This window comes from Cajanus cajan, chromosome 8, assembly GCF_000230855.2.
Source record: "Cajanus cajan strain Asha chromosome 8, NIPB_CcT2T_4, whole genome shotgun sequence".
Classification (NCBI taxonomy): domain Eukaryota; kingdom Viridiplantae; phylum Streptophyta; class Magnoliopsida; order Fabales; family Fabaceae; genus Cajanus; species Cajanus cajan.
In genome coordinates this window covers 24771144-24843232 of record NC_138524.1, presented here as the reverse complement: position 1 = coordinate 24843232, position 72089 = coordinate 24771144, and the positions used below count along the sequence as shown (strand labels likewise).

At 34.1% G+C, this 72089-nt stretch overlaps 1 protein-coding gene and 2 long non-coding RNA genes across 4 annotated transcripts; 1 reads left to right on the top strand and 2 right to left on the bottom strand.

The window, feature by feature from the left end:
- Window positions 1–348: 348 nt before the first annotated feature.
- On the top strand, window positions 349–2149 carry LOC145950905 (uncharacterized). The gene is made up of 2 exons (XR_014428735.1): window positions 349–1178; window positions 1764–2149. It is a non-coding gene; the product is annotated as an uncharacterized LOC145950905 (long non-coding RNA).
- Window positions 2150–18032: 15883 nt separating this feature from the next.
- LOC145950925 (uncharacterized) lies at window positions 18033–21917 on the bottom strand. Its single transcript, XR_014428754.1, has 3 exons — window positions 21689–21917; window positions 20819–20923; window positions 18033–18462 (listed from the first exon to the last, which is right to left on the bottom strand). It is a non-coding gene; the product is annotated as an uncharacterized LOC145950925 (long non-coding RNA).
- Window positions 21918–38732: 16815 nt separating this feature from the next.
- Window positions 38733–42356, bottom strand: LOC109788475 (putative acetyltransferase At3g50280). Of its 2 annotated transcripts, none has more exons than XM_020347205.3 (2): window positions 42233–42356; window positions 38733–40814 (listed from the first exon to the last, which is right to left on the bottom strand). In XM_020347205.3, the coding sequence occupies exon 2, from the start codon at window positions 40727–40729 to the stop codon at window positions 39329–39331; it is 1401 nt and encodes a 466-aa protein (XP_020202794.1). In that variant the 5' UTR covers window positions 40730–40814; window positions 42233–42356; the 3' UTR covers window positions 38733–39328. The 2 variants fall into 2 exon arrangements, with proteins under 2 accessions (XP_020202794.1, XP_020202795.1); XM_020347206.3 differs by having other exon boundaries at window positions 38733–40832; window positions 42233–42320.
- Between the last annotated feature and the right edge of the window lie 29733 nt (window positions 42357–72089).

The window sequence follows — 72089 nt, the reverse complement described above, 5'->3', positions numbered from 1 at the left end:
ACTAAAATCATAATAAATTTTATAATATTAAATTTAGTATATATTAAAATTAATTAAATATTTGTATTTAAGAAATTGTTACCGATTTTAGATATACAGTTTAAAGTTTTTATTTTATTAAATTAATTAAAAATTATTTATATTTTATCATTTTTTAATAAAATGAGTGAATGATAATGAATTAACTAAAATTTTAAAATATATTTTAATTCAAAATAATTTTTTGGTCAATACGGTGGCTAAAAGTATTATAATAAATAATTAAATTAAAAAAATAAATTTTATAATGGTTATTTTTTAATGATGAAAAATTAAATATTATAATTATTTTACAATAAATTAAAATGAAAACAATTTTTATAATCAAAATACACATTTTGCAAACACTTACTTTCTCAAAGTTTAGAAAGTGAGAAATCATAAGCTTTTGTATTATATATATATATATACATTAATTTCAATATTATACTACGAAATCAAAGTGGCATCGTGGTAGCATGGTTGGCCCACAACCCACACGTCCAAGGATCAAGACCTAACTTTGACATTTTAATAAAAAGAGCCACATCAATTGAAATTGTAATAAGAAAAAATAAATAAATTTAGCAACCGATTCAAATTCAATCCCTAAGTTTAAATTATATTTTGCGACCGAAAAAAACTGTCGCTATGAAAATTTGCTTTGTATACAAGATAAAAAGTGTCACAAGTCCAAATCTAAAGTGTAACATTCCAAAAAATTTTATTTTTATGTATTGGAATTATTAGAAAGTTTATCATATTTTTATACGAATTTTACTATTCACGTATACGTATTGTACTATTTACATATACGTATTTTACTATTCATATATACGTATTTTACTATGCAATTGCATAGTAAATGGCTGCTGAAGGGAGCTCACGAGGGAAGCAAGTTTCCATTTATAAATGAATTTGAATATTTTAATGAATAGTGCATAGTAACTTATAATATTATTTTAATGAATAGTAACCTATGCATAGTAACTTCAAAAATTCTATAAATAGGAGCTTAAGGTTTTTGAAAATTCATAATTTTAGAGAGAAGAAATTCTAGAGAAATAAAAAGAGAGAATAAGAGAGGAGGTTCTGCTCTAATTCCGGTCTCGATTTAAGAAAAAGAGGAGGAGGTTCTGCCCAAGTTCCTATTCATCCAGGTACGGGGGAAAAGGGGATTATTTATATGTAGAGTACATGAGGGAATTGGGTAGAGGAATAATTTCTTAAGATCACGTTTAATTTATCTGAATGGAAGGCTGAGCCTCCTATTATTTTGTAATTTAAATGTTCTTGATAAAAGACTAAAATTTACATCTTTGTTATATTTTTATGATTTGGAAAATATAAATGGATTCCTAACTAGGAGGCACTGCCACCTTTACTGGAGTTAATTTATATTTTCTTTATTATTATCTATATATATATATGTATTCCTAGTTTTTCACTATATTGTAAGGGTAGTACTTATAAGACTTAATCTGGTATGTATGAGTTTGAATTATCACATTGATTCCATGTTCTATGTATGATTGAGGTTGGATTGAGGGGAAAAGGTTTTGGTTAGGGTTTTCATGATTTCTTCATGATTTCCATGGATTAATGGTTAAAACTTAATTTTATTTCTTAAAATGATGTTTTTTTGATATTGTTTATGTTTTTTTTAATGGTTCAAATTCGTGTAATTTAGATTGGATTCATGATTGGAAGGAATTTTCAAGGTTTTCATGGGTTGCTGGTTGCAGAATGCGCTGGGCGCGCTGAGTGCAAGTCTGGGCGCTGAGCGTGAATATTTTGATTTTGAGGTCTTAATGAAAGTTGTAGCCTTGGATTTTAGCTTTCCAATGGCGTTGGAATCACCCAAAAAGGAGGTCTAGAACTCCAGATATGGATGTTTTAGTGAAGAGGGGTCAAGCTGTCAGCTTTATCTATAGCTGTTGCGGTTTTTATCATTTTTCACAAAGTAGATGATGGAATTAGGACTTGATGTCTTCATGAGAGTTATAGGAAATTTTCTTATCTTTCATATGAAATAAGGATGAGCATGGTAGGAGTAGTATAACCCCTGATACGCTGTTTATAGTTTATACTAATTATTCTATTGATTATTATATTAGTTATTGTTACGTTATTTGATGGATGATATTGATGTGAATTTGAATTATGAGTTGAGATATTGTATGATTATGATTGTGATGTCTCACATTGATGACTAGGATGGCACGACCCCTGGGTAAGTGGTGCTATAGGGAAGGCGTGACCCTAGTATGATGTGGGATGAGTAGGACAGTTAACACCACCACTTATGTCGCTTATGGCAGCCCTGGCATAGGGTTAATTGCAAGAGATTGTATTGATTGTAATGTGATTGTGTTTCCTCACACCAAAATGGCGAGGGACGGCACGGCCCCTGGGTAAGTGATGCTACAGGGAGGGCGTGACCCCTGGTCTGGTGTGGGTTGAGTGAGGCAATTAACCTGTATCACTTGTGTCAGATGTGGCGAGGCCTTGGCATAGTGTTAATTGTTGGATTGGCACGAATGTTGTATGTGAATATGATGAGTAATTGATATATATATATATATATACACTATATAATGAGTTATGATGAAATTATACTGTGATATGATTGAATGTATTTTGCATATAGATAATTTTTCTTTTCTCACCGTATAAATTGTTGATATTTTAGGTGGAGAGGATCCAACTGCAAGTGGTATATAGAATGCCATCCGTTAATTTGGGAAATGCTCTGATAGTGTGACATCGGGGCAAGAGGATCTCTAGGATAGAATATTTGGTATTGTAATAAATGTTATTTTCTTTGAAAAATGTGTAAACTCTTGAATTTTATCTTTCAAGTTTTATTTTTCAGTCAGAACAGTTATGAAGTATTATGTGAACCCTTTTACCAACTTAAAAAGTTTATTTTCCTTATTTTTTTTTTATTATATTTCGATATATGTGTTGGGGTAGTAAGGGTGTCACATAAAGGCTAACCCACTAACCCAATATTTATCTTATTTTATTTATTTATAAAATATTCATGGCTTATATTATAAGCTCAACTAATAAATTAATTATACATATATAAATATTAATTAAATATTTTATTTTATTTATTTTAAAAAAAATAGGATGTTACAGAAAAAGTAACTTTTACTCTAAAAAATTAAAATAGAAAATGAATTTATAAATATAAAATTAACCAAACTTGTATTAAAAAGGAAGTTAAGAAAGAAATTAATCAAGTCTTTTGTTCATGACTAATGATTTAACAAAAGATATCTTAAAAAGATGAGAAACTTACTTTTTGAGTTTGAACAATTGAATATATAGAGTTTTAATAGATTACATTAAGGTAAATATTTGACATCCTTATATACTAACATAAACATATAAATAACGAAGATGAAAAAATGTTTGAAAATATACTTTATTGATTAATCAAAAGTTCGCAAGTCCTCTTAGATAGAGATATTACATAGTAATACATCACCAAAAGAAAACTAAAACAAATGTCTAGTATAGCAATTATAAAACAAAATATAGCATGATGTCCTAAACAAAAAAAAGTTAAGAAAAAAAGCCAACAAAATGGAAATCCTAACTAAGTCCTAAAGTCATATCCTATAAAAGCACAATATCAAACACAATGCATAAGTCTCGTCTTCAACCTCATCATCCATATGATGATCCTCACTTGCAATACATACACAAGAATGTAACACCCCAATTTTCAAAAAGGTTATTATTATTATTATTATTATTATTATTATTATTATTATTATTATTATTATTATTATTATATGGTATTTGGTCATAATTATTTTAATAATTATAGAGGAATATTATTTTGTACGTTTTAAATAATTATTATTTTGGACAATTATTTTGTACGTATTAAATAAGTATTTTTATTAGCATTTTTAAATAAATATTTATATGTTTTAAGAGAAGGTTGATTTTATATGATATTTTGTTATTGAAATTATATTATTATATTTAGGGTCAGAAATATATTATTATTATAGAGAAAAAATATTTTATAATATACATGTATTTATTTTATTTAATTATTTTGAGGAAAATTAGAAGTGGGTTAGAAGAGAAGGAAAATGGGTTGGGTTGACCCAGTCTAATGGATTAATTTTAAGAAAGGAGTCAGGTGGTGTTAACCCTATCTGCCTCATTTGCGTTCTGAAGGGTTAGGGAAAAAAAGAGGAGAAACAAAGAGCTCTAAGAGTACTCAGGAACGATCTTAGATCACACCAAGACCATTCATCTTCTGCTCATCCAAGTACGGGGGAAAATGGAATTATTTATATGTAGAGTTACATGAGGGAACTGGGTAGAGGAAGAGCCCTTAAGATTATGAGTAATTTTATAATTATTTTTGTTTGGAGAATTATTGGTTTTACATGATTCTGTATGAATTTAGGATTATGAATATATATATTATTTGTAAAAATGATGCTCTGGGAGAGAGAACGAAATTATAGAAAAGTGCCTGTAAGCTAGGTTTTGGAAAAATTGGAATATTTCTGTTTGAGAAATTGATGATCCCATTAGATTTTGTATGTGTTGAGAATTAGAAATACATATTTAATTTGTAAAAAAGATAATCTGGGAGGGAGAACGAAACTGTAGAAAGTGCCTGTGTGTTAGGTTTTGGAATAATTGGGAATTTTACTATTTATGTTAAGATTGTATTAAATTGATAATTCCATTGATTATTATATTAATTGGTAAAATTGATGACTTAGATGTGAATTGCTTGAGATATATGAAACCCATTATTTTGGACTTATCTGATGTGTGTATGGAATTGAACAATGAGATGTTGTGTGGAATGTGATTGTGATGTGATTGTGGTTCCTCACACTCATGCTTCAGGGATGAGCGTACCCCTTGATGGTCAAGGATGATACGAACCCTGGGCAGGTGATGCTTCAGGGACGAGCGTACTCCTGGATGATCAGGGATGATACGAACCCTGGGTAGGTGATGCTTCAGGGACGAGCGTACTCCTGGATGATCAGGGATGGTACGAACCCTGGGTAGGTGATGCTTCAGGGAAGAGCGTACTCCTGGATGATCAGGGATGATACGAACCCTGGGTAGGTGATATTTTAGGGACGAGTGTACCATTGGCATAGGGTGGGATGTGTGAGACAATTAATACTTATGTCGGGGGTGGCACGACCTTGGGCAAGAGATGCTATAGGCGTGACCTTGGCATAGGGTTGATTGTAAGATTTGTGATGATTGTTGTGATTGCGAATTGTGACGTGATGATGATGCGCAATTGATAAAGTTATGATACATTGAAATGTTTATGAATATTTTGTTAAGTATCGAGTTATAATGAGATGATATGTTGTGTGTTTGTATGTACTTTACATATAAATGTTTTCTTTTCTCACCGTACAATTTTGTGGATGTTTTAGGTGAGGAAGATCCGGCTGCGAGTGGCATCTAGAATGCCAACAGTTAAATTAGGGGTATGCTCTGATATTGTGACATCGGGGCAGAGGACTTTTAGGAAAGAATTTTTATATGGATTTGGAATTGTAAATATCATTTTGAAAATAATTTGTAAACTTTTGTGTTTCATTTTCTAAATCTTTAATATTCAAGGTTATTAAAGAACGATTTTTGAAGTTTATGTGAACCCTTTTACCAAATTTTAAAGTTTATTTTTCTTAATTTAATTACATTATTATGATGTATGTGTTGGGGTAGTAAGGGTGTCACATTTAGTGGTATCAGAGCAGGTCGATCCAATTGGCCATGAGTTATGAGTCTACTATGCTTGTTTGGTAGATGAATGATGGAATATGTTTTGCTTTATGATGAGGATAATGATGATGATGATGTTTCCCTTGTGTTGTTAGTGTTGTGCTTACACTTATGTTGTTTTCTCAGAATTTGGCTGAAAGACATGATATAGCTTAGTTGAGGCTATTCATGATTGCTTATTTGTTTTGATACTTCTTTCTTACGTAAGAAGTAGTGGTTGAGTGGTATCGCTCGTATTGCGAGCATATGTGCCAGTAGTAGTGGACGAAGCCTTGCTAATCAACTAGAAATTATTGGGACCTTAGATTTGGGTGAGACATTGATTTGTCGAGAGTTTACGGTTAATGGAGTTTCTAGAATCTATAGTTGTAGCGATTGAATCCAAGGAGGTTGTATATGAGAATTGAAGTTTTGGTATCCTTGATGAGAGATTGAAATGTTGGTAATTCCCTTGAGTGTTGGTGTTGGCATGTTTACCGTTTATGGTTTAGGTAGCATGTGAGTTTTATTTTCTAAGTCTGTTGTGCTAAATATGTGAGTTGTTTGGTTTAGGATTGTAGTGGGAAGCTTGAATATGAAGTTGAGGTGTGAGTTTGGAAGGGTTGATGTATTTTTGTGGCCTTAGATATATTGATATACTATTGCTGTTTGGTGTAGAGGATATTTTCGCTGCAGTTTTGTTGTGCCATTATGACTACCATATTGACAGATTTAGATTTTATGATCTTCATAAAAGTTGTAGCCTTAGACGTTATCTTTCCAATGGAATTGGAATCAGGTAAAACGGAGGTCTAGAACTCCAGTTATAGATACTTTGGTGATCAAAGGTCTAGCTGTAAGCGCCGAATATATCTGCTGCGGTTTTTGAAATTTTTAGCTAAGAAGATGATCTTTTAGAATTTTATGTCTTCATAAGAGTTTTAACTTATTCTCTTAGCTTTCTTTTGAGATAGGTTTGAGATCATTTGGATGAGTATAACTCTCTAGGTATCATTTTCTTTGATCATTGTTGAAGGGATATGTATGGTGTCATGATATTTTTGAATCGTTAGACAATGCAAGGATAAAAATTGATTTTTGTCATGATTCTAAGATGTTAGGTGGATTGAGAGGTTGTTTAAGATTGTATGATGTTATGTGGTAAAGTTGGTTCATGTACATACTATATGGAGTAAATGGTGATTGATTCGTACATGCTTAGGAATGATATATATCGATTGTTTGAAGTAGATATTCTAATATGATTTGATATGCATGTATGTTGATATGAGGATAGATGACCTTATGGATCAATTAGCGGGCGTTTAGTAAGGTTGACCTTAACGTGTGCTATCATCAAATTGGAATTGAGAGTGAGGATTTATCCAAGATAGCTTTAGGCTAAGTTATCTAAGTATGAATTTTGGTTGTATAAGAAGAGTTTTCTAGGTCCTGTAATTTTAGTGGGGGTATAATGTAGATCTATCTAAGGTAGAAGTTGTATTTCAGTGGGTGATACCTAACTCAATTAGTGAGGTTAAATGTCTTTTTAGATAAGCTTATTATTATAGGAGAGTTATTGAGGAAATTCTTAAAATAACATTACCTTAGACTAGATTGACGAGAAAGAGGAGTTGCCTTTATGTGGGATAGTGAGTGTGAGAGTAGTTTCCAAACTCTTAAGGAAAGATTGACTAGTGTTAATATTACTGGATTTTAGTAAGCCTTTTATGGTATATAGTAGTGCTTCTACGATAGGTTTGGGCGGAGTGTTGATGCAAGAAGGAATGGTAGTAGCTTATGCTTCTAGGAAATTGAGAAATCACGAGAGGAATTACCTTACCCATGACTTTAAGTTAGCGGTTGTAATATTTATACTAAGATTTGGAGACACTACCTATATGATTCTAAGCTTGAGGTATTTAGTGATCATTAGAGCCTTAAATATCTTTTGACCAAAGGAGATAGTTGGAATTTCTTAAGGACTAGGATTTTAATCTTAGTTGTTATCTAGGTAAAGCCAATGTGGTGATCGATGCTTTGAGTAGGAAACCTTTATATTTGCTTTTCCTTATGATTAGAGAGATGGATCTTTTAGTTCAAATTAGGGATTTAAGCTTGACTTATGAGGTTATCCTTAGTAGTGTGAAACTAGGTATGACTCGAATAACTAGTCGATTGTTAAAGGAAAATTGGAGGAACATAATTTGTTGATTCATTTTGGTGATAAGATATGAGGCTATAGGACAAGATAATGGATAAGTGTTTATCTCGGGTATAGATGAAGTGGTAAGACTTTGAGATCTAGTATGTGTACCTAGTGCACTTATGCTTAGGTGGTTGATCTTTAGAGAGGGTCATAGAAGAAAAGCTAATATTATGGCAGATACCTTGAGTAGGATGATCTTTCATCTATCGTCTTTGATGATTTAAGGTTGGATTTGATTGAAGAGTTTACAGACTTAAGCTTGATGTGTGAGCTTACCCTTAGAAGCATTGAATTGAGTATGTCGAAAGTGACTAGTGAATTAATGGATGAGATTAGAAAAAGCCCAAGAGTCAGATCCTTTCTTAGTGAACCAAGTGAAGAAGATTGATAGGAATATAGGTAACCTTTTCTGAGTAGGAATCGATGTTGTTTTGAGGTGCAAGAACAAAATTTGGGTGCCTAGTAATCCCGAATTAAGAGATGATCTTAGAGGAAGGAAAAAAGAGTACTTTTAGCATCCATTTAGGAGCTATTAACATGTATCAGAGTGGCGCAGCGGAAGCGTGGTGGCCTAAGGTGAAGAGAGGAGGAGAGGAAGTTTGTGTACTCATGTTTAGTATAATATAAGTCTAAGACAGAACATCATAAACCTTTTAGGACTTTTGTAACCTTTAGATGTCCCTGTTTGGAAGTGAGATAATGTGTCTAGACTTTGTTGTGGGTTTGCCTAGGAAGTTTAGGAAGAATCTTGAGTTTAATGAAGGAGTCATAGTCAAACCTCTTCATTTCATAAATTTGAGGACGAATTTCTTAAAAGGGGGGAAGTATTGTAACACCCCAATTTTCAAAAAGGTTATTATTATTATTATTATTATTATTATTATATGGTATTTGGTCATAATTATTTTAATAATTATAGAGGAATATTATTTTGTACGTTTTAAATAATTATTATTTTGGACAATTATTTTGTACGTATTAAATAAGTATTTTTATTAGCATTTTTAAATAAATATTTATATGTTTTAAGATAAGGTTGATTTTATATGATATTTTGTTATTGAAATTATATTATTATATTTAGGGTCAGAAATATATTATTATTATAGAGAAAAATATTTTATAATATACATGTATTTATTTTCTTTAATTATTTTGAGGAAAATTATAAGTGGGTTAGAAGAGAAGGAAAATGGGTTGGGTTGACCCAGTCCAATGGATTAATTTTAAGAAAGGAGTCAGGTGGTGTTAACCCTATCTGCCTCATTTACGTTCTAAAGGGTTAGGGAAAAAAAGAGGAGAAACAAAGAGCTCTAAGGAAGAGTACTCAGGAACGATCTTAGATCACACCAAGACCATTCATCTTCTGCTCATCCAAGTACGGGGGAAAATGGAATTATTTATATGTAGAGTTACATGAGGGAACTGGGTAGAGGAAGAGCCCTTAAGATTATGAGTAATTTTATAATTATTTCTGTTTGGAGAATTATTGGTTTTACATGATTCTGTATGAATTTAGGATCATGAATATATATATTATTTGTAAAAATGATGTTCTGGGAGAGAGAACGAAATTATAGAAAAGTGCCTGTAAGCTAGGTTTTGGAAAAATTGGAATATTTCTGTTTGAGAAATTGATGATCCCATTAGATTTTGTATGTGTTGAGAATTAGAAATACATATTTAATTTGTAAAAAAGATAATCTGGGAGGGAGAACGAAACTGTAGAAAGTGCCTGTGTGTTAGGTTTTGGAATAATTGGGAATTTTACTATTTATGTTAAGATTGTATTAAATTGATAATTCCATTGATTATTATATTAATTGGTAAAATTGATGACTTAGATGTGAATTGCTTGAGATATATGAAACCCATTATTTTGGACTTATCTGATGTGTGTATGGAATTGAACAATGAGATGTTGTGTGGAATGTGATTGTGATGTGATTGTGGTTCCTCACACTCATGCTTCAGGGATGAGCGTACCCCTTGATGGTCAAGGATGATACGAACCCTGGGCAGGTGATGCTTCAGGGACGAGCGTACTCCTGGATGATCAGGGATGATACGAACCCTGGGTAGGTGATGCTTCAGGGACGAGCGTACTCCTGGATGATCAGGGATGGTACGAACCCTGGGTAGGTGATGCTTCAGGGAAGAGCGTACTCCTGGATGATCAGGGATGATACGAACCCTGGGTAGGTGATATTTTAGGGACGAGTGTACCATTGGCATAGGGTGGGATGTGTGAGACAATTAATACTTATGTCGAGGGTGGCACGACCTTGGGCAAGAGATGCTATAGGCGTGACCTTGGCATAGGGTTGATTGTAAGATTTGTGATGATTGTTGTGATTGCGAATTGTGACGTGATGATGATGCGCAATTGATAAAGTTATGATACATTGAAATGTTTATGAATATTTTGTTAAGTATCGAGTTATAATGAGATGATATGTTGTGTGTTTGTATGTACTTTACATATAAATGTTTTCTTTTCTCACCGTACAATTTTGTGGATGTTTTAGGTGAGGAAGATCCGGCTGCGAGTGGCATCTAGAATGCCAACAGTTAAATTAGGGGTATGCTCTGATATTGTGACATCGGGGCAGAGGACTTTTAGGAAAGAATTTTTATATGGATTTGGAATTGTAAATATCATTTTGAAAATAATTTGTAAACTTTTGTGTTTCATTTTCTAAATCTTTAATATTCAAGGTTATTAAAGAACGATTTTTGAAGTTTATGTGAACCCTTTTACCAAATTTTAAAGTTTATTTTTCTTAATTTAATTACATTATTATGATGTATGTGTTGGGGTAGTAAGGGTGTCACAAAGAATGCCAACAAAAGTATAAGGGAGTGAAAAACATTTCATTCTAGCTTATGACATAGAATATAACTAAATAGTCAAACACATAGAACAAGGCAAAGCAACAACAAGATATAAAAATTTTGATATAACATAACATACTCAATCATAGAGTCAAGAAGTCACAATATAGTTTCAACATACATTTACACGATATAACACATAATGCAATGGACTCAAACTTTGTTGTGCATATGTATTTGGTGCCAGTGAAATCTCATCGTGGTGCATTGCCCTAAGGCACACTAAGAGTATCATAGGAGAATATATCGAGTTACATCCTCATCGCACTCTACACTTGGAGGAGATACACCAAGATGCGTTGTGATAACAGTGTCGCGTAAGATACACCCTATGAACACAAACAGATGGAATTGAGGCTTCCAAACCTGATCCCTAAGGTCATGGATCCCCAAGCTTTTACACATGATGACCTTTCCTAGCAACATATTCCATAATGTACACATCAAAACATTTATGCATATCATGCATGTCAAACAAGGCCAGGTGCAAAATCATGTTACATTATCACAAGTACACAATATACATGTAGTACTCATATCACTACTAGGCCAACATGCCTAGACATTACCCTTCCTAAGCCTCAACTTAGACTTTGCATCACATGATCATTACATGGTCCACACGTAAACACAACACATTGTATTCCACAAAAGCCACATGCTCATAGTTCAAATACACAATGTTCACAATATCTTCCAATAACACCTTAAGATAGAATCAATATTAAATCATCTAATCATATGTAATTAACACCTCAACAATAGTCATTAGAAGATTAACATCAAACTAACAATTTAAATTAATACACTACAAGAAAAACGCAAATTTCCGACGAATATGAATCCGTCAGAAAATATAAATTTTTTGACGAAAAATTTTCGATGGATATTTTCGTCGAAAATTTTCGAAGGAAATATAAATCTGTCGGAAAATTTAAGACCATAGCACAATGTCCCTTGTTTGAACTCTTCGGGAATCCGATGATCACTTTTTTTGAAATTTATAAATATTATTTTTAATATTATAAAATGAATAAATTTTATTTTTATTTTTAAAATATATTTTTCTTTAATTTTATCTTTTTAAAATGACTTAAATATGTCTTTAATCCTTATAAAATTAATAAGTTTTGATTTTAGTTTCAGTAAAAAAAAATATTTTACTTATTTTACAAGTACAAAACAATGTTTATAAATCTTACAAGGATGAAAAATAAAGAAAAAAATTTACAAAGACTAAAATCAAAATCACCCATCTTATAGGGACTTTAAACCTTCTAAAATTAATATTTTTGATCTTAACAATTATTTTAAATAAATAATATTTATTTTTAAATATTTATAAAATACTTAGATATGTTAGTATATTGTCTTTAAAATTATAGTAAGCAAGTTCAAGTGTAAATATTTTCATATTTGTGTGCTTCATGAGTTTTATATTAAATAATTAGTGCATATATTAGTTTATTTAACATAAATAGTAGTTTTATATTTTAGAAGAAAAAACAAATTTTTTATTTTCTAGAAGTAATAAGCTTAAATTACATATATATATATATATATATATATATAATATAATATAATATAATATAATATAAGGGGTTATAATTATACTGGTGTAACTTTTACTAAGTATTACACCGCTCAATAACTTTATATTAAATGTGAATTTTGTAAATCCAACCGTTAAATTGAAAGTTCATATCACTTTATACGTGTATATCAAAATTTGTTAAAATTGAACAACAATTGGAAGATAATCAAGTGTTCATATTTTAGTGTATTTTGAAATGAATATATTACATCGATTTTGTTTTTATAAAAATGAAGTATCAAATCATCTTGGATTAATATAACATTTTGTATATATGATTTAAAAGTAAAGAATTTTCAATTTAACGGTTGAATTTACAAAATTCACATTTAATATAAAGTTATTGAACGGTGTAATACTTAGTAAATTTAATATATATATATATATATATATATATATATATATATATATTAAATTTACTAAGTATTACACCGCTCAATAACTTTATATTAAATGTGAATTTTGTAAATCCAACCGTTAGATTGAAAGTTCATATCTCTTAGATTATATATACAAAATTTTATATTAATCAAAGATTTATTATAAAACAAAATTAAATCTGTCGGAAAATTTATATTTTCGATGAAATTTTTTTTTGTAGGAAAGGATATATTATTGATGGAATATTTCTGAAAAATTTATATTTGTCGAAAATGTAAGAACTGGTTTTAAATTTAATATGAAAATATTAAGATATAATTAGATAAGATTTTAAGTTAGTATTTTATTAATGGTTGATAATTAGAAAATAAAACAAGGATAAATACATTTTTTTAATTTTATATGTTTGATTTAAGGTAAATAAATATATTAAATTAATTAATAATTTATTTAAAATGTTAAAATTTAATTTATAAGTATGTAATAAATAAATATTTATAATTTCATAAATTATATTATCATTATAAATTATAAAATTTTAAATAGAAATAAGTAGATGTTATTTATAAAAGTAAGTACATATAAATAAAGAATAATTGAATATATTATTATTATTATTATTATTATTCGTAATATAAAATTATTATATATTATTATTATAGTACAAGTATGTGATTGTATATTTGAGGATGACTTAAATGAATTAATTTGTACAATTTATACTGACAACATACATATACATTTCGGTAGCTTACTCATCAGAACTTCACAGTTAAGCATGTTTGACCTGGAGTAGTATAGGGATGAGTGACCTTCTGGGAAGTTTCCCAGAAATTGCACAAGTAAGGATAAAACACGTTAAAAAGTGAAATATCGTGAAGTAGAACCCTTGAGAGGCCAAATATGAGGACTGTTACATTAATAAATTTATTACAATTAAAAAAAAAATTATCAAAAATTTCTGACAGAAAATTCTGTCGGAAATTTTCAACAGATATTTCCAACGGAATTTTTCGACAGATATTTTCGACAAAAATTTCCAACGGATTAAATTATTTTTGACGGATTTAATCCGTCAGAAAAAATAAAATCCGTCATAAATTTTCGTTGAAAATTAACATTTTTCTTGTAGTGATAACTTAACTAGTCTAGCAACGTTATTAATACCACACATTAAATTCTTAGGCTTCACTATCACCAAAACACCTCAAGTTATTAATAATTAACTCACATCATAACTTATTCATAATTTTTCTCTCTCATGATTTCTCTATTCTAAACATTAACTATTCATAAGGTCAAACACTTAAAGGATAAGGCCATTTCATCACCATTCACAAACTACATTTTCATAACTTAATTCTCTTTGACCTTGTGTGGTCCAAACATGATATCTAAAGCTATATACATGACATCAAGTTGATCATAATATTTATAGAAATCTAAGACAATTATTTACAACTTCTATGTTAACCTCAAGAGTTAATTATGTCATATATTATTTCTAAAAATTACAAAATCGTAATTTTTAAGCCCAAATTTGATAACTTGACTTTCGTTCACTAATTTGATCATAACATAAGTTCCAAAACTTTTTTTTTGGTGATACCAAAAGCATTTGAAAGCTGACATCCAAGGTTACAATTCATATGTAGATCATAAAAACTAATTTTGACATTATCATGCATGGCCTAACATCTTTTGCGCCCATTGCAAGCACCCAATGTGGCTGAGGTCACACCCAACATGAAACTATATAGAAAATTGATAAATGGTGCCTAGTGCTGCCCATTTGACACTCAATGTGATATCAATTTGTAAGAGACTTGCGGGATTTGCAAAAATCACACGTTAGGAACCTAAAACTCCAAACCAATCACTAAAAATTACGATTAAAGCTTAATACTATTTTATTATACCTTCAATTAATTACTTAAAATCTAATATCAATTTTACATCCCCACATGCTCATCTCAATTATCCCATAATAACCATATGTTCCTTAAGGTTCCTAAAGGAACTCATGGACAATTCAAGAATCACAAGATTAATTTATATACACAATATAATTGAGCATGCTTATACATTGATAACATCAATTTGAATACTGAAGAATCATATGGGAAGTAGAAACATAAGTTATGGTCAAAAACTAGGATTGATCCCTCATATCACGCATACAATAAAAAAAGAAATTGGGGTCAATTTGACTACTCAACATATATTCTCATGCCCAAAGCAAGACTACTCACATCCCTCTTACCTAGATGAGCATTTGATGACAATTGCAAAGCTTCAAGATGATTTCCTTCATGTTCTCCAAACATTTTTTCTATTCTAGAGAGAAGAGTATATAAACATGAGGGAAATGTAAATGTGAAATACTAAAAGCGTAACTTGTTATAAAAACGTATTGCTCTTTCCCTCATTTATTTTTAAAACAAAACAAAAGATAATTAAATATCTCACAATATAATTTTTTTTACAAAATATATTTAATTACATAATTAATCAAAACATATATTTTCTCCAAATATTTTCTATAACAAAATAATTTCTTAAAATTTATTTTATTAATTAAAAACCCTCATAATTATTAAAAATCTTTAAAATATTTTATAAAACCTTTTTATTAATTAAAACATCACTTTTAATAGTTTAGAAAATTTAAAGTGTTACAAAATGGGTGTATGTAAACAATATGTTTTCTTTAGTTTAATCGATTATAAATATTTTAATTGATTGCAACAAGACTTATTTACTTGTGAAAATAAAGTGATTCGAGGCTTTCATCTATTATAGAAAAAAATTAATTTATTGCAATATGTATGGGTGGTTTGATGAGCAAATTTTTTGAAAATATATTGTTATTCTAATTGATTGCATCACTTATTACATGACTCTTATACAATTGTATTTGTCGAACTAAAGATGTTTCTCAACGTCAAACACTCCAAGTTTTGAAGACAATAAAGCAATGAGTTTCATAAATTGATTTTTACTAAGTAAAACACAAGGAATTTTGCATCTAAGAGATGGATGAAGGTACTACATTTTTAATCATATTCATGTTGTGTTATCAAACACCTAAAATAAACAAGTAAAATAAATCATATGTGCTTTTGATACATTCTATGTCACCATCTCACTATTGTTGATGAGACATTCTATGTCAACTCTAGAATCGACATAGATCTAAGCAACATTGAAAGCCTCCACTTTCTATGTTGGTTAAACACCTAACATAGGAAGTAACTTTTCTATATCAGGTGTTAGCACCTATCATGATATAGGTGTCAAAGATTATATTTTGACACCTTTGACGATACCTACTTTAATTTCTATTTAAGTTTTGACAATAACCAACATAGAAAGGGTACTTTCTACGTTGGGTGTGACAATAGTCGACATCAAATGTGGATGTCGTCCAACTCCTCATTGTTTAATAGAGTGAGGTTGTTAAATATCTAGAAATTCAGATTGGAGATAAATTAAATACTACTTGATCAATCAACACTAATATGACAATTAGAGTAAGTTGATTTTCATATATATTATCTTCTATGCATGATTAGAGATAATTGTGAACATGTATTTCATCACATGATATCAACACTCATGATTACTCGATTGTTGTGAACACTACAAACTGCATATAAACAATGAGATGTTAGCTTGAAAATTAAACTACCTTTACCATAAAATATTCAAACTTCCTCCAAAATATCGATGGAAGCCCCCTGAACCTAATAACATCCATAGCTCTAATAAATAATGATAATTAAAATTTAATAAAGATTAAAATTATCAAATTTAAAATATATTGAGAAAGTAAATAAATTATAATTAGAAACTTAAGCGATAATAAAGAGCTTTCAACTACCATAGACACTCTTTTGCTACTTGGAACAACTTGGTTCAATTATGCATAGGGGAGGGAGAACAAGTGAAGAGTGTGCATAGCTTGGGAAAGGTTTTCACTGCTCCAAACCTCTCTCTCTCTCTCTCTACAATGATGGAAGGTGAGAGTTGTGAAGGTTGAGAGATAGAGAAAGGAGGTGAGGTGGGGTGGGGTGGGGAAGGGAAGAGCGAGTAAGAAGACTTGTGGGAATGTTCTTTTGATTTTTTGAGAATTATTTCTCTTTATACTCTTGTGTTGACCTCTCCATTTTCCCCTTTCTATTTCTAACATCTTCCCTCTCCAAACTAAAACAATCCTACTAATTCAGCCACCAAAATCACTTCCACATAGTAAAACTTATTTTAGTACAACATATCATAAAACATAATAATTTAAATAACAAATTCCCTATGTTATTAAGTAAATATAAATATTTAAAGCACTCATAAAAAGCAAACATAATGTTACATAGATGGAGGAGAAAAATGCTAGAGGATTCAAAGAGAAATGAAATACCGAATGAGGAGAAGAAAATGACTTTGTTAATTAGTGTTGTAAAACACTATATTACATTGATTAAAATTTTAATCGATATAATATATCATATTCTACATGATATTTCTTATAAATGATGTAATTGTGCTACATTGGTTCAATTTTAACTAATATAATAATGGTTGACATTTTCATCTATTATACATTGATTCCTCCATAATTGATGTAGATTCACGTCGTCAAATGTGCATTTTTACAAGTGATAAGAACCTTAATTACTTCAACATAGTTACTTAACACACAAGAATCAAGTTAAAGATTAACAAGGATTGACGCACATAATAACATTCTCCTATTCTTGAAGACTATGCACATATATATCTCAAATCCTTAATTCCTACTTAAGTTCCAATTGTACAATAATTTCACCCTCAATCATATATAATCAAACAATTATAAATAAAACACTTATTATAAGAAATGTTATATATAGTAATATATAAAAAATATCACTATAAATATAATATATATATATATATAAATTTATTTGACATATTATTACACATAGTTTTAGTATTAATTTTAAACAAGATTTAATAAAATATTTTGTCATGTAACTATAATATTTTAATAATATATCAACATATATTATATTTATATTATATGTTAAAGTAGTTTTTAGTAACAAATATTACATCGTTAAGCATCAATCACCAAAAAAGATTTAAGACGGAAAATTAAATCATTAGCCCAAAATCGAAGAATAAAAGAAGATTAAATATATATCATAATATCCAATAAGTTTCTCATCAATTACTAGACTGATTCTTCAATACAGAACATCCAAAAATAAGTATCTCACAGTCCACTCTCACGAGTCTCACCCTACAAGGGAACACTAAAGAGAGAAAAAAAAAAAAAAAAAAAGCAATGGTGAAAAGTTTCCTATATAAAATGGTTCAAGCACTTATTTTTATTACTAGGATTTGAGGTCATCGCCTATGCTAAACAAAACAAGTCTTAGCTATGATATAACTAACTTTGTTGAATATCATTCTTGTTGGACTGCATTGTAACATAATCAATCATGGAAGCTATAGTTCATCGTGTAGTGGTGTCTCATTGTTAGGAACTGGGTCGTTGGTCGATGTGACCATTTCTAGAAAATGAGGAAAATTTGCTTGAGTCCTGCATAATTCATATTAAACCCATTACCAAAATTAATTAATTCTACTAAATAATTTAAAAATAATTTAAAAATAAATTCTCATTAACAAAAAAAAAAAAACAAATTCTACATGTCTGTTGTCTTACTAGAACTAGGATAAAATCTTTAAAGAAAATTATTGGATTTGAGTCTTATGATTAAATTAAAAGTAATTAAAGGAGAAAATTCATTGAAAATGCTTAATCAAGTTATATAACAAAGATTACTTATAAATAAAACATATAAATACTAATTTACGCATACCAATAATATGGTGCAAAGTAACAGAAAATAAATAAATAAATAATATAAATTAATAAATAAAAAAAGGGGTAAATATTAGAGTTATTTATCCGCAGTTTACCTCTCTACTTCTGTATCAGAAATTTTTGTCTTGTTTTCATTAGTATCAACTGAACCAGGTGGTGGGGGTGATCATTTCATAAATATTAATAGGGTCCGGTGACATAAAATGTAAATTTAAATATTTTTAATAATCTTTATTATATAAATTTAATTGATATAACTATTTAATTAGGTGGTATTATTCAAGATTATGTATTTTAAATTTTAAATAATTTAAATTTTTTTAAATATGTCATCTAAAAATTGATATTTATACAAAATTTAAATATCATATTATACGTTAAAATAAAATAATATAATAATTTATTAAATAATTTTGAAATAATGTAAAATTTGATATACAAGATCATAAATATATATCACATAATTTAATAATTAAATTGAATACATTTACAATATATTAAAAGTTATTAAATAAATAAGATTTGATATTAAGTTTTTATACTTATAATCACTAGTACATAATACACATTTTACGTCGGTTAGTTTAGGGGTTTTTACGTCAGAAAAATGTCCGACGTAGAAGTGGGAGACGTAAATTTACGTCGGAGCGCGAAAACCGACGCAAATTTACGTCGGACATGCGAAGGTCCGACGTAAAAAGTCATAAAAAATTTATAAAAAAAAAAAAAGAAAACAAGTGCAGCAGAACGGGCCGTTCTGCTTGAGAGACCCAGGAGCGCGTTCTCAGGTAGACTTGGTCACTTCCTTCTCCTTCTCCAGCTTCAAAAACTCGAAACAAACAGATGAAAAAAACATCATTTACGTCATAGAACCTCATAGAAAAGCCCAGAAACAGAAAAACACAAACTTGAAGATGGTACCTCATAGAAGAAGTAGGAGGCGCGGGAGAAGGAAGAAAAAAAGAAGAAGGAGGAAGCGTGGGAGAAGGAAAACTAGAAGAAGGAGGCGCGGGATGAAATTTTGAAATTTAGCTAATTGGGGATTTTGAAACTTACGTTGAGCACGGGCACCATTTAACAGCTTATTTACGTCGACCCTAATTGGGTCCGACGTAAATTTTAACATCTACGTCGAACACAATGCTTAGCCGACGTAAATGTTAAAATTTACGTCGGACCCAATTAAGACCGACGTAAATAATCTACTAAAATTACGGTGCATGCCACCGCATTTTTATAACGTCGGTAGTGCCGTTTTCCGATGTCATTTAGGTGACGTAAAAGCCTCTATTTGCACTAGTGAATATTTGGTGTCAATGGATCATGATTTTTCAATATATATATAGAGCGTGGGTGTGTGTGTGATAAATAAAAAACTATAAAAAGAAAATTATTTATTTATGAATATGTCACAATATAATGTACTAATCATTCAATAGAAAACAAAAAAAGAAATATACTGCATTTAATTTCAAATGTGACTTGTTACATAGAAACTCAATTGTTTTACATTATTTGTTTTTATTCAATTTACATAGTAAAGGAAATTTTGATTTATTTTTATGCATAAAAGGGGAAGAATTGGGAGACACCTAATATTACTAAATCGATGAATTTAGAAGTATAGATATCTTAAGAGAATCCTTCTAGAATAACAAATTAAGAACAAAAAATAAATTAAATTCATAAGGTCAAAATTAGTTAATTCTGCTAAGTAATTTCAAAAAATTCTTTTAATGAAATAAACAAAATATAATTAACTAACGCATATCTTTGCTCAGAGTGAAACAAAATATAATTACCTGAGATTCTTAAGAAAAAAATATCTTTAAATTTGAGTCTTATAAATATAGAAGAAAAGAAAAAATGAAAGAAGTAACCCATTAAAAATGAACAATCTAATTCTTAACAGAGATTATTTATTAATTAAATATATAAATATTAATTTACGCATACAAACAATATATGCATATAAAAATAGAAAACAATTAAAGATAAACATGAATGAATACATAATAAGGTGAATTTCATTAATAATTTAATATTATGTTATTTATTTAGAACGTACCCTTGTACTTCAGGATCAGACATTTTTATCTTGTTTTCATTAGTACTAATTTTATTAGTAATAATTGGAGGTGGTGCTGGGGATTTGTGAGGATCACTCCGAGTCCTGTATCCATGAATATCAAATTAACAGTCAATAAAATATCATAATGTTATGAACGAAGAACCGCAAAATAAAAAATAAAAAAAAAGGTATTATTAATATTTCTTTCTGTAAATACTTCCAAAAAAATTAACTTATTGAATCATGGAAGTTACAATTCATCGTGGAGTGTTGTACCAATAATTAATGTTTAGTTTTAGTCTATTCTCAAGTTATATATTGAGCAGTGAGACCTTTGATCTGAAGTCTAGATGTCTTAACATTTGATTTTTGTTTTAATTATACATTTTTAAAACTAATTATAAATTATTCAAAATTAAATAAAATTACTAATGGAAAAAATAATTACTCAATTGAATAAAGTTAATATAAGAATTATTTAAATATTAACATCACCTTAGATACATAATGAATTAAATAAAATTAATGTTTGAGTTATTTCCAATAACAACATAATAAAAGTAAATCATCATTAGAATATTAATTATCTTAAAAGTTATATTAATGATAAATTTTTATGGATATAGAGTGTAAATTATTTTAGTGTGAAAATATATACAACCATTAATCTCAAAATATTATAGGGCACACCCGTATTAAAGAAGAAAAAGGTATATCGTCAGAAAAATTCACCAACAAAAATCGCCCTAGAAAGAAATATTTGGTGAAATTTATGTACAACTTTCAGAAGGCAGTGATAACAAGTAACAATCAATATTGATACACAAAGTTATTTTGATGATTAATTATGAACAAGATTAATTGTACCTTTCGACAGAAGGTTGGATTTGCAGCAACAGTAAGGAAAGAAGGAATACAAACGCGTTGACACACCGTTGAGAAGCCATTAATTACAAACACAAATTTGAATTTCTTTTGTGGTTGTTCTGAGATTCTGATTACTTGTTGCGAATTGTGATTGTGAACAGAAGTGAAAGTGAAATTTATAGAGGTCGATGATAGAATGCAAGAGCCAAGAGGTATTAGTAAGAATACTAATAGTTTGGGTCCTCTATTAGTGTCTGTCTTGTTTGAACCTTCATTTTGTCGTTTTGCATCGTATTTTAATTGGAAGTTTACATTATGGTTTTGAAGTGATTAGCCTCGTTCACATTTTTAACTTTGCCGCGGATCATTACTGACCAGTGTGAATTAATCTTGGTGCCAATTTATTATTTTAATGGAATAATTAACTTTTGAATTTTTTTAAATACTTTTCTCAAAACTAATTCACTACAAAACCATGCACCTAAGTTCATTTGTGTATGATCAAACATCACACACCCTCTCCCACACATATACAGGACCAACTCAACTATAATTGAAATCTAAGGCAAATTTTGTGAGATTTTTTTTTTTTAAATCGTGTTGAAGTCTTTATATATATATATATATATGTGTGTTATATATATAGATAAATAGATAAATAAATATTTAAATAATATTAAATTATTAATTATAAACTATTTATATCTTTCAACTAGTGACCACTATCTAAGTAAATGTGAATATTTAGTATCCTAGTGATCACTAAATTAACATATTTTATTTTTAGTATGATTGACTTAAATAATTTATATAATATATTTTTAATTAAAAATTATTTATATATATATATATATATTAATGTATTAATATATACATTTCAATCAATCAATAAAATTTTAGTTGTTTTGTTAGTATAATATTAATTACATTTTTTTTAGCATTTCTCTATGATATAGTATAAATTTTAACAATTTAATAAATAATATATATACATGGCATAAATATTTTTTAAACAATTTAATAAAAATTATATCCTACAGTTCAATTAATAATACATTAGTTCAATTTTTAACCTATTGACTTAATAGCTCCACCAATTCGATGAGAAGTGCGATTTTCAAAACATTACTTATTAAAATAAAATGATTCAAAATTTAATTATGTAACCTGACGCTAATTGACTTGAGAGTTGAGACCGAGTCATTCAATGCAATTTTTAACTTTTAACAACATGGGAAGCCGTGTCAATACTCACTAGCAATTTAATACTAATTTTAATACTAATTAATAAGTTCTAGACTTTGACCAAGAATGGAATGCAATTTATTGGTTGACTGAAAATTTTTCAAATGGATATAAAAACGGAGTTTCCAGATGATAAACAAATATATCTTAATTAAATGGATTGTTGGTAACAATCTCTCTCTCTATTTATTTTTATTATTTATTATTGTATTAATTAATGAGTCAATTTTCATTCCTTTCTCATGTTTGAATCATAGTTTTAAAAATTGGACCGGTCATCGAATCGGTTAAGGTACTAGGTTAGTAGGTCAAAGGTTGAACCGGTGAGTCACTAATTGAACCGTATGACTCAATTTTTATTTATTTTTATTAAAAAATATTTATATTAAATATATTTTATACTTATAAATTTTAATAAATTCATATCTATTTTAAATTTCAATTTTTCTATCTTATTTAAAATTATTTTTAATTTTATTTTATAAAAAAAAAATACATAAAAAATTGCATGTTAAACTGTATATTAATACAAATTAAAAATATAAATAATATGTATATATATAATATGTTGCAATTGATATCACAAAATAGTATATGTAATATCTACATAGATATTGTATTATTAAATATATAATTTAAAATTAATAATATACTATAAAGTTATTTAAGTTGTATATATTACAAACAAATACATTAGAACAAGTAGTCGTTATTATATTTAATAAGACTCTTTGCTCTTCCATTAAGAGATTTAATTTTCATTATTATTTTTGTGGTTTATGGTCTCTTAAAATTTAAAAAAGAAAATAAGAAAAAAAGGTAGTTGAACCGGTTTGACTCACCGGTTGAACCGGAAAATTGACCAGTTCAATCCGGTTTGAAACGGATCGACTGCATAACCAATCCAACTTAAGATTCGGACCAGCTGGATCACCGGTCCGACCGGCCGGTTCGATCCGGGTTTTAAATCACTAGTTTCAATTCATATCAACATATTTACTTAAATTATTTACGAAAGAATGTCGTTCATTGGTTAAGGACGTGTTTATACCTTTCAAACCCATCGTTGCCTGCTTCTCATATTTTATGTTGTATATAGCTAAGTAATGTGAACGCGATCATTTAATATATATGACGAGGTTTCACTAGTTATGTACTAGTTTTGAGGGTGATTATATATGTAGTAGTTTAAGGAAGATACTATTCACTAGTGAGAACGGAATATATAAAATTTTCTGCAAAATAGATTATTTTTCACAATATTTGAGCATATTGGACCTCTATACTACTTTAACCTAGCAGATTATATTATATAAAAGTATGTAAAAATTTCAATTATAACCTGATTTTAAGTAAATTTTTATATGTTCAGAACCCTTTGATCCCGAAGGAGTAGTGTTTGGAAAAAGTAAGAGGAAATGTTCCTTGAGATTATAAACTTAATTTTTCCAATAAGACATAAAAGAAGGGGGGGAAAGATAATAAAATAATGAATGTTATTAAAGGTTAAATGATCATGAGAATGTTTATAGGTTGTGATGTTATTATTATAAATATTTATGGTAAAAATTTAAACATGTGATATAACTTTGTTGTATGAGATGCGTTAGTTAAAAAAGGTTTGATGATAACAAAGCTTATTAAAATCTTGAATAGTATATCTTTTTAGCTATGAAAATGCTTTTGAAAATCCATGAAGTCTTGATCCTATTTAAGAGACAATTTGGACATATATTTGGAACAAAATAACGTAAGCATCCAGTCACATAATACCTCATACTCTAATAAGTCAACCATCCATTGTCAAGTGTTTATTAAAATAAAGTGTTTCACGAATCACAATTCTTTTAATGGTTATATATTTAAAATAAGGAAATTTTTTTCTTATAAGCATAACGCTTTATATTTTAGGCAAAGAGTTTGTTTGAATAAATTTCTCCAAAATCATTTTTAAAAGAGATAAATATGAAAAAAAAATGAAATAAATTTTTTAATAAATTAAAATTAATTTATTCGTACACTGATTTGTAAAAATTTTCTCCTATATCAACTTTTTTAAAATCATTTTTTAACTTATACATGAAAATTTTAACTTATAATAAAAATTATTTTTCTTTCTATTTTTCTTTTCTATAAGTGTTTGTGGAGAAATTTATTCAAACGAACCAAAAGCAAAAAAAAAAATTATGTTAAAGAAATCTTTTAAGAAAAATCAATCAAATGTAATTTTTAATAAGTATTCGCATATTTGCATTCAATACCTGCTCATACATTTATTTATACATAGGTTAAAGTTGACAATTCATATCTTCAAAGCTCAAAGATAAAAGAAATAAATAAATACATACCTGTCATAACAAAGGATAGCAAGCCAAAAAGAAAGAAAAACATAGACATGTTTTCTAGATGTTAAGAGAGAGAATACCTTATAGGTATAAAATTATCATTTTATTGCACAAGTCAGTCTTTCTCTCATCAAAGTTATATGAAGATCTAAGCCATGTATTTGATGCAATTACAAACAGGAAGTATCTTTTGTCTAAATGAATCTCTTCACGACATCCTATATAATGAAAACTTAACTTTGTTTGGAATGAAAGCAAGGTAATGAAAAAGAAAAGAAGAGAAAGAAAACACATTTAAAAAAAATTATTTTGATAAACATTATTATGTTTATTTTAAAGAATAAAATACGTACTTTAAAAATTTATTAACATTTAAAGTTTATATTTAACATTATTTTGATTTTTTAATTATTTTTGCTTGTTAACGTATTTTTTATTTTTATTATATTTCCTCATACTTTTATTTTTATTTATTTAATAGATAAAATTAACATTTTAAATTTATTTGGTATAATATATATATATTTTTATATTTCTTTTATCTTGATTATGTCTCTCTTTATTAGATGATAATTATTTCATTTCTTTGATATAATTCTTTCTTTTCTTTTCTTCTCTTTTCTCTTCTACAAAACAACTAAATAATCATTACATTTTTTTTCCCTCTCATTTGCATTCCTTTCACTTTCTTTCTTTTATGTTTCTTTCACAAACCAAACAAAGTTATAGAGAAGACCAAACAAGATTTTGGGCTCAAATTTTTCATCTAGTTTTATAAAAGTGAATTTTTCAAAAAGTTTTTATTAGATAATCTCTACTTACACAATTATATATATATATATATATATATATATATATATATATATAATCAAAGTGATATATTTGTTCTTAAATTTTGTAAGCACACTTCAATGAGTGTCTTTTATGCACTTCTTGTGAGTAATCTTAGGTAGAGATTACAAGTGTAGAGCCTGAAGAGACTATGAAAAATCTTTGGGTTAAGTAATCTTTGGGATAAGATAACGTTCTTATAGTCTTAAGAGACTAAAAACTTGATTTTAATAGATTGTGTTATAGTGGAGCTCCTTTTTGTTGTAGGTATTAGATACAACTCGTATTGAAGAGTGAGTCAATATAAATCTTTGTGTAAAAATTTTCTTCCCTATCATCTTTACACGTTCTCTTTCAGAAAAACTTTTGTAGATGTTGTGAGAATAACCAAAGAAGAGAAATGATTGAATCTAAAATATGAATCTATATTATTAGAAGAAACACAATACAAGAGTATTTATATACAAGTAGAAAAGGCAATTAAACTAACTTAGAGAATAACAACTATATTGCCAACTCATTCATATTGAGATAACAAACTATAGCGGTTACAATAGAATGTTGACTTGATATCCTTTTTATCCCCCTTCAAACTTAGTGTGGATTGTTTATCTACAGTGAGTTTTTCTCATAGATCTAGGAAGATAGTTGAACTTAGAGCCTTAGTCAATAGATCTACAACTTGAAACCTTGTTGGAATATGCTTGACCTGAATTTGTCCCCAAGCCACTCTTTCTCTAACAGACCCCAAATATAATTCAAAATGTTTAGTTTTAGTGAGTAAAACTAGGTTGGTAGATAGAAGAACCGCCCCTTGATTAATTATCGCACCAAATTAGAGGTTGCTTTTTGCTACTAATATGAAGTTCTGAAAGAAGATCTTGAATGTATTGAATTTCTGCAATCAAACTTGCCAAACTTCTTAATTATGCCTCTATGCTAGACCTAGATACAAATCTTTGTTTCTTTTCCATCCAAGATACTATATTGGACCCTAGATACACACAATTCTCTAATGTTGATCTCATATCTTCTTGATCATTCGCCCAATCTGAATCATAGTAAGCATGTATTTCAGTATCACTTGATTTCTTGTAGTGTAATCCATGTTGTAGAGTACCTTTGAGGTACCTAAGCAGTCTCTTTGCTGCTTTCCAGTGGCTTTCAAGAGGATTATGCATGAATTGACACAACTTATTTACTGTGTAAGTAATGTCGGGTCTAGTAATTGTTAGGTATTGCATAGCACCCATTACTGACCTATAAAGACTTAGATCTTGATAGACTGTTTTACCGTCATTTGTTAGCTTTGAGGAAGGTGCCATTAGGGTTTTGATAGACTTGGCATTAGACATGTTGAGTTTGTCAAGAATATTTGTAAGATACTTGGTTTGAGAAAGATGAATGCCACCTACACCATCTGAGTTAACTTCTATTCCTAGGAAATGGTGAAGTCTGCCAAGATCTTTGAGAGGAAAGAATCTAGCGCCTGCTATTAGTTGAAACCTCTGGCCATTAATCGAGCTTTGTGTCTAAGAATTGAACCATCTTGTTTATACTTGTTCTTGAATATCCATTTACTAGTTATTGCTTTTCTTCCTAGTGGTAAAAAGACTAAATCCCATGTATAATTTTTCATCAAGGCATTGTACTCATCTTGCATAGCTTGTTTCCAATGTTTGTTTTCAAGGGCTTGGACAACATTTGTTGGTTCAGATAGCAAGGAGAGCTTTAGGTTTGAAAATGCCACCTTTAGCTCTAGTGATCATAGGTTGTTGATTTGTCAAAGGTTGATTTGTTTCTTGTTTTCAGGTTATGTTTGAGCTGATATTTCTGTGCTAGTTGGTGGTGAATTGGAATGAGAAGAAGGTGTGATAGGGTCAGCATTTGAAGTATCAGTAGTAGAAGTAGTTTGGGAATTTTGAAAAGACTCATAAGATTGAGAAGATGGTGGAACTATGTTAGATGAATTAGGTGATACCAGTAATTGAGAAGACAAAACATGTATACTTGGCACTACTTGTGGTATTTGAGGTGTTGACATTCTTGTAATGTTGTTAGTGCTGAAATAAGATGTACCAGGAAATGTGTCTTCATCAAAGAGCACATTCCTGGATATAATGAATTTGCTAGTGTTTGTAAAACATTTGTATCCTTTATGTTGCATGCTATACCCAATAAAAATGCACTAAGATGATTTGAAATCCATTTTATGACTATTGAAAGATCTTAAGCGAGGATAGCAAGCACAGCCAAATGGTTTTAACAATAAATAATTTGGCTATTTTTTAAACAAAACTTCATATGGAGATATTAGTCCAAGGATAGGTGTAGGAAGTATATTTATGACATGAATAGTAGTACTAAAAGCATCTGACTAAAAAATATGCGAAAGACCAAATGAAGATAATAGAGTTAATAAACACACCTTTGTGATATGTCTGTGTTTCCTCTCAAGTGTCCCATTTTTTTGGTGAATATGAAGACAACTGAGTCTATGTATGATGCCACTTTCATTAAAAGCCTTTGTTAGACAAGTAAATTCTTTTCCTCCATCAAATTGGAACATTTTAATCTTGCTTCCGAACTGATTTTCAACCATAGTTTTAAAATGAATGAAATGATGTGCAATTTCATATTTATTATGCATAAAGTAGATCCATGTATACTTTGAATAGGCATCAGTAAAATGAACTTAATATCTAAACCCTTCTCTAGATACATAATGAGAAGGTCCCTAAACATCACTATAAACAAGCTCAAAAGGAGAATTATACACAGTAGATGAATCAGGGAAAGGGAAAGCATGTGATTTGCCAATGCAACGGGATTTACAAACAATAGAATCTTTATTATTAACAGACATAGGAACATTACAAGTTTTCATAACAACTTTTAATATTTTCTTAGAGGCATAAGCAAGTCTATTGTGCCATACATCATAAGATTTCCTAGATCTTTATACATTTAGAACAATAGGATTAGTGGGAATATGGAAAGCGTTATGCTCATAAGCATCAGGTTTCAAAATTTGCACTTCATCAAAGACATGCAGGCCATTTTTAAGATTCTCTCATAGAAGAGTTTCCTTCGAATCCTGAGATTTAACAAGACAATAATTGGTGTGGAATTCAACATATACCTTATTATCTTTACAAAATTTTGATACACTTAGCAAGTTTTTGGTTATTTGAGGAACATGCAGAAGATCTTTTAAAGTAAACACTTTAGAAGACGTAGGAGTATGAAAGAATGAAGTACATGTATGGTTGATCCCTATTGCTTGGCTATTTCCCACATGTTAATCTTATCTTGGCCTGTATAATCGGTTTTGGAACCAAGATTATTCAAATCTGATGCGAGATGATTAGTGGCTCCTGAATTCAAATACCACTGATCGTCATATACCATATTTTGAGAACTTGCAAACATAGCTTGCATCTGTTGTTGATTTCCTAAGTTGTAAGCATTAGTATTATTATTGAAGTTGGTTTAGTATAGTGTTGGTCATACCTATGCCAACAGTGCAAAGCTATATGGCCAATCTTGCCACAAACTTGACACTGTTGCTTGTTTCCTCTACCAGAATTTCGATTTGATCTACCACAACCTCTGCATCTTTGAGAGCCTTTTCCATTATTGAAATTGTTACTGAAACCTCTTCCTTGATTGTTAGGTTGTTTTCTTGTATGGAAATTGCCTTGAGCCAAATTGGCTTGAAGAGGGACACTATCACTTCTTTTATGTTTTTCTAATCTTTTTTCTTGCACTATCAATAGAGCTTCAATTTTCTCAATAGAGTATTCTTCAGTTCTTTTAAAAATAGAAGTAATAAAAGGGTCATATTCTTCTGGAAATCCATCAAAAATTGCATCTATGTGCTCAATTGTATTAAGGGGTGACCTAATCGCTACAAGAGTGTTTACAATCTTATTAATTTCAAGAAGATATTGATTTATGGCCATGGATTTCTTGATTCCTCTCAACTGAATCTTGAGTTGTTTCACACGAGCTTTGGTTAAAGAGGCAAAATATGTTTCTATATTGCTTAATATCTGATGACACCACTCATATCCAACCATCCTTACCTTGAATTGAAGTTTCATACCTTTCAATAACCAAGATTTGAGTAGATTATCTTGTTGATCGAAATCTTCATATTCTGAACTAGGAACTCCTTTTGCTTTGTCATCTTCTGTATTATACTGAGATGGAACATGAATGGCTCCAAGAATATGTTTCTTTAAACAATACCCTCTTATTGTAGACTCAGCTTGTTGCCTCCATGTGAGAAAGTTATCCTCACTAAGTTTGGACGAAATAGGGGTTGAGAAAGCTTGTGGGATGAACTGTTTGGTGGTTGCAGAAGCCATGAAATTTCTTGGAAGAAAAATCATAAACTCATGAAACCATGTGAGAGAACAACCAAATAAGAGAAATGATTGAATCTGAAATATGAATCTATATTATCATAAGAAACACAATACAAGAGTCTTTATATACAAGTAGAGAAGGCAATTAAACTAACTTAGAGAATAACAACTATATTGCCAACTCATTCATATTGAGATAACAAACTATAGCGGTTACAATAGAATGTGGACTTGATATCCTTTTTAGATGTTATATCTAAAAGGGCAAAACTTAGATACAATTTCTTATGTATGATTAGTGTTGTTCTCTCGTCAAAGTTTGGTTTACCTTGATATTATGTACTTGCATTTAATGAAAGTTTTATTAATATATTTTTTCACATATTACCAAGGTAAAATTCAAACTCTGGTTGAAGAACAACACTAATCATACCTAAGGAAATATACTTAAGTTTTGTTATATCTAAAAGTGTTATTTGCGAAATTTATTTTTAAATATCTCTTACACTTAATTCAACTCCCCGTCTTATGTGCCTTTGTTTACTTCAAGATGTATGTTGTTGTGTTCTTAGGAAACTTACTAAGACTTTGGTTCATTGGGAACATGATCCTAGGGTTTTTGTGTTAAAACCCCTTATGATCTTGTATTTCAGCCTTCCACTTTAGTGTCTTTTTTATCCCATTATCAAGATAATTACTTGAATTTTGAATTTTGCCCTATCTAACTGAATTATTTGCTTGAGACTCGTATCATCTCTTTACCACCTATATTAGCATATATATCTCAATTATCCTATCTCTTAGCTACCAATTTAATAATAGTAACAACGACATATAGTGTGAACAACCACGTTTTTGCCATGGCCAACAACACACGTTCTGTTCGTGATGACTTTGAGAGCTTCAAGGCTTCAATGGAGGCGCGTTTCTTAGACATGGGAACTTCATTGGAAGCCCGCTTCATGGACATTGGGGCTTCCCTAAAGAACAGTCTTGAGGAGATGTTCCGTAACCGTGAAAACCACACTTTCCCTGGTAATGGTAATCAATCTCGCCCTTACTCTTGTCATACCCGGTTGGCTAGGCTAGATTTTCCTCGCTTCAATGGTGATGGTGTGAAACAATGGTTAATCCAATGTGAAACTTTTTTTTTTCTGTCGATGGTACACCGGAGGATTACAAAGTTCGGTTGGCAGTGATTCATTTCGAGGACAAAGCCCTATAATGGCACAGTGCCTATGTCAAGAATGTAGGTTTATCAAATCTTCCATCTTGGGATGAATACACCAAGATCTTGATTGCTCGTTTTGGCGAGGTATGCGAGGATCCTATGGCTGAATTGATGAGGTTAAGACAAAAGAATTCTGTTCAGGAATATCATGAAATTTTTGATCGAATAGTTTCTCAAGTGGAACTCTCGGAGGTCAATCAATTGAGCTGTTTTTTGGGCGGATTGAAGCAGGATGTGCATATGATGGTTAGGATGTTCCAACCCACCTCTGTGATGAAAGCTTTTTCGTTGGCCAAGATGTATGAATCTGCAAACAGCACTAATTCTCAACCTAAACCATTTTCCAAACAACTTAAACCAACCTTATTACCTAGCTCTTCCAAAAACCTGGAAATCAACCGACCCAAACCACAAACTACTAGAAGTTTAACCCCTGCTTATATGAATGAAAGGAGAGCCAAAGGTCTCTACTAATTTTGTGATGAACCATTCACCCCTGCTCATAGCTTAACCCACAAGAAATTACATATCCATGTCTTGGAGTTGGAGGAGGCCAATGATTCTGATGAGGAAACCCCACCAGCAGTGGAAACAGATGCAAGCAATGTGGTAGAACCTTTAATTTCAGTTAATGCGTTGACTGGAGTTACTGGCTTTAGAACAATGAGGGTCACTGGACTTTTCAAAAAGAAACCTCTGCATATCCTAATTGACAGTGGAAGCACTCATAATTTCCTGGATGTTCACCTGGCCAAAAAGCTGGGATGCGAGATTTCTAGCATGGATCCTTTGAGTGTCACGGTGGCTGATGGTGCTAGGGTGCAGATCAACAGTATGGCCAAAGGATTTTCATGGCTGCTGCATAATGCATTCTTCAAATCTGACATGCTGTTGTTACCTTTGGGATGTTGTGACATGGTGCTGGGTATCGAATGGTTGATTACATTAGGGGATATCACTTGGAACTTTGAGAAATTGACCATGGAGTTTATGGTGAATGGTAGGAGGCTTGTGTTGAGGGGCACCACAGGTACAGGACTTAAGACAGTCAGGAAACAGCGGTTGGATAAGACCCTTTTAGCTGGAGTCCACATATCCATGCTACAGGTGTGTGAAACAGGAGAAGGTGTTTTATTACACTCCTTATCAACCCATGTTGATTCCATTGCTGTTCCTAACAACATTGAGAAATTGTTGTTGGATTTTGAAGATGTGTTTCAGGAGCCAACTACTTTTCCCCCTAAAAGAGCTGAACATGATCATAGAATTCCGCTGGTTCAAGGTACAAATCCTGTGAATAAAAGGCCCTATAGATATGCAAAGCAACAAAAAGACATCATTGATGGAATCATACGGGAATACTTGAAATCGGGCATCATTCAGAACAGTAGCAGTTCTTATTCTAGCCCAGTTGTTTTGGTTGGTAAAAAGGATGGTGGCTGGAGACTTTGCATAGATTACAGGGAGTTGAATAAAGGAACAGTAAAGAACAGGTTTCCTATCCCTTTAGTAGATGACTTGCTAGATGAGTTACATGGTTCCAAAATCTTTTCTAAACTTGATTTGAGATCTGGCTACAATCAAGTTCGAGTGGCTGATGAGGATGTGCACAAGACAGCTTTTAAGACTCACTCGGGGCATTATGAATACTTGGTTATGCCCTTTGGGCTGACAAATGCCCCTGCCACTTTTCAAGGACTCATGAATACTGTGTTTCAAGAATTTTTACGGAAGTTTGTCTTGATATTTTTTGATGATATTTTAGTATATAGCACCTGTCTTGAGGACCATTTGGTTCATTTATACCAAGTCCTATCCATTATGAGAAACCATTCACTACTTGCCAAGAAATCCAAGTGCTACTTTGGAGTTACAAAGGTGGAGTATTTGGGACATTTCATCACAGAAAAGGGTGTTGCTACAGATCCTGCTAAGATAATTGCTGTGCAACAATGGCCTTTACCCCAATCTGTGAAGCAATTAAGAGGATTCTTGGGATTGGCGGGCTACTATAGACGATTTGTCAACCGATATAGCACCATAGCTAGACCATTGCATGACATGCTCAAGAAGGATGGTTTTAGTTGGTCAGAGGAAGCTAAGTGTGCTTTTCAGAAATTAAAAACCCAATTGAGCAAAACACCAGTTCTAGCCTTACCTAACTTCTCTAAAGAGTTTGTGCTTGAGGTAGATGCATCCGGACAAGGAGTTGGAGCTGTTTTAATGCAGGACCGACATCCAATAGCCTACATTAGTAGGAGCTTTAATCAGCAGCAGCAAGCACTTTCAACTTATGAGAAGGAACTGCTAGGAGTTGTGTTTGCAGTTCAGAAATGGAGACACTACTTACTACCTAAGAAGTTTACTATAAGAACTGATCATCAAAGTCTAAAGTACATTCTAGATCAACGGTTTTCTACGGCATTCTAGCAGAAGTGGCTAATTAAATTGATGGAGTTTGATTTCAATATTGAATATAAGCAAGGGCGTGAGAATGTAGCTGCTGATGCATTATCCAGGATGAATTGTTCAGCTCTACTAGTTCATCAAGCTACTTCAGAGTTATTGAATTCAATTAAAAACACTTGGCAAACTGATGTAAACTTACAAAGGATCATCATGGAGTTGCAGGCTGACAATGCTTCTCATAAGCAGTTTTCTTGGCAGAGGGGAGAGCTGAGAAGGAAAGGGAAATTGGTAGTTGGTAAAGATCAGGAAGTAAGAAGACAAATTCTGGTATGGTTACATACTTCTGCATGTGGGGGACATTCGGGTAGAGATTCTACTCTTCACAGGGTAAAATCAGTAGTGTATTGGAAGGGCATGACCAAGGATGTTAGGAGGTTTGTACAGCAATGCCAAGTGTGCCAGAGGAGCAAGTATGATACTACTACCTGGGTTGCTGCAGCCATTACCCATTCCAGACCATGTATGGCAGCATATTACAATGGATTTTATAGAAGGATTGCCTAATTCTTTTGGCAACCAAGTTATCTTTGTAGTAGTTGATAGATTGAGCAAAGCAGCCCACTTTATGGCCTTACAACACCCTTACACAGCTGCAACAGTAGCTCAATGCTTCCTAGATAATGTTTTCAAACTACACGGATTTCCCACTACCATTACAAGTGATAGGGATTCTGTGTTTGTAAGTCGGTTTTGGAAGGAGTTTATGGCAGTCCAAGGCGTTCAAATCCAGCTTTCCACTGCTTACCATCCTCAAACAGATGGTCAGACAGAAGTGGTTAACAGATGTGTTGAAACATACTTGAGGTGTATGTGCTGTGATGAACCTAAACAGTGGTCCAAATGGCTTCCTTTGGCTGAATGGTGGTATAGCACCACTTATCATAGTTCTATAAAAGCTAGCCCCTATGAAATTGTGTATGGACAGACTCCCCCTACTTATTTGCCATATCTACCAGGAGAGTCTAAAGTGGAGTTAGTAGACAAAAGTTTACAAAAGAGGGAGGAAATGCTTAAACTAGCCAAATTTCACATGAAAAGGGCACAGGAGAGGATGAAATAGTTAGCAGATAAACATAGATCAGAAAGGGAATTTCAGGTTGGGGATTTGGTTTTTGTCAAGCTCCATCCATATAGACAAATATCTGTGGCATTTAGAAGGAATGCAAAGCTGGCTCCTAAATACTATGGACCTTATCCAGTCCTTGAAAAGATTGGTGCTGTGGCTTATAAGGTACAATTACCAGCTAATTCTTTGATACATAATGTGTTTCATGTTTCACAATTGAAGAAATTGGTAGGGGAAGCACACACTTCAACAGATTTTCCAATATCAGAAGAAGAAGCTGCCACCAAGGAACCTGAAGCTATCATTGACAGAACCACTGTGAAGAGAGGTAACAAGGCTGTTACCAAAGTTCTGGTTAAGTGGAAGTATCAGCTGTATGAAGATGCTACCTGGGAGTTCTATTATGACTTGAAGAAGAAGTTTCCAAACTTCAATCCTTAAGGACAAGGACTTGCATAAGGGGAAGGGATTGATACAGGACTTGCATAAGGACACGTGTCATTAGGAGATTTAATGAGTTGGTTAATTCTGTTAAACTTCCAGTTTGGGAAGTTGTTAGTGTGTTAGAGAATTGCTGCTATATAGCAGATTGTAAAGAATAGCTCGGGATATACAATGAAATCTCTGAAAATTCATATAATTCAATAAATTCTTCTTGTTCGGATTCCATTCAATTCTTTGGATTCCCTACCCTTCTTGGTTGTTCTTCGAGACAATTGATCCTCCTAGAAGAACCCTAACATGGAGCTCTTAGCTTCTATTGTATCAATTATGTTCTCGCTTATGGTCTCTTTTTTGCTCTTCCCTTTTTCTCCTATGAAATATCAACTCAAACTTTCTCTCAAAATTCCAACAATGTCCCCATTTGCATGTATTTGTCAACCATTCACCTTTACTCGTCCATGTGAGTAATCTTTTGCATATAAAAGAAGATAACTGGAGGTGTTTGAAAATGATAGAGTGAATAGTATTTTATAAAACAAGTGCATACAATTCAAAGGTTTATAAAACAAGTAACACTAAAAAATTAACACGTAAAAAGAAAAACAAAGTTCACATAAGTAAAAATAATCAAGCCATGAAAGAATTCAAAAACAAAGAGAAAGCAAAATTATATATTGTAATCAATTAAGTTAAGGTAACCAATTACATGTTATTGGTTTTTCCAAAGAAAAGTATAAAAACAATGTTTTAACCGATTAAATTGAATTAATCAATTTCAATGTGTTTCACACGGTTTCTGGAAAACAAAATCCATAGGTTGTAATATTACATAATGGGATAATTGATTACATTAGAGATAAGGTGTTTTATGAGAAAGGTTTTTAAATATATGTAACTGATAAAATATTTTTAATGGATTATGTTTGTATAAAAAAAACCATGTAAAATGTAATTGATTACTTGCTAAATGTGATCAATTACATTTGTGCATATGTAATGGTTAGAAGTGAAATCTTTTGTTGCAACCAATCACAACGCGTGGTAATTGATTACAGTTACACATTATATGTTTCTAGAAATTTCATATTGCAAACATAAGCAATGTTATTGATAACATAGAGATTTAACTACATGTGTCCACTAATAAGAAACATCATGTATCAATCAAGTCAAGAATCTTGAAGCTTTTTCAAACCAATTACTCAATTCTTGTTTTACAAGAAACCAAAAAAAATTATATTGGAATAATTCACATAGGTTAATTCGTTTCTTATATTATTGTTATAGAAATCAAGGATTGATTTCTAGGTAAAGGTTGTATTCCATATGTGAAAAGTGTAATCTTGGAATATGGACTTCCAAGTGTACAAGTTATGGAAACGGCTTTTCTAATTGTAATCTTGGCCAAAGGTTTCTATTAAAAGGTAACAAGAATGCTTATGATGTAGGTTTGATCCGACTAGATTAGGTCGTTCCAATTTCAAAATTAACTGTTTACGTGTGTAAGCAGAACGGGTCGTTCTACTTCTAGAACGGGTCGTTCTAGTTCCAAGATTCGCGCAATCTGAACCACAAATTAAAAAAAAATTAAAAATTACTCAGAATTCAGTTCTCCGGGAACCGAATTCTGATCACAAAAAAAAAATTAAAATTGAAGCTCAGAATTTAGTTATCCGGGAACCGAATTCTGAATGTGAACAGTAAATGGTGCTAGGTATGTAAATAAAGTGTAACAGGTGCATTTTTAGTAATTTTTTTTAAAAAAAATTCCAGTTGCGTAAAAAATTCCCAAATTGCTGATTTTGCCGTTACAACATTTCTAGATTCCCTACTACATTGCAATCATTCACTGTTCCTGAATCCTAGTACTTTGTATCTTTTGTAGTTTTTAATATAAATTCTTGTATGGAATAACAAGTTTACTTTGGTATGTGACTGAGAATGCTTATTGAACAAAGTCTGATATGTATAGTTATGGAGTGGTTTTGCTATAGCTGGTAGTAAGGTGTTAGATGATCCTTCATTTATGAAAAAAAAAAAAGCAAATACTGTGGGGTGGGTTAAATATATCTGGGAAAAAACATGAGCATTGATGGAAAGAACAAATAGTGTTGAATGAAAAACATAACATTTTCTACATTACAGTATTACACCAATTAAATCTGACCCCAAGTTCATTTTCTGTTTTTTTTTTTTTTCATAAATATCTTTAATATTTGTTTAGGATTTTAGCTTGTATCAGTGTTAGCTAGGTTTATTATCGTTATAGATAAAGTAGAATTGGATTTGGTTTCTAGTGCGAGACCTTTAGCATTTAGACAATTAAGTTCCACGAAACATTAGGATGATCAAAAACTCCAATATAAAATTTTGAAGAAAAAAAAAAGTGTAACAAATGTTAAATGTTGAAAAGACATTTCCGAACATATTGTTTCCAACCATTATTATTTAGTAAAATTTATGTGAGTCTCACCTAAGGAAGAATGACTTGAGAACTCAATTATTGACCTATTTAAAGAGCTTAATTAGAAAATAAACCTTTAACTATACTTTTAATCAGTGTCCTACATTTTAAAAGATTACATCACAGAATTAAAAAGAGATTTCATCAAATCTTTAGAAGAAAAAAAGAAAAAGGAAACAAAACATAGTATATAAAGTAAATAAATGAGATTTAAACTTTATATGTAGAAAATAAAATCAAGTCCTTTAAGTCAAAATCTATCCTCGCCTATTTATATACTCCTAAATACAACACTACTTCTCATGTTCAACATTAGTGTTATTACACTCTAACACCATCTTATACAGAAAATATTATTATGAGTTCAAGACTACCAAATGTTCATAATCTCAATCAATTATTACATGATATGTATTTAAATTTTCTTACTTATAAGGAAATAATAATACACTTAATTACATCTTACTTTGGTTAGGAATCATGTGCTCTCGTATCTTCTAATAATTTTTCCATATTGGGGCAGAGTGTTGAGACTTAAAGAGTCTCAAGTGAATCAACAATTTAAATGACATTGAATTTGTAAACTTGAAGCATGTATTTTGGGTGCTTTTTGACATAATTGTTATATGTTATGGTCTTAGGCACAGTACAGTACAACTTGCATATTTTCTACAGAAATGTTACAAGATGTTAGTTAATTGTGATTATGAGGCAGTTTAGGGTAGTTAGTTGGTTCAAATTAGTTGGGCACGCTCTATCTGTATTTCTTCTACCACCGAAAATAGAAGTTTTTATCCTATGGGCACTTGAATCTGCACATGGTGGTTCTGGATCATAATGAATTCTTCATCCATGGTTACTTGCTTTGCCTCCGTCAAACTCATATCCTTAGTCTCGCTCTCTACATTACCATCTTCGGCAGCAGAATTCTCCTAAATGAGTGATGCAAGTAACACCCATTTGATATAGCCATAGATCATGAAGTTCAAAAAACAAAAGAGGGGTTCTATAGAAACAACTCATTGTGTTGATTAATATGAAAAAGATGATCATACAATAAAAGATTACATGTCAACTAATATAAACCAACTAACTAACTAACTAAACTAAACTAAACTATCTCAACAAACCACAATTAACTAACAACTAATAACACAGGGCTCATTGACAAACTAGTATAGACCATTAGACTTGGACGAAGAAACTGTACTCATGAACTCATTGTCTGATTCCAGCATATGCATGGTTTCAGGCAAAAGGCACACTTCCAAATCTATGCTTCCCCCTCCTTCATATCCTTGATAAGATGTAACTTTCCCATCAAATTTGAAGGCAGAACCACTTAGAACTGCCACCGCTTTCCCCATTCCAAACTCATTCCCATACATGTTGAACTTTGGTGAACTAGTGAACAACAAAGTGTACTGATCATAGCGCTCACCAGTTTGATACACAACAGGAGATTGTAACCACTCTTTGGCTGCTTGTTTAATTGTTTTATCATTATGGTTTGTAACAGCCATGTGGAATTTCCATGCTGCCCATCCTAGATCATGTTGATCCAATTCTTCTGCTGTTGCTCCTGCTTTCACACTTTGAACGCAGTTTCCAAAATACTCCTGAGGCAGTGGCGGTTCCATTCTTGTTCTGTTGTTTGCAACTAATAAGCAAGTGGTTCTCTCAGTGTATGGTACTCTACGTGCCCGAGTTATGCATCTCCAAACATGTGCTGCTAAGGATTGGAATGAGGAGATTTTGGTGGTACTTGATTCCATGTTGGCCTTTGATTTTAACTTGGCAATAGACTCTGCTGTGAAGTGGAAGATTCTCTGTCTCAGCTCAGCTGGTTCAAATCTTCTGATAAACTCATCATGATGTTTGAAGGGAAGGTTGATTGGAGGACTACAACCCTTTGGAAACCAACGATTGAGAACGGGTTTTCGCAAAATGGGAACATCAATAACATGTTCATGATGCCCTTGTGTTTGAAATTGAAATATCTCAGACCATGTGTTGAAGAAATTCCAAAAAGTAGTACCATCAGCAATGCTGTGGTTCATGGAACAACCTATGAAAACACCATCCACTAGCTCGGTGACTTGAATGGCCAACAATGGCATGGTGTGACCATCATGGTTCACTACATCTTTGTCATGGTCAAATAATGAGTGAACAATTTGTGGGGCATCAATAGGGGATAGGATGTCACATATGGTCATATCCAATGTTGAATACATAAAACTAGCTCCACAACTGTTTTTGCAATCAACGAAAACAACATAAGTAGGGGGCTCTTGGGTTTTTTGGGTCACAAAGCGACCAGCTAATGGATAGAAATGGTTAAGTGCAATTGAAAGGGAGTGCTTCATCTTATCCAACAAGTGTTGGATGAAATCTTGTTGATTAGTGGATACTGGGGGCTTCTTGAAGAGGAGGCCCTTTTGAATATAGTTCATAGACAACAATGTAATATCGCATGGTGTTAAATGGTAGATTTCGTTTGAGTCTTCAATGGGGCGCTGTGGCTTTATAAAGCATTCTGAAATGCGTTGAACAGATGGGGTACTCATCATTCAAATAGTCACAGACAGAATTCAAACTTGTGTTGCAGAGTGCTTCTGATTTTACTTGTTATGAATCTTCCAAAAATTCCAAAGGCTGCAAAATGGAAACAACCTTAAAAGGAAATGAAATATCAATTGAATATCACTTTGATTCACCAAAAATAAGCTGTGCTTGCAGTATTGGAAATTATCCCTAGATTCTGCCTATAAAAAAAATCCAAAGATTCTGAATAATGACCAAGATAGCACCTGCCTAAGAAATTAAACTTTTCTAGTAAGGGAACAAGTAACCAAATGAAACTATTACACCATGGATTAAAATTCATTGGCATGTCACAAGCCTGAAACAGTAATTCACACACTTTCACATAAAATTCAGATACATACTTCCATTCTGATTTTACTTGTTATGCATCTTTCATAAAATCCAAAGGCTGCAACATGGAAACAACGTTAAAAGGAAATGAAATATCAATTGAATGTAGTTTTGATTCACCAAAAATAAGTTTTTCTTGCAGTATTGGACATTATCCAAAGATCCTGCTTATGATAAAAATTATCCAACGACTCAGAATAATGACCAAGATAGCAATTGCCTAAGAAATTAAACTTTTTCAAAAGCACTTCTAGAAGAATAAAGTAAGAAAAAAATTAAAATAAGTTGTTCCATAAGTTAAAACTAATTTATGCACATATAATTTAAAAGAAAGATTTTGAAGTAGCTGATAGAAAAAGTTTCTACAAATTAGTTTATGCATAAGTCAATTATAACTTGTTAAGAAACTTATCTTATTTTTTCTTCCTATTTTTTTTTCCTAAACATACTTCTGAAAAAGTTTACTAAACATGCCCTTAAACTTCATGGACATGTCACGAGGCTGGAATAATAAATCACACACTTTCACATAAAACGGGAAAACCAACCCAACTGCAAGCAGAAGCTCAAAAACTAGTTTTAAAGAAGTCTCATTTTCAAGATTAACAATAATCATTCAAGCAAATTACTGGGAGGGAAGGGTAAATAATCCAACTATATGTTTTTTTTCATTCTTTCTACAAACCACAGTTTAGTAAAATCACTATCAGTAACAAAAGTCTCCTTGAAATTGCTACAGTCGCTTCGCAAATCACACTCCTGTATGTTTTCTCACAATATTTTATGAATAATTACTCATTAAAAAACAGTATTTTAAACATAAAATAAAATAACCTAAATATAAATTTGTATGTATCAACCATTTAAATCAAGAAGAAAAAGAGTTGGATGGTTTTTTGTTTTGGGTGCAGCAGTAAGATCAGTTGTGGCTATGATCTTTGTTTGAGTGGGTGCATAAGGCCTTAGAAGTATAGTATAAAACTATAAATAGAAATAATGATATATAATGCTGATTTATTATGACTTAAATCCAATGAGATTTGAGACAAACATTTAACATCGTAGATCTCAGTTATCTTCCAGCAACATTTATAAAATCAAGAGCAATAAGTACAAAGAAAGAGAATGAAACATACCTTTGTTGGAAGATGAGCTCCAATTTCTTTCTATCAGCTCTTGTGGCTGTTCGTGTTGGATGCTGACTATATCTGTCTTTATTTATATAAAACTATAGATGTGGACCGCGCCAGTTAAATAATTGAGATATTTAAATTTATATAATTAATAACTTTATTTAGCATATAATTTTATTATTTAATAGGTTAATTTCATATGTAACTTATTTTATCTAAAATCAAGTTTATTATTACAAGTTTTCTTAGTATTGAAACAATTTATAACAATAATTTAACATTTGATCATTTTTAACATAATATTCAACGTTATATTTCTTTTTATAATAGCATTTTAGATTATTTGGACACAACATTTATGCTATGTTTGGTAGAGGGGAAAAGATAAAGAGAAGAGAAGAAAAAGAAAATAGGTAAGAAACTAAAGTTGCTTGATAAATAGAAAGTAGAGGAGAAGTGAAAAGAAGATAATTTTTTTAATTAATTTTAATTAAATTAAATTTAAAAAAAACTAAATTGATAAAGTTTAACATAATAAATAAGGGATAAGGAGATAGACAATTTTTAGCAGATTTTTAATTATAAAAGGTGGACCAATTAGAAGAAGAGAGGTGAGTCTCAAAAGCACATACATAAAACCAAAACTCTCGGAAAAGTTTTGGCTACCGTTGTTTTTCTTTGATCTACCAAAGGGATAGCAATTTTAAATTGATATTGGGTTGCGGACTTGGTCCAATTTTAAGCGTTTCCTTAAGTAAAATATTGAGGTTATGGAGGTTTTCATTTTTTTCTTTCGTCACTTTTTTATCTTTGATGTATCACTTTCTATTCATATTTTTTTAGGAGGAGGGTTCAAACGACACCGGTGTAACTTTTACTAAGTGTTACACCATTTAATAACTTTATATTAAATGTGAATTTTGAAAATCCAACCGTTAGATTGAAAGTTCATATTTCTAAGATCATATATGTCAAATTTTATATTAATCTAAGATGATTTGATACTTCATTCTCATAAAATAATTGACGTAATATATAATTTCAAAATATATTAAAATATGAACACTTTGATTACCTTCAAGTTGTTGTTCAACTTTAACAAAATTTGACATATATGATCTTAGGAATATGAACTTTCAATCTAACAGTTGGATTTTCAAAATTCACATTTAATATAAAGTTATTAAACGGTGTAACACTTAGTAAAAGTTACACCGGTGTCGTTTGAACCCTCCTCTTTTTTTAGACATAGTATTGCATTGTATTACTCGATTTATTGTGCTTCTTTTAAGTTAATTTTTATTTTGTTTATATTTTATTTTTGTAAACATCAAATCGGGTACATGTAAGTGAAGATGACCAGGTCTTGTGCTAGTAATATTATAATTTAAAAAAAAAAAGTTATTATTTTGATCTATGTGTTCTCGACTAATAAGAGTACTTTGAACGTTACGTTGCAATGCAAGTTTTTTATAATTTCATTATTTCATTTTGTATAGCCCCAAACCAGCTACCATAATAACCCCAGATCATCCCCATTAGAGACCTCACAAAAGACCCTAATCAACCCCACACCTTAGTTAAATTAGCCACCTAACATATAAGTCCAAATAAATCCTCAAATTCAAGTACGCATTTCATTATATGCACCATTTCCAAATCATTAAATCATACAAAATTAACATATTAGCAATCCAAATTCAAAAGACAACACACCAGATGCCAAGAAACACAATGAATAACAAAAACTAGAATAAGAAAATGTGAAATGAAATCATCCTCAAATACTTAGAAGCTACAGTTGTAGTGGTTGGGAGTGGATGTAAGTAATTTATATAAGAAATTATTGCTTAACATAAACATCTTTTCATGGTTTTACTAACTTAAATAAGAACTCTCATAAAAATTGAACATTGGAGTAAAATTTTATTGAAATTCTTAAATATGATGTGGCACTGTAGGGTTCACAAAAATTGGTTTAATAAGAACTCTTTTAAGCACTCTGCGTTGAATCAAATTGCTCTTATAAGTTTGTTTCAACAATCACATCCTAAGATGTAGCATAAGTTAATATAATATTTTCTTTTTGTTGATAACAATAATTATAATTTGAAGAAGGCACTATTGATACAAAATATATAACTTACGACGCACTTGCCCCAATTAATCATGACCCACATAGAGAAAGATTTACATAATTAATGTTACAATTGTTTCAATTTTTTTTACAGGAATGCAAGTAATAAATAATCCCACAATACTTTAGAAATTATTTATATAAGAAATGCCTTCCACGATTCCATTTGAGATATTCTCATTTCGATCAGAATTATCATCAATACGTTCAACAATTTTCTTCACATCTTCATCAACAGTCAAGGTTGTGACAACAATCTCCTCCACTTGAACAAACCTAGTTGTGTTTCTGAGTGGCCGTTTATTCGTTTGTGGATCACTCCCATCGGTAGGGGTGTAAGCGGTTCGAGTATCTTGTGAACTCAAACTGATCCAAACCAATCTAATGAATTCAGATAGGATTTTTTCAATATTCGGATCATACACAATTCAATTCGATCAAAATTTAGTACTGTACGGGTTTGATAACAGATTTTGTATTTCGAATCCGTTACCGACCTAACCTGATCATATATAATAATAATAATAATAATAATAATAATAATAATAATAATAATAATAATAATAATAATAATAATAATAATAATGATAATAATAAATACTCACTAACTCTCTTACTTAGTAACAAGTTTTGTGTTTTAGGTTAATAACATTGTAACAATATAATATATCTATTTTAAATTTTATTTTGTATTAATTAATGTTGATTTTTTGAGTTGATAATAATGTAACATATTAATAAATTTATTTTAGAATTTAAGTTGAATCATTGTCTGCTTTATAGGTTGATAACATAGAATTTGTAACAATGTATCAAATGATTTACATCTATTTTAAAATATTTAAGTTCTTATAAATAAATAAATAAATATAATTATGTTAACCCGATTAATTTAACACAACTCAATCTGTTCGTGATTAAGTTAGGTTGGATTGGGTTTTTAAAAAAAGTTGTTCAAATTTATCGCAATCAAACCCATTAACTTTTGATCAGGTTGGATAACGGGTTTATCCAAACCCGATCCAACCCAACCCGCTTACACCCGTACTCTTTGGTGAAATTTGATCTTCGAGATTTCGTAGCACGCGTTCTAATAAATACACATGTCAATAATGGCAAATTTAAGAATCTAAGTTAGTAGGAATATTTTAAAAAAAATAAAAAATTAATAATTATCATAATATATATAAAGAATAAAACAAATTTTGAAAATGATTATTAATTATTAAGTTTAATATGTAAAATATTGGAATAAAATACAATATTTTTAAACATATATTAATAATTTAATTAAAGTGACAGGATATATCTATCTATTCTCACAATTACTACACCAAAATTTACTATTAAGGATAATTATTTAATACAATATATTAATTGTCTCTATTTTATTATCTAATAAAAATATTAATGACTAATAAATAATAGTTACTAAAAATATATTTATAAGAGTAGTTATTGAAAATGACCGATAAAAAAATGAGGATGACTTTTAATTCATTGTATTAGAAAAAATTCAAGTTTCATATTGACTAAAAATAAGACAATTAAAATACATAAATAGAGAACAACATTCATCTTACAAGCTGATTTTGTAGAGTTGAGATATATTTATAATTCACTATTCTAAGATGTTACCAGAGCTATCCTAGATTCACTAAAATGAATCACTCACCGTTGATACATGCACCAAGTTCAATAATGTTAGACGTGAGTGGGTGTAATGAAAAAAATTCAAATCTCATGTTGATTAAAGATATTATAATTAAAAAGTATATAAGTAGAAGACATAAAATCTAGGAATCATTTTCTTGAATTTTTAATGACAATAGTAAAAAGTTAGTAAATAGGTTAAATATTTAAAAACTAACATTAGTAATTATAATAAATGCTAGTAAAAAATGTCATAAAAATCGATATATTTTTTCTCAATCATTATAAAGATTTTTACTAACATGCAGAATAATTGTCGATAATTATTTTATCAACACTATATACAACAATTAATGTAAAAATGTTGATAAAATATTTTATAACTATTTTTATTGTTACTAAAAATAATATTAAATGTCACTTAAAAATCTTTTTTGTTGTAGTTCGTCATTGCATGTGAAGCAACAAAAAAATAGTTAATTCATATCATTTATCCAACAAGTATATATATAAAAAGAATGATCCGACTAATAGTTGAAATATGAATGCAAACAACACAATTTAGAAGTTAAAAAATTCCCATGTTTCAAACACTTACATGGTCATCCTCTTAGGATTATGTGGCGAAGTCTTGTAATTTGACAATAGGAGCATTGACATGGGCATGGAGCTATCTGCAGCGAAAGCCATTGAGATTTCTTAGGATTGAGATGAAGCTTGTTTTGTATATAGCTCAGTCTTGGGTCTAGGTCGGGTGATTTATGGGCAATATTTAGAATAGAGAAAAACCTCCTTGTTAATTAATTAAATTCAACGTGTTACATATGCACATAGATAAAGTTAGTTGTGACCACTAGGGTTAGTCTAGTAGTTGAGTTTGAGGGGTTGGAGTAGTTAGAAGCATGAGGACTCAGGTTCAATCCTCATTGCGACTATCTTTGTAATCTTTCCTATCTTAAAAAAAAATAGATAAAGTTGATTGTAAACTTGTAATACATGTCTAATTTCTTTTTATCTAACTTTTTTTAAATTGGATTTAACTTATCTTGAATGATTCGCGTGGATAAGCTTGTCTAATGTCCTCCATGCACGCAATATTTTTCATAATTAGGAAAATAGTTAGTCAACAAGTTCCTCTAATTCCCTAATTAAAATGCATGTGCTGATCCAATTTGTCGCATTTTTAAAACGACAATATGATGTGATAGGTTTTTTTATATAAAAAAACTGGGTGATCAATCCCAAATTAAAAAGGCAGATTAAAATGTCAACATTAGGCTAAATGTCTAATTATATGAAAGTGTATCTTTCTGGTATATAGTAGACTTTTTCATGGAAAAAGCTCTCAACAATTTTGAGAATCTCCAAACTCGGTCAAATCAAATGTAGTAGTTACGATAAAGGTCCTTCGTAAGATCAAGTTGAAATAATCTGTTACAAATTAATTTATGTATTCATCAGTTATTCGCACAAATTTTATTATATATATATATATATTTTTATTTATTTATTTATTTATTTATTTATTGAAAGAGGTCCCTATATAATTTGTCCAAATTTTTATATTGGTGTTTACGGTGAAATTCGTTCGTGGATTCTTTATATTCGAACTAGCACGTAAATGGTTTCAATTTAGGCTTTTGATTTACGAACAGGAAATGGAGTGGACAATTTTAGTAATTACTTGTTTCTAATGATTCTTCAACAATTAACAAGCAATAATTTCCATATCATATAAATGCTAAGACGAACAGAATGGATAATTAAAATATTTGCAATACAAATCATGGTTCAACTTGCATACTGTTCCAGAATTACAATGCCAAAATGATATAACTTCATGGATTACAAGAGATAAATTAAAAGAGCTACGCTAATTCTATTCCTAAAAAGCAAAGAAAAGTGGTCAAGAAATTGGTACCCAGCAAATGTGTGCACGGAAGCCATATGCGCAGGCAGAGAGTGCTTACAGAAATGTGAGTATGAAATTTCCGACCACGTAAAAGGCCAACCTTTGCCTATTTATAGAAATTCTCGAGAGCATTTTTCTTTTGCATGCATGCGTCGTGGGTGGTTAACTGCTCTCCATATCAGATACGTGCTTATAACTTCCAATAACTGCTTATCCCACGTGTTTTTATCCCTTCGATTTGTCTTTTAGTAACCGCTCTGGTATAATTACCTAATTGTTTTGAGATAGCCTCAGAAAAACCGTCTATTTTCGAGTGGTCCTTATTTTTTCGACTAGACCTCGAGCACAAACAAATAGGATTCCTCATGCGTTCTCAACAGGTGTTGATTTGACGTTTATATTTCTCTCGAGTAGCATAGTCGATACCACTTTTCGAATCTTATGGTTTTCGATTAGTCTCAACAAATGCCCCCCTAGGAATTCAATTTTGAGGAGTACATCAGTCCGAAAGAATTGAATTCCTATCGAAGGTTGCCATTACCGTTCGGATAGTGTGACGTTATATTTCTTCGATTAAAACCTGCTTTCTATCTCATTAAATGCTAATGACTGTTTGATGGGACATTGATTACCCTGACGGCGCGCGTTCACTCTACCCCATAAATTTGTCGTTGGGGAAATATCTTTTTTGCGGCTGTTACGGATATTCAAATTAATCATTTGAATTTATTTACCAAGCCCATTTGTCTCAGGCCCACCAAACGTTCAAAAACCTTGTTTTTACCTTAGGGTTAAAACACTTTCACCATTGTCTTCCTTCGCGCCCAAGGCTCCTCTGCTTTCTCTCCTACCTGTTTCTTGAGTTTGCTTCTCCGGTGAATTCTTTGATTTCGTACTTCAATGGCTTCTTCTGCTGCATCCACTTCCGCCGCCGTAGCTTCCACTGTATCTCCTATCGTTGCTTCTGCTTCTGAACCAACCATGGTTTCTGCTTCGTCCCCTATGTTGGCTGTTGCCACATCCCAGGCTGTAATGGCGACTGCAACCTCTACTCAATCCATTCCTCTGTTGATGAGCAATGCACAAGTTTGCACTGTCCCTAAGAGCAATGAGAACTTTGTACCAATTCCTGGCATGGAGGAGGCCAGCCTCAAGATTTATAATTCTCAGCTTCCCTTCTCCCTTGAGAATGGTCATATGCATGCTTTTCTAGGGCCTTTTATTGGTCAGAATAAGAAGAAATTTGGCAATACCTTGTTGCCTGAAGATTCGTCCACTTTACCCTTTATTCATTTCCCAGAGATAGATCTTTCTTTGTTTAAAGATACTACCAAGATTTTTAGGGCCTTTCCCCCTGTCAAAAATAGGCATTTAGACTGGTTACTTCGTGTGGAAAATGAAATGAGTTCCTCATGGATCGAAACCGGTATCTTTGAGTTCATTCAGCTTGCCAAGTTCGACTTACATCTATTCGACCCACAAATGCTCTTGTCTGCAATTTTCTTCTGGAATAGGGAGGCGCGAGCTTTCGAGTTTCCCTGTGGATTCGTTTGCCCTACATTATTGGACATTGCTGCCATAACTGGTTTAACCCCTTTAGGAGATCGAATCCATACCTCCTCTTCCAAATGCTCTTTTTGGTTTAGCTAAATATTTGTCTTACCCTCCTTGGGTAAAAACACTCGATCCCTTTTATCTTGAACATAAAGCAATTCCTGTAAAAGATCGAGTCACTTATGCGAGATGTTCCCTGTACGATTTTCCTTGAAGAGGATGGTGGCCATTATGTTGGGTCGATAACACTAACCCTCCGCCTGGTAAATGACTGCAACTAAAAATCTTCTCGAATTTTTACTTGTACTTTTCTCATTCTCTTTATGTTGTTCTACAGCTGCTATTTCTCAGCGTGTTCCACAACATGCTGACCAAACTCATGACTGGGAGAGTGATGATGATGTCGAAGGGACATCTTTGAAGAGTCGAAAAAAAGACTGCTTCTGAAAAGGCTACTTTTCGTTCCAAAGTAAGAACTCCCTTTATTCGACTGCTTGTACTTATTTTAAGTGGCACTCCTAACTTACTTCACTTCTCCCATACTTTTGTATCTCAGAATATTGATGCGTCGAAGAAACAAAAAGTGGATTCGGGTAGTACCAAGACGGTAAGAGAACTTTTTGTCTTCATATTATTTTGCCCCTTTGAATACTACTTCTCATTCCTTCATTTCCAGGTTTCGACCACAAAGAAGCTCGATAAAGGAAAAGGAAAGCTGATCATTCCTGTTTCAAAAAATCTCAAAAACCTTCTGGCGAAAAATTGCTTAAAGATGCCATGAAGTCAGCTCCGAAGGTATCTTATTCTTCGATTTCACTTTCGTTTTTTATGCGTTTTCGACTTTTCTAACACTAACTTCTCGTAGGATGTTGAAATAATCCAGCTCGACTCTTCTCGAGACATGTCGAGAGATATTCCTCCTGTTACTGAGGCAGTCCAACAGGTTCATCTTTTAAACTTTCAACTTTATGGCCTTTCATTTTGTCATCTGATTGCGTAATTCGTTTGCAGTTGACTAAGCCGTAATTGACCGTGGCTGAAATAGCTTCTGTGGTGGCTTCGATAGAAGTCCCACCTCAGGTTGAAAAGAACGAGGTTCCTCAGTCGGAACCTTTAGTGAATGTAGATGTTGTGCAAGAATCCGCCTAAGGTGAAGATTCTTTCGCGCTCCAACCCCCCTTGAATCCAAACAAGGGTATACTTCTTTTAACTCCATCTTTATTGTGGCTCTTAACAAAGTTATCTCGTTGTTATTTTTCCTTTTTGTTCAGATTCGACCGAGTCTCCTAGGCCGTTCACGACCTCTCCTTCGACTCAAGGAGGTGCTACTTCTTCTGCTCAGGCCCTCTCCTCGATTCCCTCCCTAGACTTGGATTTGATAAGCTTCTTCAACGAAGAAGAGGATGATATTCGAAGTATCTTCCAAGTCTTGGATAACTGGACAAGCGGTCCTTCTGGGTTGCAGAAGGAGAAAGAAAAAGTTATCGAGCAAGTTTCTACGACTCCATCTTATCAACCCCTACTAGACTCTTTTCGATCGAAGGCGTATGTCGAAGATCTTGACCAAGCCTTCCTTATCCCCGAGTTTAAGACAGAAGTGGCGCAAATGGTGGACGACTTGCTCACTTATTCAGACCTTCCTTCTGAGATCAGCCTAGAACTTCAAGAGTTTATCAAGTCGTTTAGCCTTGCATGGGACCTCCGGACTCAGTTGTCCACTACCTTCCAAGAAGTAGCTCAGATTGAGATCGAGACCGAGGGAGACCGTGCTAAACTTGAGAACATGCGTAATGAGTTGATTTCTATCAAGAAATCAAAAGAAGAAATGATTTCGGCCCTGCAAAAATTGCAAAAAGAAGAAGCAGATATAGAAGTAGCTATCGAGGCTTTGAAACACGAACTTGATAAGACTCGCTCGAAGAAGGATGGTGTCAAGGTTAAAAGCCAAGAGATCAAGCAGCACCAGACAGGTCTTAAAGAGGAAGGCAAGATCATATCTTCTCGACTTGCAAAGACCTTGGAGCAGAAGAAGCACTTGGAAGCTCAATGCACCTCTCGAAGAAAAAGTTTGGACGAGGCTTACAAAGCTTTCAAAGACTTTAAGTCCAAATTCTGTAATAATTAGATTTTTCTATCTTTGGCTTGTGTTGGACAAATTATTATTTATTCTGCTCTGTTATGAAAATGCTTTAAATATTTTCCATTCATCACTTTGCATATATTCGAATTTATTGCTTTAATAACGTATGCATTTTTAGAATATGCTTGCTCGACTATGAAGGGGCCATCCCAATTGTAAGACCACTTCCCTAGGTATCGAGATTTTTGATCCACGGGAAGAATCACTTTTAACACTAAGTCCCCGACTCGAAATCGTTGTGTTTTAACTTTCTTATTGTACGAATATTTCTCGACTCTTTCCTTTTGTTGAACAATATTTTGCAACGCAATTAACCTTTCTTCCTCCAAAGAAATCAACTCATCATACATTAAATTCCAATAATCATCAATAGGTAATTCATTTTGTTTCTGTATATGAATTGATTGTAAGTTAATATCAATAGGAAGGATAGCCTCATGCCCATACACTAATTTATATGGAGTAGTTTTCGTGGCATCTCTAGGCGAATTCCTATAAGCCCATAGTATTTGAACAAGAGTTTTGTGCCAACTTCGAGGCCTGCTTGATACATGCTTTTTGATTAACCCGATCACCACTTTGTTAGCAGCCTCGACTTGACCATTTGCTTGTGCATAATATGGTGTTGAAGTTATCAACTTAATCCCTCTCAATTCCGTATATTTAGCGACTTTTCGACCCGTGAAGACTGTGCCTTGATCATTAGTGATTGTTTGAGGAATCCCAAACCTTGTAATAATGTGATCTTCGACGAAATTAATTATGTCTTTTTGCTCGACATCTTTTAAAGGGATAGCTTCAACCCATTTTGTAAAGTAATCTATGGCAACCAATATATATCTGTGATTTTTCGAGGAAGGTGGGTGTATTTGTCCAATTAAATCCATTGCCCAACCTCGAAATGGCCAAGGTTTGATGATCGAATGCAACTCACTTGCTGGTACCTTTTGTATTGGTCCATGTTTTTGACACTCTTCACAACTTTTTGCGAATTTGATACAATACTTAATCATAGTTGGCCAATACAAACCTTTTCTCGACAAAACCCATTTCATCTTCTTTCCAGCCTGATGTGCTCCACAAATGCCTTCATGTATCTCTGCCATAGCTATATAACTCTCATGATTTCCAAGGCACCTGAATAGGATTCCATCGAAACCTCTTTTATATAGTTCATTATCTAGCAATACATAATTGAGGGCCTGGAGTTTGATCTTTCTTTCCACCTTTATATTGGGATTTTGCAAGTATTCGATCAATTCGCTTCTCCAGTCTCGTTGACTCGAGGAACCAACATTCAAAATTTCTCGATGATCTATCAATTCACTTTCTATATGCAATAGACGCTCCAAACACTTTTTACTTACTTTATACCCTGAGGCCGGTTGGGCTAACTTATTTGCAATGGCATTTGAGCCTCGAGGAATATGTTGTAGCTCAACTTCATCAAAAGCGTTAAGAAATTGCACAACTCGAGTTTTAAATTCAATTAAATTTTCATTTAAACACTTATACTCTTGTGTTAATTGTTTGATGACTAATTGTGAGTCACCTCGAATCAATACATTTCGAGCACCCAACTCTTCGAGAATTTCGAGTCCCGTTATTAATGCTTGATACTCAATTTCATTGTTCGAGTACCTTTTGTTCGTTTCAAATGATAATTTAGTCGGGAACCCTTCGGGGGATATGATTAAAAGACCTATTCCAGCGCCCAATTCGTGTTTAGAGCCATCGAAATATAATTGCCAAGGTTTTGTGGTTAAGTAAATAACTTCTTTTGTCTCTTTCGAGTGGTCAGCGAGAAAATCTGCAATTATTTGACCTTTAGTTGCTTTTAACAGCTCGAAAGTTAACGAATATTCAATTAATGCAAGTGCCCATTTACCAACTCGAGAATGTAAAACAGGTTTACACAACATATACTTAATCACATTACTTCGACAAAATATTATAACATCACGAGTCTTAATATAGTACTTCAACTTTGTACAAGCAACATAAAGACTTAAACATAATTTCTCTAAAGGGGAATATCTAATTTCTGCTCCTACTAACATTCAACTTAAATAATAAATGACTCTCTCGATGTCATTATCATCATCTTGCGCCAGCATGCCTGCAACAGTCGAATCGCTAGCTGAAATGTACAACTTCAGTTGCTTCCCTTTAGAGAGTGGTGCAAGCACTGGAGGATGAGCCAGGTAAACTTTAATTTCATCGAACGCTTTCTGGTGCTCTTCATTCCATCAAAATTCTTGCTCCTTTTTAAACGTAACAGAGGAGAGAACACTTTAGTTTTACCAGACAAATTCGAGATAAATCTTCTCAAAAAATTTACTTTGGTTGTTCGATGGAGGTTTAGTCTCCATGATAGCTTTGGTTTTGTTCTTATCCACTTCGATCCCTTTCTGGTGTATGATAAATCCCATAAATTCTCCTACTGTAACACCAAAAACACATTTTAGTGGGTTCATTTTCAAACCATGTTTTCTCATTCTCTCGAAAGATAACTTCAAATGATATAAGTGATCCTCCTTTTGTTTCGATCCAACAATTATGTCGTCAATATAAACTTGTACAAACTTACCAATTAGATCATGGAATATCAAATTCATTGCCCTTTGATAAGTAGCACCTGCGTTTTTTAATCCAAATGGCATCATCACCCATTTGTACATGCCTAACGCACCTGGACATCGAAAAGCAGTTTTCGATACATCATTAGCTGTAATATAAATTTGGTTATATCCAGAATAACCATCAAGTAAACTCATAATTTCATTACCTGTAGTTGCGTCTATCATAGTCTCAACGATGGGCATAGGATATTCATCCTTGGGAGTTGCCATATTGAGATCTCGAAAATCAATGCATACCCTGAGTTTTCCATTCTTTTTTATCACAGGCACTACGTTCGAGACCCACTCAGGATATCTTGAAGTTCTGATAAACTTTGCTTTTAGTAACCTTTCGATTTCTTCCTTGATTTTCTCGATCACTTCAGGAGCAAACCTTCGAGGATTTTGCTTAACAGGTTTCTTCCCAGGAACCATGGGTAGCCGATGCTCTACCAACTCTCGATCTAATCCTGGCATCTCATCATAATCTCATGCAAAGCAATCTTTGTATTCATGCAAAACTCGAATTATTTCCTCCTTTAACTCCCCTTGCAAGAACTTGCTGATATAAGTTATTTTCCTATTTTCGACAGTTCCCAAATTAATTTCTTCAAGTGGGTCTTGGGATTCTAACTTATGTTCTTCATTGGCGGCCCTTTCGAATCCCAGGGGCGAATCATCGAAAATACAGTCTAACTTGGGTTCTAGTTCTTGCTCTTTGCATTCTTTTATCTTTTCGACCTCTGGGTCTGTTTTTTCTTTTTGATTTTCTTGTTTGTCTGAGACCCCTTGGTCTCTTTGATTTTCTGTTTTTTGTTTTTCTTCATTTTTTCCAACCTCGAAGTCTACGTTTGTTTTTTGTTTTTCTTCATTTTTTTCAACTCCGAAGTCCACATTTGTTTTTTGTTTTTCTTCGGCCACAATGGCCGTACTATTCTTGCCATTTTCGATATACTGATCTTCGGCCATGTTGGCCGTTCGATCGACCACATAGGCCGATATTCGAGCTAAGAAGCTCGAGTAAGGATCTTCATCCTTCATTCTTCAAGTGGAGCCGAATCTTTTTCGGCTCGAATCACAAACCCCTTTTTCACGTCCCAGCAGAAAGTTTTCTTGACTCCTTCTTCTTCATCCATCACCCGAGAATTATAAGCGTCGAACGGTTTGGTCTTGGCAAATGCTGTCAATTGTTGATCAGCAAAATACATGCCAACTTCATATGTCTTCTGGTCGGCCTCGAGAACCTCCAACCCTTCGTCATCATTCCAGAAGAAAATCTTCTGGTGCACCGTGGAAGGAACAGCGCCTACCCCATCGATCCACTCTCGATCCAGCTAAACATTAAAGTTCGCCTTAGATGGCGTCACTATAAACATGGTGGTTCTCTTCACACTCCCAATCTGCACATCAAGCAAAATCATGCCGTCAGGGTGTGAAGACTTTCCTGCATAGTCAGAGATCATTATGTTGTGAGGCTTCAAATCAGCTAAGGATTTCCCAAACCTCTTCAGCATTGTCTTGGGTAGGATGTTCACGGCTGCGCCTCCGTCGACCAAGACCTTGTTCACCTCTTGCCCCTCGATCATCAGTGTTAACAATAGGGGCTTAAGATGTCCTTTCATTTCCTCTATAGGCGAGTCGAACACAGCAAAATTGAATTTGGGGATAACCCTCGAGATTTGATTGACCCATATGATTTTAGATTCATAGTTGGGGTCATCGAAGAAGTCTTCCCTATGGATGTCCTCTTGTTCATTCACAGACTCCATAGCCCCAACATACTCGGAGGGTAAAATGGAGACTACCCCACAAATATCTTCCAGGGAATCCTCGAAGCCACTCTCGAAACAGTCCGTTATCATGTCTTCATCGTCTTCGATGAACTTCCGAGATGATTCCCCTTTCTGAGGGATCGGAATCGAGAAACGATTTCCTCCCAAACCCTCAAAGGTAGCTTTTCGCATCCTTTGCTGTCTCCTCCACTGGGTTTTGGTTAAATTATTGAACGGCTGTCGAAAGCCACGTCCATATCCCCCAGTCGAAACTCTAACAGGCCATGTAGTCAAGTTTGAGAATTTTCCAGAATTTCCATGTACCGGATTCCCGACGCCAGTCATTACTTGCTTCCCTCGACCCATTCCACCAATTGCAAGCCCTGGTGGTGCATTCCATTTTCCTATAGGTACATTCGCATTTGGCACAAAAGTATTGCCGAATCTTGACGAGTTGTACATCTCCATCTTCCCTACTGAGCATTATATTGAGGCATATGAACCTGCCTCATGGTCAACCCAGCATTCGACTGAGCGTTGAGTCTAGCTTTCTCACGCAGCTTTTCAGCCTTATAGCTCTTCATCATTTCCGATTCTTCGAACGCCTTAGCCGCAACTCTATCGAAAACAGCGCTGCATCGAGGGCACAACATAACCTCTTTATCAGCTTCTTTCTTCTTCGATAGGAACTCAACCAGACTATCCCCTTCTTTTGGGTAGATAGGTTCCTGCTCCTTAGCAAAATCCTCCATTAATTGCTCGAGCTTCTCATCATAAATAGGTTCGATGTTCTCATCATCCTCGACAGTAACATCCACCATGTTGATCCCCATCGAAACTGGTTCGACATATCCAGTATGAGCAGCGAATGGGTCTGTGTCAACTTTCATATCCTTCTCTCCGAAAGCAAGGCGACCATCAGTAATCGCCTTTTCGATCAAATCCCTGAAACGTACACAGTTGTTAGTCCAATGACCATACATATTATGATATTTTCAAAATTTCTTTCCTTTTCTCTGCTCGAATGATGGGATCTTATGATTTTCTGGGAGTACAATTTGTTTATCTTTTAGTAAGATATCAAATATCTTTTCTGCTTTAGTTACGTCGAAACTAAATTTCTTAGTCGAATTTCCTTCTACACTATCTCCTGGTTTTAACATTTGACACTGATACGTGGGGCCAGGACGCAATTCTGCTAAGTTGATCTCAAAATCTTCACTCAAAACCTCACAGTTGGAATCTTCACTGAATTCGGAATTTTCTAAGTAAGACACCTTTTCCTTTCGAACAAACTTATCAAATTTTCTTAATCTTTCTTTTTCTATTTTGATTTGCTCAATTCTTCTTACCTTCTCGGCTAATTGGGTCATGTCTCTCAACTGTTCATTCACTAATTTTTTGCGTATCGAGATTTCAATTTCCTGAATCTATTTAGATAGTCATCTAAAGTTTCGTGGTTTTGCCTCTTGATGTTCATTAGATCGACTATACTCACTTTCGTTTCTTCTCTGAAGAAATGTTCATGGAAACTACCTTCTAACTGAACCCAAGTGTGTATCGAATTCGGGGGCAAGGTTGTGAACCATGTAAAAGCGTGTTTAGTCAATGAACTTGGAAAATATTTCATTTTTAAATATTCATTATTTGCCAAATCTCCACATTCGACCCTATACCTAGCTATGTGTTCGACTGTTGACTCAGTTAACTCTCCCGCAAATTTTGAAAACTTTGGCACTTTTATTCCACGGGGTAGTTCTACTTGAGTTATATAATCTGGGAAGTCTGACACAAAGTAAGGACGTTCATTTCGACCTACGTCGAATCCATGTCTATTCAGTATTCTTTCTACCATTTGATCTAAGTTGTCCTGTGGATTCCTATTAGGTCGAACTACGTTCTGATAAAAATTCTCATTCCCTTAAGGATTTTCCATCTCATTCAGATTCGCGCTCATGGCTCTCGAAGGTGTCCCATCACCTAATTTATCTCCTATTTTATTTATCAATTCATACAGAGGAGTCATAATATTATGCATTTGAGTTGACAAAAAATTAACCATGTCATGATTACTATGGTCCATTTGTTGTCGAAGAGCCATCATGGCTTGGTTACTAATACCCGTAGGTACATAACTGCCTTGTCTAATCAGAGAACCCTCCTGACTTGTCCCTACATGTTGATATGGGTCATGCATAACAAAACCCATGCCATTCGGCCCGGGATTATATCCCTGTGGGGATATATGCATTTGTGAATTGGGTCCTATTAACGGTATCGACATTTCGACATGCACAGGTTGGGTATTTCGCCAATTCTGTGGCATACCCCAGGGATATTCCCTAGTGACAGTCGCTAGTTCCTGAGTAACATTTGTTTGCCTATCTGTGTTTTCGAGTAACACAGGGGAAGATACTGCCCCCCTAGTTACATTGGTCACGTTATCAGGGTTGGGGTTGGCCTGTTCTACATCTACGTGATTATTATTGTTCATGCCTATTTCTCTATTAGATGTAGACATTGTTCTTCCACTCCTAAGTCTCATGCAACACACATACCCAAACTAGTCCAATTATGTTTGATTTAAACAAGTCCCACTGGGCATGCCAATTTGTTTACGGTGAAATTCTTTCGTGGATTCTTTATATTCGAACTAGCACGTAAATGGTTTCAATTTAGGCTTTTGATTTACGAACAGGAAATGGAGTGGACAATTTTAGTAATTACTTGTTTCTAATGATTCTTCAACAATTAACAAGTAATAATTTCAAGACATATAAATGCTAAGACGAACAGAATGGATAATTAAAATATTTGCAATACAAATCATGGTTCAACTTGCATACTGTTCCAGAATTACAATGCCAAAATGATATAACTTCATGGATTACTGTAGACCCCTAAAATTGTCCGGGTCGGAAATAAGACTCGAAGACTCTCGAAGATCAAAGGAAAGTCAGCCAAAGGGACTCTTAGAAGACCGTGGGATGACAATCTGTAGGTTTAGAGGTCTTAGAGTAGCAAAAAATAAGAAAGTGGAGGGAATGAAGCCCAATACGGCCTCCCAAAAGTTCAGTACGGCCGTATTGAACATTTTAAACTACAATACGGCCGCACTGAACTCAATACGGCCGTATTGAAGTTTCTGAACTTCAATACGGCTGCACTGAACTCAATACGGCTGCACTGAACTTCAATACGGCTGCACTGAACTCAATACGGCCGTATTGAGGTTTTTTGAACTTCAATACGGCCGTACTGAATTCAATATGGCCGTATTGTAGTTCAAAACTTCAATACGGACCGTATTGACCCCCAGAGGCCGTATTGCGCCTCATCCCTATAAATATGACGTCAATTGGACGTCATTTGACACTTTTGGACTGAGTTTTAACCCTCTTCTTGAGTATTCTGGGTTTTTTTGAGCAGTGCTCTGCCTAGAAATCACTCGGAGAGTTGATCCGACGAAGTTCTTGAGTCACGAGCCATTTGCTTGAGTCTCGAACCTAGTCGAAGGGAAATCCTCCGGATTTCCATAGTTAAAATTTTATAGGAGGGAGCGAGCGGTCTTGTAGAGGGAGGGAACGCCAAAACGCTTCCCAATTTCTGTCAAGATATATAAGAAAGCACGCTTCAAAGGTTTATCTCTTTAAAGTCCCTTCTTTTACCGCTTTCTGTGTGTACATATTTAAACTGTCATCATGTAGATAGTTAATTTATAATTGCTTAGAATAAATAGGGGTAATTTAGTAATTTCGCACTATTATTTTTAGAAATAATCTGTCATAGGGAACCCGAAAGGGGCGCCGTGGGATGCTAACACCTTCCCCACGCGTAACCGACTCCCTTACCCGACTCTGGTTGTAATGGCCGAAGTCGATTTTTGAATCGATTGCCTTAAACCTCTTTTTCCAATGTTTTGAGTAAAACATTGGTGGCGACTCCATGAACCCTTCCTTTTTATGAAAACCGCTAATCCATGGAGGGTCCCGCTTGGGATTAACATGGATTGGTGAGCCTTTTAATAAAATTGCTCGTTTGACGAGGTCTCAGTTTGAGAATAAGTCATTCTAGCAATCCATATTTTTAAAGTAATAAAAGAGTCCAACCATCCTTCGCGAATGCCGAAAGCCCGTTTCGGGCCGGTGGCGACAGATGGCGACTTCACTGGGGAAGCCTCGAGAGTCAGTCCCATTTAGTGACAGATTATTTTTAACAAATAATAGTTAAAATTACTTCATTACCCCTTGCTTGTATGATAACATGTTTATCTATTTGGCTTTAATAACTGTTGTATGTTTAGTTTCTGCAATTGTTTGAAATACAAACTGCACACAAACCTTTGCACACAACAGTTCCCTCTATACCCGGGGGCATGAGTGGTAAGCCATAGGGAGTGGATGTTAGTACGGCCGGTTGTCGAATGGGTCTATAGGTGCCCGTAGACCGTTGTCGGAAAGCATCACTCAAGGTGATAACCATGAACTCGAGTCCGACAGTGCGTTGGAGCTTTCCATCGACTTACGACGAGAGGAATTGGGTCCCTATAATGGGGGCACCTTGGGGGCCTCAGACCGGTGAGAACAGTTAGAACCACCTTGAATATGCACTTTTCTGCAGGATACCCCTACCTCGTGATTCGCTCGTGACTGTTCGTGGATGAGTGAATTGTTTGTGCAGTTTTATGTGACATTGTATGAGCATACATTGCACCTTTTAAACATACAACATTCCTTTTTAAATAATAAGAATAAATAGAAATAAAGATCTTCTAGTACATGGTGTTAACATCTACCTTCATTGCATTCATATAGGTAGTTTCCCTTTTCACCCAAAAAATACAAAAAACAAAATACCCAAAAAAGAAAAAAAAGGGTTATTTATCCAAACCAAGCAATATCATGCATCATTTTAGGAATATCCCGAAAAAATGATAATGCTTAGTTGAATAAACACAATGCATGCATATTCATCGCCATCATCTCATATCATGCATTCTTATAAAAGATCATGGAGGGATCTAGTTTTGCATTTCATACATCCCTCCTAGTAATTCATTAATAATAGTAATAAAAAGAAAGGATTAAGCGATGCGTATGTTCAGAATGGATCGCACGCCATTTGTTATTAAATGCAAGCCAACAACCGCGCCAAGCGAGCATACGTTAACTCCGTTGTTGGTAATCAAGACAAACAAAGGGGAAGGTCCGACACCATTAAGGATTACTGCTCCAAGACCTTTCCCCTACGAATCAAATAAGGCTGTGCCGTGGATATACGACATCCATTCTTCTGCCGACAGCGATATCTCCAACATCGCTGGACTTGGGGGCATGACTAGGAGTGGAAGGATCTACACTCCCGAAGATCTGCACGACAAAGCTCCCAAGAATAAAGGAAAAGAAAAGGAGAAAACCGAGGAAGATAGAGAATCCGAGGAGGAGACTGATGAGCTGTTAAAAATCATCAAACAGAGCGAGTACTCCATCGTGGATCAACTTCATAGAACGCCAGCAAAGATTACGCTGTTGTCGTTGATCCTAAGCTCCGAACCGCATCGGCAAGCTCTGTTGAAAGTCTTGAACGAGGCATATGTGTCGCACACTATCTCCCAAGACAAATTTGAGGGGATTGTTAGTCACATCACGGCTAATGATCACCTCTCTTTCACCGATGAAGAGATCCCCGCTGAGGGACCGAACCACAACAAGCCCTTGCACATCTCTGTAAAGTGCAAGGAGTATCACATCGCAAAGGTCTTGGTGGATAATGGATCTTCCTTGAACGTAATGCCAAAAAGAACGCTCGATCAAGTGGCAATCAAGGGAGTCCAAATGCGCCCGAGCAACATGATCGTTCGAGCTTTCGACGGTTCTAAAAGAGAAGTAGTGGGAGAAATCAATCTTCCAATCCAAATTGGACCCACTATCTTCAACGTCGAATTTCAAGTGATGGACATTACTCTGGCATACAGCTGTCTCCTTGGCCGACCTTGGATTCATGATGCGAAAGCTGTACCCTCTACGCTCCACCAGAAAGTCAAGTTCATAGTGGGTGACAAACTGGTGACCGTACAAGCTGAAGATGACATACTCATCAGCAAGCCATCCAACATACCTTATGTGGATGCAGCAGAGGAAGCTTTAGAAACCGCCTTCCAAGCATTGGAGATCGCCAATGTTGAGACATTTCCTCGAGAAATGAAGAAGGTAGCCCATATGCTCACCAAGAATGGATACTTGCCGGGACAAGGACTTGGCAAGGACTCCCAAGGAATTCCGGAGCTACCCATTATCAAAGATAATCCGGGGAAACAGGGGTTAGGATACAACCCTAATAAAGATCAAAGGACGAAGAGGAATCAAGATCCTTCTCGACGTTCTTTAAGCCAGATCTTTAGGAAGGCCGGTTCACAAGCATCAAGGCCGGTCGTCGTCATCAAGTGCTCTCCTCCTTCCGATAGGGATGTGTAAACCTGATGACTATTAGAGATTACTCCTCGGGGACAGCCCGACCCCCGAGCCTCGATAGGGCACATGTTTCCACTATGATTATAATAAAATCATTCTTCATTATTTCTTGTTGCTTCTTTTCTTGCTTACAATAAAATTCTAGACCGCATTATTTAACCCTGTTTGAATAAACATAAATGAGGTTAAAATCGTCTTAATAAAAATAAACCCGCATCTTTTTTATGTGGAAGTGTGTGACAACTTGGAGCACCTTTCCTTGGCCTCAATAAGTGCCGTCATGGATAAAAAGAAATCCATTCAGGACAAAAATCCTAAAAAACAAAAAGCTCGGCAGGAAACCCAAAAAGGGGACTGCGCAAAAATAAGAGCAAAAGACCCGCTAGGAATCCCACAAAAGGGTTACCTAGGCAAAAATTAGGGTTACAAAATAATGAACAAAAACAAAAGCCCGCTAAAACTCCACAAATGGGTGTTTTAGGCAAAAGTTAGGGCAATCGAAAAACAGAATAAATCCATGATGGTACCACCAACTGAATTCAACAAAGGGGCTCAAGAAAAGCTATCCAAGTTATCAAATCACAAATGTTAATAACCAAGACGTGCTTAACTTCATAAGTGTTTAATCAAACAAGCCTAAACACTTAAGCCTACCATTGGCCAAGCCATTCTTACAAAATCCATTTTTCAAAAAATAAATAATCCCTTCTAAAACACAAACTTTTGAAAATATATCCTTTCCTTCTTTTCTCTCTTGTCCCAACGATTTTTTAATAATCTAGTGGAAACATGGAGATATAGTGGTCAATAGGAGGGTTGACACATCTTCTAAAGGAAGGGAAAGATCATTGGGTTGATGACACAAAAAACAAATATGCATCATTCCTCGGTCATAAAAGTCGGCAGCGCACAGTCCGTCTGGAGGAATGGCAAAATCCAAGCAAAAAACGCATCGGTTAATTCTTTTGAAAAATGAATCAAATAGAATTAGGTGCATCATACTGCATACATGCATACAGATGATAGGTGTAATGGAAGATCACTTATTCTCTGTTTATTGAAAAAAACAAAAAAATATAAACTTCAGAAAAACAATACGCCCGTATCATGTTCAGTACGCCCGTACCAAAATTAGGGTTATGAACAAATTTTCAATTCAATACGGGCATACTGAAATGAATAACGGCCGTATTGGCAATAACAGAAATCCTCCCTCACGTCGATGACAAAATTCCTCCAAGAAGAAGAGGATAGGGGGAGCCATTCATTTTTTCTAAAAAAAAAAAACAAATTAATAAAATAATTAAACTTGCATTTTGTGCATCACGCACATTAATTGCACATTCAAAGACCTCATCATGAGGCAGTCGCATAAAATAGAAAAAATAGAAAAAAATTGCTTGTGTATGACAGCAACAAACAAAATGGAGAAATTCAGAAAATCAATAAAACGTACAGAATAATTGAGCCTGGAGAGGCTTGCCAAAATAATACTCTCTCAGAATAACTGAGCCTGGAGAGGCTTGCCAAAATAATACTCTCTCAAGATAACTGAGCCTGGAGAGGCTTGCCGAAATAATACTCTCTCAGAATAATTGAGCCTGGAGAGGCTTGCCGAAATAATACTCAACAAATTGTACAAGATAATTGAGCCTGGAGAGGCTCGCCGAAATAATACTCCCCAGAGATATCTCAGCTTCCACTCATGGGCCAAATTCCCCAGTGAAAGCTATCAAACCAAGATCAGCAAGATTCCCCAAGGAGGGCTTGATCGTCTAAACAGAATACCCAAGTCGAAAGGACTATGACCTCCTCAGTGGAGGATAGCTTTCCAACTCAAGCGATGAGTGAAGCTAAGCCTGAAGAGGCTTTCTAAATAATACTCTGGGATATATAAACTTCAAATCCCCACTCGCCTACTCAGAGGCACCCCTTCAAAAAGCAAAAAAATCAAAAAAACATCAATAACCATTCCCCAAGCGGAATCCGACACTCAGCCGAACACCAAACATCAAGATCATTCGCCTACTCAGAGGCACTCCTTCAAAAAGAGGAAAAATCAAAAAGATTAATAATCATTCCCCAAAGCGGAATCCGGCACTCGGAACATCAAGATCATTCGCCTACCCAGAGGCACTCTTTCAAAAAAAAGAAAAAAAATCGAAAAGATCAATAACAATTCCCCAAGCGGAATTTGGCTTTTCAGCCAATCATTGAACATCAAGATGATATGCCTAACAGAAGAGGCTAATCAAAATCAACGACAAAATCCCCCAGCGGATAACAGCCAACACAGAGGCAACAAAAATAAAAAAAAATCAAAAAAGAGTCACCCGAATAAGGATAACCGGGATACTCCACAACGTCGAAAGGACGACAGCCAATCATAAGGCACCGCTCACATCAGAAAGAGCATCTTTGTGTCTGCACCCCCAAGGAATCAGAAATTCCCCAATGGGCACCAACTACGCAATGGAAAGTTGGGACGCAAGAACCTATGAGTAACTGCACATCCCCTAGACGGATCCCTGCGTTATCCAGCCCTCAGTGGCACAAAAATCAAAAAAAACAATCGTCGAAACAGCATCGTGGACTGTGGAGACAAAGTCATCACAAATCCCTGGAGAGGGCAAACTCACGCTACCCAGATGTCCAGAGCACCGAGGTATGCACAGAGCCTGGAGAGGCAATACTCAGCTACCCCGAGGTTGTCAGGAACACGGAGGTATGCAACTACCCCGAGGTTGTCAAGAACACGGAGGTAAAGCCTGGAGAGGCGGTACTCACAACTTCCAGCTCGGGCGTCGAGTGAAGTTGAGCCTGGAGAGGCGGTACTCACAGCTTCCAGCTTGGGCGGCAAGCGAAGCTAACCCTGGAGAGGGCAAACTCAACTGCCTAGGATGTCAGAAGCACCGAAGCAGAGCCTGGAGAGGCGGTACTCACAGCTTCCAGCTTGGGCGGCAAGCGAAGCTAATCCTGGAGAGGGCAAACTCAACTGCCTAGGATGTCAGAAGCACCGAAGCAGAGCCTGGAGAGGCGGTACTCACAGCTTCCAGCTTGGGCGGCAAGCGAAGCTAAGCCTGGAGAGGCGGTACTCACAACTTCCAGCTCGGGCGTCGAGTGAAGTTGAGCCTGGAGAGGCGGTACTCACGCTACCAGAGTGTTCAGAAGCACGGAGGTATGCAGCTTCCGGCTCGGGCGACGAGCGAAGCAAAACCTGGAGAGGCTACTCAGCAATTTTCCATCGGAAGACACTACAAGTCGGAAGGATGGCCTTATTCCCCGGACAATTGGGTCAACTCCTTTACTTATCAACCGGTACACTAAAAGGCCGTTTGACTAAGTAAAGGGGGGGCAGCTGTAGACCCCTAAAATTGTCCGGGTCAGAAATAAGACTCGAAGACTCTCGAAGATCAAAGGAAAGTCAGCCAAAGGGACTCTTAGAAGACCGTGGGATGACAATCTGTAGGTTTAGAGGTCTTAGAGTAGCAAAAAATAAGAAAGTGGAGGGAATGAAGCCCAATACGGCCTCCCAAAAGTTCAGTACGGCCGTATTGAACATTTTAAACTACAATACGGCCGCACTGAACTCAATACGGCCGTATTGAAGTTTCTGAACTTCAATACGGCTGCACTGAACTCAATACGGCTGCACTGAACTTCAATACGGCTGCACTGAACTCAATACGGCCGTATTGAGGTTTTTTGAACTTCAATACGGCCGTACTGAATTCAATATGGCCGTATTGTAGTTCAAAACTTCAATACGGACCGTATTGACCCCCAGAGGCCGTATTGCGCCTCATCCCTATAAATATGACGTCAATTGGACGTCATTTGACACTTTTGGACTGAGTTTTAACCCTCTTCTTGAGTATTCTGGGTTTTTTTGAGCAGTGCTCTGCCTAGAAATCACTCGGAGAGTTGATCCGACGAAGTTCTTGAGTCACGAGCCATTTGCTTGAGTCTCGAACCTAGTCGAAGGGAAATCCTCCGGATTTCCATAGTTAAAATTTTATAGGAGGGAGCGAGCGGTCTTGTAGAGGGAGGGAACGCCAAAACGCTTCCCAATTTCTGTCAAGATATATAAGAAAGCACGCTTCAAAGGTTTATCTCTTTAAAGTCCCTTCTTTTACCGCTTTCTGTGTGTACATATTTAAACTGTCATCATGTAGATAGTTAATTTATAATTGCTTAGAATAAATAGGGGTAATTTAGTAATTTCGCACTATTATTTTTAGAAATAATCTGTCATAGGGAACCCGAAAGGGGCGCCGTGGGATGCTAACACCTTCCCCACGCGTAACCGACTCCCTTACCCGACTCTGGTTGTAATGGCCGAAGTCGATTTTTGAATCGATTGCCTTAAACCTCTTTTTCCAATGTTTTGAGTAAAACATTGGTGGCGACTCCATGAACCCTTCCTTTTTATGAAAACCGCTAATCCATGGAGGGTCCCGCTTGGGATTAACATGGATTGGTGAGCCTTTTAATAAAATTGCTCGTTTGACGAGGTCTCAGTTTGAGAATAAGTCATTCTAGCAATCCATATTTTTAAAGTAATAAAAGAGTCCAACCATCCTTCGCGAATGCCGAAAGCCCGTTTCGGGCCGGTGGCGACAGATGGCGACTTCACTGGGGAAGCCTCGAGAGTCAGTCCCATTTAGTGACAGATTATTTTTAACAAATAATAGTTAAAATTACTTCATTACCCCTTGCTTGTATGATAACATGTTTATCTATTTGGCTTTAATAACTGTTGTATGTTTAGTTTCTGCAATTGTTTGAAATACAAACTGCACACAAACCTTTGCACACAACAGTTCCCTCTATACCCGGGGGCATGAGTGGTAAGCCATAGGGAGTGGATGTTAGTACGGCCGGTTGTCGAATGGGTCTATAGGTGCCCGTAGACCGTTGTCGGAAAGCATCACTCAAGGTGATAACCATGAACTCGAGTCCGACAGTGCGTTGGAGCTTTCCATCGACTTACGACGAGAGGAATTGGGTCCCTATAATGGGGGCACCTTGGGGGCCTCAGACCGGTGAGAACAGTTAGAACCACCTTGAATATGCACTTTTCTGCAGGATACCCCTACCTCGTGATTCGCTCGTGACTGTTCGTGGATGAGTGAATTGTTTGTGCAGTTTTATGTGACATTGTATGAGCATACATTGCACCTTTTAAACATACAACATTCCTTTTTAAATAATAAGAATAAATAGAAATAAAGATCTTCTAGTACATGGTGTTAACATCTACCTTCATTGCATTCATATAGGTAGTTTCCCTTTTCACCCAAAAAATACAAAAAACAAAATACCCAAAAAAGAAAAAAAAGGGTTATTTATCCAAACCAAGCAATATCATGCATCATTTTAGGAATATCCCGAAAAAATGATAATGCTTAGTTGAATAAACACAATGCATGCATATTCATCGCCATCATCTCATATCATGCATTCTTATAAAAGATCATGGAGGGATCTAGTTTTGCATTTCATACATCCCTCCTAGTAATTCATTAATAATAGTAATAAAAAGAAAGGATTAAGCGATGCGTATGTTCAGAATGGATCGCACGCCATTTGTTATTAAATGCAAGCCAACAACCGCGCCAAGCGAGCATACGTTAACTCCGTTGTTGGTAATCAAGACAAACAAAGGGGAAGGTCCGACACCATTAAGGATTACTGCTCCAAGACCTTTCCCCTACGAATCAAATAAGGCTGTGCCGTGGATATACGACATCCATTCTTCTGCCGACAGCGATATCTCCAACATCGCTGGACTTGGGGGCATGACTAGGAGTGGAAGGATCTACACTCCCGAAGATCTGCACGACAAAGCTCCCAAGAATAAAGGAAAAGAAAAGGAGAAAACCGAGGAAGATAGAGAATCCGAGGAGGAGACTGATGAGCTGTTAAAAATCATCAAACAGAGCGAGTACTCCATCGTGGATCAACTTCATAGAACGCCAGCAAAGATTACGCTGTTGTCGTTGATCCTAAGCTCCGAACCGCATCGGCAAGCTCTGTTGAAAGTCTTGAACGAGGCATATGTGTCGCACACTATCTCCCAAGACAAATTTGAGGGGATTGTTAGTCACATCACGGCTAATGATCACCTCTCTTTCACCGATGAAGAGATCCCCGCTGAGGGACCGAACCACAACAAGCCCTTGCACATCTCTGTAAAGTGCAAGGAGTATCACATCGCAAAGGTCTTGGTGGATAATGGATCTTCCTTGAACGTAATGCCAAAAAGAACGCTCGATCAAGTGGCAATCAAGGGAGTCCAAATGCGCCCGAGCAACATGATCGTTCGAGCTTTCGACGGTTCTAAAAGAGAAGTAGTGGGAGAAATCAATCTTCCAATCCAAATTGGACCCACTATCTTCAACGTCGAATTTCAAGTGATGGACATTACTCTGGCATACAGCTGTCTCCTTGGCCGACCTTGGATTCATGATGCGAAAGCTGTACCCTCTACGCTCCACCAGAAAGTCAAGTTCATAGTGGGTGACAAACTGGTGACCGTACAAGCTGAAGATGACATACTCATCAGCAAGCCATCCAACATACCTTATGTGGATGCAGCAGAGGAAGCTTTAGAAACCGCCTTCCAAGCATTGGAGATCGCCAATGTTGAGACATTTCCTCGAGAAATGAAGAAGGTAGCCCATATGCTCACCAAGAATGGATACTTGCCGGGACAAGGACTTGGCAAGGACTCCCAAGGAATTCCGGAGCTACCCATTATCAAAGATAATCCGGGGAAACAGGGGTTAGGATACAACCCTAATAAAGATCAAAGGACGAAGAGGAATCAAGATCCTTCTCGACGTTCTTTAAGCCAGATCTTTAGGAAGGCCGGTTCACAAGCATCAAGGCCGGTCGTCGTCATCAAGTGCTCTCCTCCTTCCGATAGGGATGTGTAAACCTGATGACTATTAGAGATTACTCCTCGGGGACAGCCCGACCCCCGAGCCTCGATAGGGCACATGTTTCCACTATGATTATAATAAAATCATTCTTCATTATTTCTTGTTGCTTCTTTTCTTGCTTACAATAAAATTCTAGACCGCATTATTTAACCCTGTTTGAATAAACATAAATGAGGTTAAAATCGTCTTAATAAAAATAAACCCGCATCTTTTTTATGTGGAAGTGTGTGACAACTTGGAGCACCTTTCCTTGGCCTCAATAAGTGCCGTCATGGATAAAAAGAAATCCATTCAGGACAAAAATCCTAAAAAACAAAAAGCTCGGCAGGAAACCCAAAAAGGGGACTGCGCAAAAATAAGAGCAAAAGACCCGCTAGGAATCCCACAAAAGGGTTACCTAGGCAAAAATTAGGGTTACAAAATAATGAACAAAAACAAAAGCCCGCTAAAACTCCACAAATGGGTGTTTTAGGCAAAAGTTAGGGCAATCGAAAAACAGAATAAATCCATGATGGTACCACCAACTGAATTCAACAAAGGGGCTCAAGAAAAGCTATCCAAGTTATCAAATCACAAATGTTAATAACCAAGACGTGCTTAACTTCATAAGTGTTTAATCAAACAAGCCTAAACACTTAAGCCTACCATTGGCCAAGCCATTCTTACAAAATCCATTTTTCAAAAAATAAATAATCCCTTCTAAAACACAAACTTTTGAAAATATATCCTTTCCTTCTTTTCTCTCTTGTCCCAACGATTTTTTAATAATCTAGTGGAAACATGGAGATATAGTGGTCAATAGGAGGGTTGACACATCTTCTAAAGGAAGGGAAAGATCATTGGGTTGATGACACAAAAAACAAATATGCATCATTCCTCGGTCATAAAAGTCGGCAGCGCACAGTCCGTCTGGAGGAATGGCAAAATCCAAGCAAAAAACGCATCGGTTAATTCTTTTGAAAAATGAATCAAATAGAATTAGGTGCATCATACTGCATACATGCATACAGATGATAGGTGTAATGGAAGATCACTTATTCTCTGTTTATTGAAAAAAAAAAAAAAATATAAACTTCAGAAAAACAATACGCCCGTATCATGTTCAGTACGCCCGTACCAAAATTAGGGTTATGAACAAATTTTCAATTCAATACGGGCATACTGAAATGAATAACGGCCGTATTGGCAATAACAGAAATCCTCCCTCACGTCGATGACAAAATTCCTCCAAGAAGAAGAGGATAGGGGGAGCCATTCATTTTTTCTAAAAAAAAAAAACAAATTAATAAAATAATTAAACTTGCATTTTGTGCATCACGCACATTAATTGCACATTCAAAGACCTCATCATGAGGCAGTCGCATAAAATAGAAAAAATAGAAAAAAATTGCTTGTGTATGACAGCAACAAACAAAATGGAGAAATTCAGAAAATCAATAAAACGTACAGAATAATTGAGCCTGGAGAGGCTTGCCAAAATAATACTCTCTCAGAATAACTGAGCCTGGAGAGGCTTGCCAAAATAATACTCTCTCAAGATAACTGAGCCTGGAGAGGCTTGCCGAAATAATACTCTCTCAGAATAATTGAGCCTGGAGAGGCTTGCCGAAATAATACTCAACAAATTGTACAAGATAATTGAGCCTGGAGAGGCTCGCCGAAATAATACTCCCCAGAGATATCTCAGCTTCCACTCATGGGCCAAATTCCCCAGTGAAAGCTATCAAACCAAGATCAGCAAGATTCCCCAAGGAGGGCTTGATCGTCTAAACAGAATACCCAAGTCGAAAGGACTATGACCTCCTCAGTGGAGGATAGCTTTCCAACTCAAGCGATGAGTGAAGCTAAGCCTGAAGAGGCTTTCTAAATAATACTCTGGGATATATAAACTTCAAATCCCCACTCGCCTACTCAGAGGCACCCCTTCAAAAAGCAAAAAAATCAAAAAAACATCAATAACCATTCCCCAAGCGGAATCCGACACTCAGCCGAACACCAAACATCAAGATCATTCGCCTACTCAGAGGCACTCCTTCAAAAAGAGGAAAAATCAAAAAGATTAATAATCATTCCCCAAAGCGGAATCCGGCACTCGGAACATCAAGATCATTCGCCTACCCAGAGGCACTCTTTCAAAAAAAAGAAAAAAAATCGAAAAGATCAATAACAATTCCCCAAGCGGAATTTGGCTTTTCAGCCAATCATTGAACATCAAGATGATATGCCTAACAGAAGAGGCTAATCAAAATCAACGACAAAATCCCCCAGCGGATAACAGCCAACACAGAGGCAACAAAAATAAAAAAAAATCAAAAAAGAGTCACCCGAATAAGGATAACCGGGATACTCCACAACGTCGAAAGGACGACAGCCAATCATAAGGCACCGCTCACATCAGAAAGAGCATCTTTGTGTCTGCACCCCCAAGGAATCAGAAATTCCCCAATGGGCACCAACTACGCAATGGAAAGTTGGGACGCAAGAACCTATGAGTAACTGCACATCCCCTAGACGGATCCCTGCGTTATCCAGCCCTCAGTGGCACAAAAATCAAAAAAAACAATCGTCGAAACAGCATCGTGGACTGTGGAGACAAAGTCATCACAAATCCCTGGAGAGGGCAAACTCACGCTACCCAGATGTCCAGAGCACCG

Coding starts and splice junctions, on each gene's coding strand:
- LOC109788475 (XM_020347205.3), bottom strand. CDS start 40,729: ATGATGAGTACCCCATCTGTTCAACGCATTTCAGAATGCTTTATAAAG.